Source organism: Symsagittifera roscoffensis, chromosome 3, assembly GCF_963678635.1.
Source record: "Symsagittifera roscoffensis chromosome 3, txSymRosc1.1, whole genome shotgun sequence".
Taxonomy (NCBI): Eukaryota; Metazoa; Xenacoelomorpha; order Acoela; family Convolutidae; genus Symsagittifera; species Symsagittifera roscoffensis.
In genome coordinates this window covers 2,449,200-2,521,288 of record NC_087064.1, presented here as the reverse complement: position 1 = coordinate 2,521,288, position 72,089 = coordinate 2,449,200, and the positions used below count along the sequence as shown (strand labels likewise).

General features: G+C 36.8%; 2 protein-coding genes across 2 annotated transcripts; both read left to right on the top strand.

Moving 5' to 3' along the window:
* Nucleotides 1-16,327: 16,327 nt before the first annotated feature.
* Nucleotides 16,328-34,699, top strand: LOC134841139 (uncharacterized). The gene is made up of 4 exons (XM_063856936.1): nucleotides 16,328-16,382; nucleotides 29,761-29,909; nucleotides 30,553-30,689; nucleotides 34,540-34,699. Exons 2-4 carry the CDS (start codon nucleotides 29,799-29,801, stop codon nucleotides 34,697-34,699), a joined length of 408 nt encoding a protein of 135 aa, XP_063713006.1. The 5' UTR covers nucleotides 16,328-16,382; nucleotides 29,761-29,798.
* A 5,670-nt stretch (nucleotides 34,700-40,369) lies between these two features.
* On the top strand, nucleotides 40,370-71,796 carry LOC134841134 (uncharacterized). Its single transcript, XM_063856923.1, has 8 exons — nucleotides 40,370-40,394; nucleotides 44,376-44,536; nucleotides 64,005-64,349; nucleotides 64,721-64,858; nucleotides 67,560-67,671; nucleotides 68,196-68,255; nucleotides 68,642-70,388; nucleotides 70,650-71,796. Exons 1-8 carry the CDS (start codon nucleotides 40,370-40,372, stop codon nucleotides 71,794-71,796), a joined length of 3,735 nt encoding a protein of 1,244 aa, XP_063712993.1.
* Nucleotides 71,797-72,089: the final 293 nt, after the last annotated feature.

The following is a 72,089-nucleotide window of genomic DNA, read 5'->3' as shown; positions in this document are numbered from 1 at the left end:
TGCTTCAATTTAAGAGGTTCTCTGCAATCAGAGATCCACCATGAGCAATTTCATGCAGTCTATTTGATCAGTATTTTTTTGTGTAATCTGTAAGCATAAACTCGGATGACATTTTTTGTGAATAAGGCCAAATTTTGCCCGGACATATGATATGAAAATGTTCGGATGGGTTGCCTTCGATAGTTTTGATCTGTTTTTAATTTCAACCAAGCTTCGTGTTCTAAGCTGCAGAATTTCAAAAAAACCTAGTCAAGTACTTTTAGTAGGATTTGAGCTTGCTTCCATGTTTACATTCACTCCATTAATTATCAGTCCAAAACTTCCAATTTTAGCTTCTTCATGAGTACACCTTCATCGAGCAAAGATTGCCTTCTTCTTCCGGAATTATTTTTTGCTAACTGCTGCTTCAATCGGCAGAGCCGGGAGTAGATACATGCACTCTGACAGCATTCTGGGTTCTTCTTAATTTTGTTCATGATTAAACGCTCCTCATGCTCATATCTTTTGCGATTTGATTTTTTGGCATCTGGATAGATTCACCTGCTTTTTGTGAATTTGCTTCCCGCACAGTTGATTTGTTTTTTCAATCTTCTCTAACTTTTTTTGAATTGCTTTTTATTTGGGTATTATGTAGATTTAAAGAAAATAACTTACTCAGGGCGTTTTATCAATTTTAGGCGGCAATCACGTTTTCGACCAGGTTTTTGTTCAATGATTTCTGGACAACTTGCCTGAAGTGCTCTGCTAAACTCCTCTTAGGCTCTTCTCAAGTAAGACGGCTCTACTCAATTGAATATTTTTTAGACAATTGCGAATAACAATTGTTTAAGATCGATTTTTTGTCGTATTTCCTGCTATTCTTAACTCAATTGTTCTGATTTTGCCGGATAGATTCACCTGGATAGATTCACCTGCTTTTTGTGAATTTGCTTCCCGCACAGTTGATCTGATTTTTCAATCTTCTCTCACGTTTTTTAATCACTTTTTGTTTGGGTATTATGTAGATTTAAAGTAAATAACTTACTCAAGGCGTTTTATCAATTTTAGGCGTCAATCACGTTTTCGACCAGGTTTTTGTTCGATGATTATATTGTACCTTTCAAATTTCTGGACAACTTGCCTGAAGTGCTCTTCTAAACTCCTCCTAGGCTTTACTCAAGTAAGACGGCTCTACTCAATTAAATGTTTTTTAGACAATTGCGAATAACAATTGTTTAAGATCGATTTTTTGTCGTATTTTCTGCTATTGTTAACTCAATTGTTCTGATTTTGCCTTCTGCTTTTCAGTATTTACGACAAAGTTTGGCTTGACAAGCTAATTCTATAATAGAAAAGCTAAATACGAATAGAAAACTTCACGTAATCAGAATCGGCAATAGAGTACCAGTTGTCCGCTTGACAAGCTAATTTTATAATGGAAAAGCTAAATCCGAATAGAAAACTTCACGTAATCAGAATCGGGAATAGGGTACCAGTGGTCCGGTACAGAAGTCTGCGGCTCATGACGTTTTTTTATTTCCAAAAAACTCACAACTAAGTCAATATGTCTTTTTAGCCAACCAGCAAATAATTTTGGCTTCTATCTGCTCTTGTGGAACTGATTAGTTAAGCCCCATAGAGTTTGTTTCCAAACAACTCTTCAACGACATGTCATGCAGCCGCTGATAAATCATTAATTATGAATGATCCTTGAAGCATTTATTATTCTAAAAACTCAATTTTTTAACTATAGTCAATGATCCTTGCGCCAGGCACATTTACTCTTGCGCTTTTATACCTCATTCTGCTGGAACCATTTTGCGACTCAAGGATATTGGGATCGATAGAAATATGAATTTAGAAATGAGACTAGATTTACCTATCGATAGAAATAACACTGGGTTTGAAAATCTAGGTCTCAAGATGATCAAACTACAAAAACCTATTGAAAACATGATTGTAACCTACAACTGTGATTAATTTCTGCTAGAAAATTTGCGTTTGATCTTTTCTAGATGAATCAACCTACTTTAGGATGGATAGAGATCAACGCGATACTTTAGGATTGATAGAAATAAGAATTTAGAAATGATACTAGATTTGACTACCGGTAGAAATAAGGCTGGGTTTGAGTTTCAATGTCTCGAGATAATTAAACTACAAAAAACTTGTTAAAAACCAGTTTGCGTTTGATCCTTTCCCTAGATGGATCAACCTAACTCTAATCTACTCTAAACAAAATCAAACAAAATTGGCTCAAATTAAAAAGCTCAGGTCCTCTAGACAAGGCATAGCTCTAGAGTTAACCCCAACATTATACTTAATCTATACTCAAAGTAAGTTAATTACTCAAGAAGTTTACTCAAAGTTAGGCGGCATTCAAGCTTCGACCAATAGGTCAGTTCATTTGAAACTTTTTGTATGATGATTAGTTTGTACCCCTTTAAATTTTTGGACAGCTTGCCTGAAGTACTCTTCTAATCTCCTATTAGGAACAAGACAATTCTACTAAGTAAGGTGTTTCTAGACCAATTGCGAATAACAGTTGAATAAGCTCAATATTTTTGGTCGCAGTTCCTGCTAGTGTTATTTCATAAATTCGTATTTTGTCTTCTGATTTTCAATTACTGCGACACAATACGCGATGACAAGTTCATTCCAAAATTTAAAAACTAAATCCGACTGGGAAATATTTTATGTCAAAATTACCCACTGGCACATACTTCACGGACTCAGAAGCAATGACATCATCGGGTGCCATCGATTTTTGTAGTTGTGTAACGGGCCTACAGAATTTCGAAAAGTCAAAAATACAGTACCAGATGTCTTTTGAAGAAATCCGCGGATCATGGAATTTTCTCGGCTTCCAAAAACTCACTGCAAGATAAAATTATCATTCCTTAGCCAAGCAGAAAATATTCATCTGCACTTTTGGAGTTTAATGTTTTAAGGTCCCTGAAGTTGTTTTCAAACTATCACTTCAAAAACATGTCATGCAGCCTCTGATATATCCTTGAATAAGATTCATACTTGGAAAATTAATTGTATTCAAAACTCAAGACTTTTTGTTTCCTCCTAAATCCTTTCAATCCAAAGTCAGTTTCAAGCTCAAGACCCCTTATAAAAAATCTCTAGAATAATCGATGATGCTCTCAATTATTACTATTGTTGTCCTTGAATGCAATGAGCTTAGTCTTTTTTCTGGATTGTATTCAAATTCGTTAATACTATTTCATTATCCGAACTGTTCACATTCGCTTCACAGGTTTTCAACTGATCGTTTTCTTGCATTCACGTATTCTGTTCCCATAACCTTACAGCATGATATGGCAGCACTTTTACCTTAGCTTCCTTACTTTGACAGAAGAAAGTGCGGAGACTCAAGCTCATTTTTTCTGCTATATCTGCCACCAAAATTTGGTTCTCTGGCTTTCGGGTTATCTCTTGACATATTTCTTGAACTTGTATATTCATTTGTACCCTCAAACGGGTAAACGAAGAATCCTCTCTTGATTGGAAGCGCGACGACATCGGTTAGAGACAATCTGTACTCGTTCAGATGCATCTTTATGTGATTTTTTGGCCAGGTATACATTCATGATATCAGTGCTGTTCATAGCCATGGAAAAAAATGTATTCCAATTGCGTTTTTATTTGAAGGGTATGCGAATGCCTTAAAAAACTTTCAAACAACCCCAGTCTTCAGCTTTAATTGATTGCGTAAATACTTTTGACTGTAGGCGTTTCTGACCCCGGTGTTTCAGGATTTTTCCCGCTATTCATCACGATGCCAAAAAAACAATGACGTCTAGCGATGAAATGCCATAAACACTTTGACGTTATGTTCAAGATCTAACGACCAGTCTGTCCAATTTATATGCTTTCGCCAACATCCCACATTAAGTACATGTTGCTCGTCTCTGGCTACCAGATGGTATGAACGGTAAAATGACAATGGTAGGCTTCGTGAATCAAGCTGATGCTCCGATGATTGTTATCTCCAGATGCCTCGAGCAACGGTTCAAACTTCATCTTTTTTGCATTTTGCCAACTTCATCCATTGCGGAAACTTATTTCAGACATTTGACTTGTGCTTTGTCGATCGAAGTTACTTGGGTTTTCATTCGTAATTTAAGAGTTCTTCCCAAATCTCGTATAGATCTATGATTTTTTCCCAGTGCACTGCTCCCCATATTTTTTCAATAAAATATGCGAATCATGAGAAAATCGCACACAATTGGGTTTTAAAGAAAGCGTTATCAATTCATATCATCCGGCACATGTGCAAAAAATTACTGATTTCGCAAAGAAATATCAAGACATGCGCTACCAGATATTTGCGAGTTGGTTGGCAGGCCAGCGGACTCGCTCACGGGAAAGACCACTTCCGCTTCCAGACTCAATTTAATGTTATCTGATTCATCTGCAATACTCCTGGCCAGGATTCATCGCTCACTGCAGTAAGCAGATGGTGCTTGAACTCCAGCAAACTTTAGCAATTGGAGCTAGAACTCTAGCCAAAGTCACATTCGTGCCGACATACCAATCTGTCACGAACTGCACGTCACTCTTGTCCTTCCCTGTTGTGCCACCAAAACATGGAGTCAAGTCATCGCTTCGAACCCGGGTTCCCCTCTACTAGTCTTCATTTCGAGGTTCGTTTGCACTAGTCGATATCTCATGTGCTTTTTTCGAGTTCGTTTGGTGGGTTAGCATCAGTTTCTGGTGTAGATTCAAGTCGCCCAGATCTTTGTCCATCCTAGATGTCGGCCTGTTTTTCTGAGTTTCCCTGCCGTTCAAATGGACCTGAGGATATGGACATCATATTTGCTCAAGCAGCTGCCAAAATTTTACTGGGCTCGTCAATGGAACTTTTATGGCTCCTCCTAGTCTCAAGTCAGTTTTTTTTTTCAGACCGAAGGAAACACATGACTTCGTAGTCTTCGTCAAGAAATAAACCAAGCCTCAGTTTTTCTCTAGAGAACCTCAAACTCTAATATCTTTTTCATATAGAACTTTAAATACTCTGAGACTCCAGAAGTCGGTGCTCAAGAAAGTGTGATTGAAAAACTCCATAACTCTCGAGTCGACGTACTAACACTCGCCTCTCTCCGACGGATTAGAAATGTCTTCTGCCTTCATCAGTTGGCAATGCACGTCATGATTGCTGTCAATTTCGAGTTTCGCGAAATATTTGAATTAGACTATTTTCACATGATTTATAGAAAACTCCTCCGTCTGATTGACCATTTCGATTCACGCATTCCGATACATATCTCCAATGGTTCTCGAGTCCATGTTTACCATGGCTGTGCTCTTCAAGGAATTTTGAAGAAAAGAAATTAATCTTCTGGAATCACGGACATCATCTATCGCAAGAAATGCATAGCATCTGTTCTCCTGGCTAATCTCAAACCAGTTTCACCGTGTTTTGTGCAACATTACAAAATAATTCAAACTCTTGTTCCCTTATTTCAGTTCGTCATGTGATATCAAGTTTTTTAGCGTCAAGCTTCAACGAACAACAAATGATTTTTGTTCTAACTTACGGTTCTCGTGTCATTCTCAACATTATCTTCTAATCCTTTCTCCCATGTTTTAGCAAGATGTCTTTTTCTCTCCAGACTATTCAATTCAAAATTGTTATAACTCATGATTGTTTTACCTCAAAATTGAGTTCAAAACTGAACATTTTTTGAGTCGAACTTGGTGGAAAGTGGTATACGGATTGCACTTTTCACTGAGTTCCTCTGTGGTATCTCTTTGATCTCTTTCTTGTTGTATGTTTTTTTGATCATTTTTAATTTTATGAAATCCCAAGATTTCTTTACGGGAAAAAATCCTCTACCCGGTTGCAACACCCTTGCTTATCACAATTATAATAAAATGGGAGATAAACAAGCCATTAGTGGAACTTATCACAATTCTCATGACTCATGTCTTACCGCAACTTCAAGTTTCTTCAGTTGAGAAAAAAAGTCAATTTTGTTTGGCAAGAACATGAGAGATCTGACAAGAAGTTGACATTACCAATCAGATTGCTTGTCTCAATCACAGAATAGTCGCGCAGAATATTTCGATTGCGGATTTTTGAGCCCATCGTTCTTAAGTCCTGAAAACAAAACGATAATTTTTCTTGAACCACTTGTCGTTTTTAATTATATCTGCATCAGTTAGAGAGAAGAGAATGAGACATTTTGATGACATTCCTAGGCAGTGAAAGGCAGTAAATTTGGATGGGTCGAACAATTTTAGTGTTCCAACAGCACTAGAACAATCCTCTCAATTTTTTTCTGACAATTTTGAAAATGCATCTTGAAATTTTGAAAAAACGCGTGAGGCAAGACAGCATTTTAAAAGTCAAGGAAAATAACCCTCGCATTCAAGGCCAAGATATACTTTTTGCACATTTTATTGATGATTCAGTGTATTTGAAGAACTATTAATACAAAGCCAGTGGTCTTAGACATGAGTTTGCGGCTCATGAGGTTTTAATTACTTCCATCAAATTATTTCCCAAGTAAAATTACCATTCTATAATTGAGCAGCAATTAAGTTTGGCATCTCTTTTTACTTTTGTATTGTCATTTTTTGATTCCTCTTAAAACTTTATTTGCTTACCCCTTCAAAATATGCCATGCAGCTTCTGATTTATCATTAATTGTGAATTATCATTGTAACAATTTTTGTTTTGAAAGCTCAAAACTTTTAGTTTCCTCAGGTTTTCAATCTAAAGCCACCCGCAAGCTCAAGCTCTTTCGAAAGATATATATATATGAAACCGATGATGCGCTCAATCAGTTTTTATTGTCATCCTGGGATGCGCTGGCCTTAGTCTTTTTCTTGGTTGCAGGTTGAATATTTAAAATACTCATGTTTCTAGAATTGCTCACAATCGCATCCGAAGATTACAATTCATTGCAATTCTGCATCAACTAACTCATTCTGTGTCCGTAACCTTACTCCAGAATGGTACCAATTTTTCTTAGCTTCAGTGTTTTAAAAAAGGGCGTAAGTAGACTGAAGCTTGCATTTTTCGCTAGATCATCTTCCAGAAATGACTTTCGCCCGTCCTGCTTCTCTCCATCCGTGTGAGACCGCATTCCTCCTTCCTATATGAAAGGAGAGCGTTATATTGAACGTAACCAGATTCTTTCAAAACTGTCATAACTTCGCCCGCTTATTTAACGTGAGTTCTGCTCGAAACCAGGGAAAACAGATGCGATTCTAGTTGCGCTTTGTTTCCAAGAGTATGACAAATGCCTTAGCGCCAGTCCCAAACAACTCCAGTCTCCTGTTTTAATTGATTGCGTGAAAACTTTTGACCTTAGGCGCTTTTGACTCTTGGTATTTCGAGGTATTTTCCTCCGCCCATGGCAAGTTGGCAAGGAATTTTCCAAAAGCAATATTACGTCCTGCTCGATTCCATGATCAGTCAATCTAATTGTTTTGCCTTCGCCAACTTCCTAGATTAAATACAAGTTGTTCTTCTCTGGCTACTAGAAAGTAAGAGCGGTACAGTGACAATAGTAACCTCTGAGAGTCATTTTGATGCTCCGCAAGTCTTTTTTCCAGAAGCCTCAAGCAACGGTTTAAATTTCTCAGAGTGTTCAAACTTGACCGACTGTGTGCGCATCCCTTAGAAGTTTTTCGCTCGTGTTCAATCTTTGGGAATCACTGGAATTTTGCTTCGTAAATAAACAATTTTTTTCTCATTTCTGGCTTAGATCTTCAATCTTTTCCCAGCACACTATTACAATATAAAGTTATCAGCGCTAAGCAAACACATATTTGAGAAAGGTAAATGCCTTGTGAATCAAAATCATCTGGTTTGAAGATTACTACACCACAGGATTCAGCGCTCACTGCACTAATTAGGCGTTTATTGTGAACTCTAGCAACTGGTGTTTGACCTCTATTAAAAATTCTTTCTGTGCAAGTGTACCAATCTGCTAGGAACTGCACGTTACTTTTGTCTTTCTCTGGTATGCCACTAAATCTTGCAGCCAACTCTTCACTGTGGATCGATTGATTCCTCCGACGTACTTGTGTTCCCCTCTCTTAGCCTTCATTTCCAGGCGAGCGCCCGATTTCAGTCCATTGTTCTCGCTCTTTGATCATTCAGTGCTTCTTTCGCTTTCATATGATGGGTTACCATCAGTTTATTAAAAAGATTCAAGTCACTCGGACCACTGACTTTTCCAGGTGCCAGTGAGATAGGGACCAGTTTTGAGTTTATGTAAGTGCTATCAATTCTTCTAGATAGACACCAGTTTGAGTTTATGTAAGTGCTATCAATTCTTCGTTCTGTCTGGGGACCTGCTGTCTTGACCTTGCGATCTCTAATGTCCGATGGGATCTGAAATAAAAGTGCAGTAAGATTTCGATTTGATGCCTAACAGTTTGTCTACAATACAACTTATTAACAACCTTTTTGAATTTCCAAACTTACGACTTTAACATGGCGAAGCCAGCAGAGAAAAAAGGAGGGTGAAAAATCCATTAAATATAGTAGCATTTTGGGAAACACGAACGCCGGAACCTCCAGTATATTGGGAGGAGTGGATAATTAAATTTCACTGGGGGATGATAGCAAAATACGACATTGATCCCGATGATTTCTATTTTGCGAGTACTCTAAATGCGGCGGCTATCACGGCGTTGCCTGAAGAAGTCAATGAAAAAAACCGTCTCGATTCGGAAAAGAAGTTAAAGTCTAACTTATATCTTTATATCGGAGATGAGGCGCAACGTATATTCAAAGCACGGAAACCGACGTTTAACATTAAAACGGAACGGTACCCACGGGTCCTGGATGAGATGCAAAATGTTTTCCAACGTGAGAGGAATGTAACTCATGAGCGGGGACTCTTCTACGGACAAAAACAACGTGAGAACGAAACTTTCGAAAAATTTCATGCGGAGCTAAGCTCCCTAGCAGGAAGATGTGATTTTGCAAATGCGGCCGAAAACGTTCGTGATATTTTCATTATGAATATGCGGGAATCGGATTGCCAACGAGAATTATCACGATCAACTAAGTTACCTGAGGAAGTTTACCGGATCGCCTTATCATATGAACGTGGTGAGCGCGCATACAAATCATATACGGGAAAACCAGCTTCATCAGCTCCGGCAATTTCAATAAAACAGGAACCAGTAAATAATATAAGAAGGGGACGAGGATTTTTTCGAGGCCGAGGACGTGCGGGACGTGGAGGATATACCCAAGGATCAAGTAGTAGTGGGGGAAGCGGAAATAACCGTAAGTGTTACAATTGCGACGCGCCAAATTTTACCCTGGATCACATCGCGAGCTGTCCTGCAAAAGGAGCAACATGTAACTCGTGCCGAAAACTGGGACATTTTGAACGAACATGTCGAGGACTTAGAAGGGGTACTAACCAATGGAGAGGACGAGGACGAGTTGGATTGGTCAGGGAGGAAAATGAGCATCATCAAAGTACGCAGAACGTAAATGAATTGAATAAAGACCCAGTATCGTGGGTGAATCAGCAGGGTTGCGGGGAAAATGAATCCATGACGTCGGGATCGGACAACTACATGGTAATGTCAATAAAAAGGAAGAAGAATGAGACTGAATTGAAGATCCCTGGGGCCCGCGTTCAAGTGGAGGTGTCAGGGAAGAAGATGTGGTTGTGGATAGATAGTGGATCTCCAGTGACTATTTTCAGCATAAAGGACCTAAAAACAACGTTAGGAAAAGCAAATATTCAACTACAACTGTCAAAAGAGGAATTTCTGGATTACAATATTACCGAATAAACATACTAGGGAAGGTAACAGTGATTATGTCGTTAAATGGCTGGGCAGCACCAGCATAGGTGTCAGTAATATCCGGAAATCATCAATCAATCCTAGGGCGCGACCTGATGGGCACCCTAGGTCTCGAGCTAGTCCAACGGAAGAAAGTGATGGGAATCACAGGGGAAGGGATCAGTCAAGAGGGGGAGGAATATGATGAATTGCAAACATACTTCTGTAAGTTGTACCCAAATTTATTTACTAGGATAGGGAAGATCCGGAATGCGAAAGTAAGAGCTGATTTTTTTGAAACTTTGAAGCCTATACAACAAAAAGGGCGTAGGGTGCCAATCAGTCTACAAGAAAAGGTGGATAAAGAAATTCATCGGCTGATAAATGAAGGACATATCGTAAAATTACAAGAGTGCTCAGATAATTATTTCGTCTCTCCTATCGTCATTACAGTAAAAAAGGACGGAAGCATAAAAATTAGCACTAGAATCAAGAGATTTGAATAAACAAGTACACAAAAATAAGTACCAAATGCCAAATATTAACGAATTATATGACGGAGTAAGTCAGATTATCGCGGAGAAAAAATCGGGGAATGTATATTTTACAACATTGGATTTCACATATGCGTATGGACAAGTCGCATTAGAACAAAAAACGAGCGAGCAATGCAATTTCTCACTAGTCGGCGGAAAATCCACGGAGACTTATCGTTTTAAAAACGGATTTTACGGACTTACGTCAATGCCGGCGGAATTCCAGAAGGTAATTGATAATTTAATTAAGGAGTTCCCCCAGGCTAACGCGTTCATTGATGATATCTTAATTGCTTCAAAATGAACTAAAATCGAACACATTGCGTTGGTGGAAAAGATATTGAAAAAGCTGGACGTCTCCAATGTCGCGTTAAAATTGCGAAAATGTGAATTTGCGAAAACGGAGTGCGAATGGCTTGGATTTCGAATTGGGGAAAGTGGTATAACGCCCTTAGTAAGAAAAACACAAGCAATAGAAGACTTGAAAACCCCAAAATCTTGAAAGCAGTTGAAATCTTTGATGGGTTCACTACACAGCTTACACAAATTTTTACCCAAACTCGCCGAATTAAGCGCACCGTTAAGGCCATTTCTGAGTCAAAATAACGATTTTGTCTGGACACCCGTTTGCGAAAATGCGTTCCAACAATTAAAATCGCTGGTGGAAAAAAATTGTCGAATTACGACATTTCGACATTCACCGTGAAACTAGAATTATTTGTGACGCTAGTCACGATGGCCTAGGGGCCGTCTTAGAACAGTATGGCGCATCCGGGTGGCACCCGATTTCGTTTGCATCCCGTTATCTTAATCCGGCTGAAAAAAGTACTCCACAAACGAATTAGAATTACTCGCGGTAGTGTGGGCCACGGAACATTTTTGGAATTATATATACGGTCGGTATTTCACAGTGATATCTGACCATAAAGTGCTACTCACATTGTTGAATTCGTCGCCGAAAGAAAATAAAACATTTTTCAGTCAATTAACTCGATGGTATGATCGACTGGTGCCATACGACTTTAAAGTTGAACATAGACAAGGGTCAAAAATGGGAATGGCTGACTATTTGTCTCGGTTTCCGTCCGCAGAGGCGCCGCCCGAGACAAGTCATTACGATGAAAATTTTACAGTAGCAAAGATAAGAATGATAAACGCGGCGTTGAGGCCCAAGGATAAAATGAAGCCTAGGGGTCAAGAAGTGAATAACATTAAGCAAAAACCGACGGTAGGGGGCGAACAGTCATGTTTCGACACAACAAAATCAGCTTCATCCAATGAGAATGAAAGAAAAGACGATTATGCAAATATTCACCGTGATCACAAACGCTCAATAGAGGGCGTGTTTACATGCAACCGACGGTTAACCAATCAGCGTCGAGATATTTGCATACCGGCGGAAATATGCAAATACCAAAGAACGAGATTCAGACTTTGTTCTCATTGCTTAAATTACAGTTGCAAACATAAAAAATTGATTCAATACTCTCGAAACCCTTCCATTTCAACTAACTACAATTGCAAGCCTTCTGCGTCGAAAATTTACAGTTGCAAACCATGCGTCTTACAAGATTACAGAGAAGAGCCACTTACTTTGAAGAATTACAGCAGCAAAGATTACAGTGAAAAGCCATTTACTTTGAAAAATTACAGTAGCAAAACCCTAATTCGAAATAACTTGAGTAACCCAAAATATAAAAAAAATGAGTAATTCGCCAGAGAAAAATGATCCTCCAACTTCGGCAATAGTCAACACATCAACTAATTTGGGAAATGTTAATCTAAATGTTGTACTGAACCGCCTAAATCAACCTCCTAGCGTTAGTTCGGATTCCGATATTGAAATGATACCACCCGAAAAACTTGGTATTAAACAGACTAATTCTAAAAAACTAAATACAATTATATCTTTTCCACATCAATTACCCGGTTTATCGTACCCACTTGTACAAAATGAAAAATGGATCTACTCTATAGTGCCATCGGATAGTAAAATAGTGAAGAAAATTGAACACCCGGAAGTTTTGAATTTAAAATTGATTGAAGCAAACATTGAAAAAGACCCAATTATGAAGACCATCCGAGATAACATCAGAGACAAAAACCCACGAGCAAAGGAGATTGTTACAAGATAAGGACAATACTACGCCCAGCATTACAACGATTTCGCAGTACGTGAGAATTGCCTGTGGATGGACGGCCGGTTAGCAATACCGAAGGACCTATCATCAGCAATTCTGAATCGCCTACATTATAATCATCATGGGCGGGATAAGATGTTCGCGGCCGCAAAGGACGTGTGGATTCCCCTTATGCACCGAAATATCGCGGCCACAGCTAAATACTGCAAAAGTTGCTTAGAAGCAGGTAAAAAGCTTAAACCGAACATTCCGAAAAGTGACATGGGGGAAACGTATGTTCCTAAGGAACCAAATGATTTGGTCCAATTAGATTTCTGGGGTCCAGTAAACTATATAAGGGGTCGGAAAAAGTATGTGCTTGTAGCAGTAGATACTTTCTCGCATTGGCCGTCGGCGTATGTTTGTTCAAGCAACAAATCAAAAAATGTATTGAAGTTCATAAGGAAGTACATAAATACTCATGGACACCCAAGGAAATTGCACATGGATCAAGCCACGGGTTCAAAATTTCTGTAACTACGAAGGTATTGAACTTATGAAATCTCCGGTTAGGGACCATCGCGCAACAGGAATGGTTGAACGGACTATTGGGTCGATAAAAAATCACGTGTTGACTTATCTCCAGGAAAATAAAAACTACAAGTTTGGAGCGATGATATCCCGTGCGCTTAGTGCATTACGTTTCGTGCCACATTCTAAAACTAAACTAACGCCGTTCGAAGCATACCATGGTCGAGAAGCAAATACGGCACTGCGAAATTTAACGAAAAAGTCGTCATTGAAAAACTTAAATTGGAACAATGTTGTGAATCAAAAGTTATCTTGTTTAGACAAGGCGGGAAACCTCCCGGAAGTTGAACTTACCCTAGATTGGGAGAAGAGAAGTGACTTAGTGTACGCCCCTCAAAATAGGAAAGCTCCAATCATTTTGGATGATGACGTGGTAGCGTATCCCAAGGCTCCGGAAGTTGTTGACCCCAAGGAACTAAGCCCACCCAAGACCCCAACATGGCTGAAAAAGCACAAATTAAGTTCAACGACGGTGTATCAGAGGACCGGGAAGACGGGTCCAAAGGACCCAAGGAGGTATAAACGTTTGCCATTAAAAATTGAAAAATTGACTAAGCATACGGTGCAAATGAAAAAAGGGTCGTTACTAAGGCGGAGTGGTGTGTCATTTAGATCGGCGGCTGAAGAAAGCCTAATTGGGAATAGAAGCGGGGAGTGCACCCCTGGACCGAGTAGAAACGTAACTAGTAAACCGGCCCCAAGCGAATCAAACAAGTATAAGCGAAAAGCCGAGAAGGACCGAACCGCAATGGAAAATGCAAGAAAATCGACAAAACAGCGAATAGTGGAATACTCGGCGGACGAGAGCGAGGACGACGACGACGACTACGATAGTGAGTGGGAAATCGGACGAAGGGAACCAACCATAGGTGCGGCGAACGAAGGACAGGATGTACCGTCGGTTAGGGAGAATTCACCACGATCCGTCGGTGGAAAACGAAATAAAAATCAGTACGAAACGGCGACGCGGAAATCAGCACGGCAGAGACGCGGAGTTGACAAAATGGGGGGGGGGGGTTATGATCCACCGCATCGAACATAAATGAGGGAAACGACAAGAAGAGAAAAAGGAGAAAAGTAAACCTTAAGAGAGGTTTGGCGGGTGACAAAACTCAACGAAAACTAAAAACTTAACTAGTACATTTATACAATACCAAACAGTAACAAAAAGTTGATAAATTTTATCTACGCTAAAATTTATTTGTGGTTGCCCGAATGAGATAGGGACCAGTTTTGAGTTTATGTATGTGCTATCAATTCTTCTAGATAGACACCAGTTTGAGTTTATGTAAGTGCTATCAATTCTTCGTTCTGTCTGGGGACCTGCTGTCTTGACCTTGCGATCTCTAATGTCCGATGGGATCTGAAATAAAAGAGTGCAGTAAGATTTCGATTTGATGCCTAACAGTTTGTCTACAATACAACTTATTAACAACCTTTTTGAATTTCCAAACTTACGACTTTAACACCAGCCTGTTTTTCTCAGTGTTCTTGCCTTTCCGAATGACCTGAGGATATGAACCCCATGATGGCTCCAACAGCTTCCAGACTACTCCTTGCTTCGTATTCAGATTTGGCTCTATCTAGTCTCAACTCATTTTTCATCTCGGTTCGAAGGAAACGCATGACTATGGAGTCTTCTCAAGAAACTCGACAGAAGACTATCTAGTCTTCATCGAGCCTTCTTCTCTCTCCAGAATGTCAAATTAAAAAAAAAATTCTCCATCGGGTGTCAAGAAGAGGTTGTAGGACAGTTCCAAAGCACATAACAATCCTTCTCCTGGCTAGGCTGAAACCAGTTTCGTCGTGATTTATGTCAAGAGGTCTTAAAAAGTCAAACTTTTGCTCCCTAACTTCTTTTTTTTTATGTGACATCAAGTTTTCCAAGGTCACTTTAGTCGTTACACACTTCGCTGACAAGGGAGTCTCCGTCTCATTCTCGAGAAATATCCTTCAAATTGTTTCGCCCAGAATTAGCACGTTAATTTCTTCTCTACAGACTATTCAACTCTAGATTTTTAGTACTCAAGATTGTTTTTCCTCAAGATTGGATTCGAGTGACTCAAGATTTTTTAACTCAAGCTTCATGTAATGCGGAACACTCATTGCATTCTTCCCTAATGTCATCTCTGGTACCTTTCAGTTCAAAATCGGGTTGTATTTTTTCAGTTTTGATCTGAAAAATAAGTAGGAGTTTGACTAAACTCAACACTCGTGAACTAATCTCAAACCCGTTTCATCATGTATTGTGCCAATATGTCACAAAAACGCAGATTCTTGTTCCCAAACTTCACTTTGTCATGTCGCAGCAAGTTGCCAGCGTAATTCTTGATATGCACCAACGCACAGCAGTTTGACTTCTGTTCTGCAGAAAAAATTCACCCAAGACTCTTCGCTGACCAAATGTTCCTTGTCTCATTTATGAAATAACCCTGTAAGTGCTTATCCCAGATTTCAGCCAGGTGGCACCTTCACTCCAGACTATTCAATTCTAAATTCTTTAAACTATGATTATTTTGCCTCAAGATATGAGTTTGAGTGTTTTTTTTTTTCAGCTCAAGCTTCATGGAATGCGGAATACTGATTGCGTTAATCGCTATGGTCCTTTCTGGTATCTTTCAGTTCAGTTACTGGTTTTATGTGTTTCAAGTTTGATCTGAAAATTGCATTAGATTAAGATTTGCGTTCGCACCTTCTGTAGCAAAATATCTGGCTTCGTTTGATTAAAAGAAAACGGTGATCACCGATCAACCATCATTTTAACGCAAAAATCTTTTTCTTTAAATTTATTTCCGAAGAATACTCCTTTTATAAAACACTAAACAGAATTTCAGGTTTGATCGTGATTCTAGCACTTGAATTGTTTTAATATATACTCATGCATACAGTGAAAACTCATTAGATTTTATCTTAGTGTGGCCTAGATCAATGGCCACTTTTTTATTCTCATGGAACTCCAGATTTAATATCTCGCTCAGGAGTGACCTCCAAGAGTCCATTTTTAATTGTTAAGCATCGAGCTCAAGTCGCTTCTCATGTCATTTCTCATGCGATGTTCAAGTAATTCTTCCGAGGAAGATATAACGTTATCTTGCTTTCCGCAAAGATTACCTGTAAATTGGCATAATTTCACCCCGGCTTCAGTTTACCTCTGTTCGGATCATGATTAGGTATTGATAGTTTTTGCCTTCTCTTTTCGACCGGGAATTTACACAGACGAGAAAGTGCCATGTCACTACGGGTACTGGGTCTATGATAGTCTTGTCACGCTTAGCACTGAAAAACAGAGATACTCATCAGTAGTTTGTGAAACTATGAGAGGAGATTCAACCAATCCACTAACTCCCGGTTTCTACTAGAGCAGGAAATTCCAATTTAGGTAATCATTTCCCAAAATTGCGTTTAATTTTGTCTTGAAGCTCATATCTTGCTCATAAATGGTTTGCCTCATTGCAATTTTGGTGCGCAATAAATTATTATGCGGGACCTGCCGCTTACGCGTGCCATCAAAACCCCTTTTTTTGCTCGTTTGTCCCAAACTGACCGATGTTGTTTCAAACCCCCATAACTTTTCAAAACAATACTAAAGGTGATGTTTTTCACATTTGATCTTTAGATAACAATTTTTTCCGCTTAATTCAAAATTTTTCGTCACAAAAAAAAATCGAACTTTGAGTTAAGAAAATCGAAAGAAAAATCATAATAATTGCCGAGTCGCAATTTTTATACAATGGTATTACTTTTTTTTTCGGTGTCATTGCGTCCACAACATGGCGTCATCGCCCGAAACCCAACAATCTATTAAGAAACTGATTCAACCTACACTGACTACGTTGTCGGGCAGCCATGGCCCAGAAGCGCAGCCTTGGCTAAGTGGGTAAGACGCGCGGCCTTTAACATAAAGATCGTCGATTCGATGCCCGCTTCATTTGCGTTTGGAAGGTTCCTAGTGTTATCCCCCTCCTCAACGTGGGACCGGCTGCGGCAAAAGTGACGACATCTCTCTCCTTCACGTAAGAAAAGGCGCAAGCTTGAATGGTCGTAACTGGGCCGGGCTAATAAAAAAATCCGGCCAGCCCCCACAGCTCATTAGCCTCATACTTTGTTTTTAATATTTGAAGTTGAATCTGATACTTCTGTTGTTTCGTTTGTATGAGGTTGAAGTTCGACGCAACTGCTCACTATCATAGAAGTAATTTTTTTTGGGTTATATTGGAATTTTTTTGTCTGGTTCAACTTTTCTAAGTTATGGGTTTCTGAAGCCTACAAGTTAACAGGGGTAAACTGGAAAAATTCATGGAGTATCTGTTTTCTTGTGGTATATCGACGTCTTTGTCGAAAACCCGCTTACTTCTGTAACTTCTGGAGCGGATCGCTGGAAAAAAATTCTATTAAAAAAACTTATGATGTTTCGATAATATAAACTCAAATGTTTTCAATTTTAATTAAATCTAAATTTTTTTCAAAATGGCACGTGTTAGATGTTTTAGGGAAAAGATAAAAATTGTTAGCCAAACTTACTTGATTTAAATCAATTTTTCAGTGATCAGTGATAAAAGTTGAATGCCATTTTTATTGTGGATCTTCTATCGCTCCCCAACCTTTTTTCATTCCCTCACCCCAAAATTTGAAATCAATTTTGAAAAGTCATTTTAACATTGTTATAATGCATTCAAATTTGGAAAGGCGAACAAACAAACTAACTATCGTGAACAGATTCTTTCTTCAAACTCTAAATCGTAACATCACGCTTTTATTACTACAAAACACTAACAATAATACCTAATAATGCAAAAAAAAACAACTCTAAAAACGGGAAACTTGAAATATGGGAAGGGTCTTGAAAAAGAGCCCGTTCGACTCCCTATCTAATTTTCTTGTTTTTCTTTAATTTTTTTAATATGTAATTGTCACAAAAATGTCATATGACTAACAAATTTACTTACAATCAGAGTTTATCTTCATATATGGTCTCGTAAAATCAATCTTCAGTGGAAGGAAACGGTAGAAGATCCTTATTGATTTTTTATGTTGTATATTTATATTATTTGGGGACTCATTGTTTAATCGGAAGCTAAATTATAAGTGACGAAATGTATATATCAGCGAAGAAGAAGCACAAGTCGAAGACTAAAAACCTTCTGTCGACACAGTACGATTCAGGTAGCATTAAACAAAATAATATACGTATGGGCATTTTTTCATTTTTCAACAAAAATTTTATTTTTTCTAAATTTTAGTTTTATACGATATTATGGTTGAATGCGTGACTTTTTGGATGTAAAATGTGAAAAATAATTATATTCATGGGATTAACCGTACAATATGCCCCCTCTCCTAGGTGACCTATCGTAGAATGCCCCCCCCCCCCCCCCCTCCAAGCATGTATTTCTGAAAAATAATTCTGTATAAATTATGGGCTCTTTTTCCTTTCCCCCCCACCTGCAAATTTTTACGTGTAAATTTGTTGACTACATTGTCCGATTGCTATGAAAATTTACATACAGGCTAATAAGGCCACGACAAACATATTTGGTCTTAATACTCAACCTCGTAAAACCACTCCTTACACTAATATATTGAAGGTCGTGTGAGGTGGGGATGGGGGGGGGGGGGTAGGAGGAAAAAGAACCAAGTTATGGACCAAACAAACATATTTGGTCTTAATACTCAACCTCGTAAAACCACTCCTTACACTAATATATTGAAGGTCGTGTGAGGTGGGGATGGGGGGGGGGGGGGTAGGAGGAAAAAGAACCAAGTTATGCAATTGAAAATGTTCATACAATCTTGTTTTTTGATAGGCTAAATGCATTTGAATCGACTCTTTGGCTCTTTTTCCTTTGCTCGGACAATCGGACAATGTGGTCAACAAATTTACATGTAAAAATTTGCAGGTGGGGGGGGGGGAAGGAAAAAGAGCCGTAGTTGCCATGGCCTTATTAGTGCGTATGCCTTTATTCATAATAATCAAATAATCTGAACCACTTTTCCATTTGTAAAGTTTTGAAGGTGGGGGGGGGGGGGGGGAGGAAAAAGATTAACTTTTTATTGTTCCGCCGATAACTCAATCTTGTTAGTAAGGTGATATCAGAGTTATTTTATAAAAATAAACTCGTATTTTCTCCCCCTAACTCGATTTGGGGAGGGGGAGATTGTACGGATTGATCCTGTTCATGAAAGCAAATTTTTTGCTGGCGAAGTTTTATTGCTGTGATAGAGCGTTGTTTGGGTAGTGGAGAAGGGTCTTCTTCGTTTGTTCCGACTTTCGAAGAAAAAGGCGGAATATTTGTGCTCGGAGCGGTTTTTTTCTACAGGCAAATTTCGACTTTTAATTAGTCAATTTGATCCTGTCATCGTTTTTCTTAAAGTTATGGCGGTTGAAAGATGGCCAATTTGGCCAATTTGGAATTATAAATGCGCTATATATTTTGTGCTATTAACGCGTAAGAGGAGATTTAATCCTTAACCTCTCCCGATTAAATTGAGGCATGCTTTTTAGTTCTCAGCTATATGCTAAATGTATTACTTCGTACTTTACATGGCTTGTGGGCGTGTTTTCACAAAAAAAAAACAAATTCAAATTTTTTATGAACGTTTCATCAACTTTTTCTAAAGTAAACACTTTTCCATAGACTTTAAAGGGGCATTCAGGCTCTTTGCCAGTCCCCCTATTGATTTTTTGGAATTGTATTATAAAAAAAGCTTATTTAAAATGACTTTTCTTGATATAAAATGCATTAAAACGTGTCAGCGTAAACAGGTGAACAAATTTTCACAACATTTCTTTGATGCAAAATGTCGTGAGAACAAATTTTCAATAGCTTTATTTTGAATTCTTATGAGTTACGAGGGGGTGGGAAACTGGAAAATAACCGGCAGTCGGAACATTCAAGGCTACGCCCTGATACGAGATGCTTTGTTTTGCTTAATGACTCTTTATATCTTGAGTTTTATGCAGAAATCATTTAACGAGGTAAGAAGAAAAATCTAAAATCGTTAGCCTCAAAGATTGCGGTTGCCTCAATAATCAAACGAAACTCTCCGATTTCCATAATCTAGGTATAGCAAAAATTAGCAAAAATAACGTTTAAAAAGGCCTTATAATTTGAAAAACAAATTATTATGTCAGTCTGAAAAACAAAAAAAAACTGAGGCAAAACTGAAACAACTAAAAGTTGCTTCCGGAATCCAAAGTAGGTCTTTTCTCCATCACTCTCCCCAGCTCACAATTTTATTCCTCCGACTTTATTATCGAAAGTAACGGAATATTTATGCTTGGGTGGTTTTTTTTCTTCAGACTAACTTCGACTTTTTAACTAGCAATTTATTACGGAGTTTTTTTATTCATTCAAAAAATAGTGTTGTCCTGAGCCTAAATTTGAAATGATATTTCCCTGTGATCTTTTTTTGTAAGGTTATGGCGGCTTAAAAATTGCCATTTTTGCCAATTAGGGACAATTAACGCGCGATTTATTTCGTATTTTGCGCTACTAACACGTAGGCGGCGATTTAATTCGTCTTAGAAATCGTTCCAAGTTGGTTAAACGAAGGTTATTTGCCATGATTGATTTGTTACAAGGAGCGAAACCTATCACTTTGAATTTTATTTTGCGTGTGGGTGGATAATTTTCCCATAAAATCTCAAATTAAAAAAAAAAAATTCATTTTTTTATTACATTTAAATTTTTCATTTTATTACTGCTCCCTAGACTTTATAAGGTAGTCGGAATATTCAGGGGTTTGCCCTGATACGAGCAGTCTTGTTTCAGTTTTGAGAATCTTTTTTCAACCTTGTCAGTCATAATATAATGACATCATGTTGCAATATAACTCGTCTAATAAGATTAAGTGATAATTCATACATTTCATCGTAACATCAAGCATTTTCCGGCTCTTTTCCAGTTCGCCCTTTTCAAAATATCGAACCTTATGATTGTTTTACGTGTTATTAGGGCTAAACGCATGATGTTACGATTTCAAATTTGAAGAACAAATCTGTTCACAGATGTCAATTTGTTCACCGCTCCAAATTTCATAGCATTATGGCAACATTAAATAAGGTTTTCCTAATTGAATTTGAAAGGGGGAAACTGGAAAAGAACCTATTCGCCATAAAAATACCAATTAGGGAGCATTGGGAGAAAAAGTTCAATTGAGAGCATTAGTGCTTCAATGTGGTTCTGTTTTTGACATTCTATGAGCTAGTCGGATCGGCTTTTTTCCAGTTTCCCAGCCCCCTCGTAAAATTACAAAAATAGCTGCTCAGAAACTGTTCACACGGAATTTTGCATGAAAAAATATTGTAAAAAATTGTTCACTTGTTCACACTGACACGTTGTAAGTCAGTTTATAACCAATAAAGTCATTTTGAATAGACTTTCATTTATAAAATTTCAAAGAAAATCAAGGGGGGGGGGGGGGGGTGGGACTGAGAAAGAGCTGTCGGATTTCTTCTTTAACTATTTCTTACACTTTTGCAAAATGGGCATTTTTGTAATAGGTACAAAATCGCATCTAGTTCAAAGTGTGAGCAAAATTGTTTTCATCAAAAAATTCTTGCGCAACTACCTTCGGCGCTAAAAATTGGCTTTTTATGAATACAACCATGATTTTCTGCTTTCAAAAAATTATGGAAAAAATCGTATGAAAACAAAACTAAAAATAATCTGGGTTATTTGATAAATAGCAGTTTGATAAAAAATGGCTCCTTATTGGTTATAAAATGAAAAAAAATTAACGGGGTTTAAAATATTCTGGGCTTCTTTCTAAGCAGCTGCTTGTTTGCGTCTTTTTATTTGATTGCTTCGACTAACGTTTCAAGTATTTCATATTATGGTTTCACTATGGTTAAATATTGTTTCGACTTTCGCAACGAATTTAACGGAATATTTGCGCTTGGGTGGTTTTTTCTTCGGACTATTTTCGACTTTTTAACTAAGATTTTTCAACAGATTTTTTTATATTACGCGAAAGGTATTGCTGTCTTTGATCATTTACCTGTGGTCAGTTATTTGTGTTTTAATGTTTGCCAAAACAGCCAATTTGCGACAATTAACGACCGATATTATTCGCGCTATTATCGCGTTAGCGGAGATTTAACCCTTCGTAGAAATCATTTCAAATTGATTGAAACAGGCTATTTATCATAATTTCTACGTTACTAGGAGCGAAAACTATCCCTTTGTATTTTATATGGCGTGTGGGGGTTGATTAAAAAACTCAACATTTCTGTTAATTTTTTTCTTTTTTGCGAAAAACTCATCATTTCTTAAAGCGGACAGTGGATCATAGATCTTAAAAGACAGTCGGAACATTCAGGGTTTTACCCTGATACGAGCAATTTTGTAATAAATAGCATTTAAAATATTTCAATAAAACTTTAGATTTCTTTGTAAAAGTATCTTAAACTTGAAATTGTTCAGGTTTGATTTTGAAATCTACATGTGTTGCTGATTTGACTGATAAAACATCGTTGAGTAGCGAGTACTACAATTCTGGATTCAACAGTTCTTATAATTGGTTATATTTAGTGATAAGAGCTGTTTCTCATGATAGAGGAACCAAAATATGCAAACCTGTCAACCACTTAGAATTGTTAGACGATAAGCAAACTAGACGTGACCAACAAAAACGAATGTAGACGTTAAATTGTTTTTGCAAAACTGGCTTTTTAGACGGAAAGCAAAGGGGTTAAAAAAACGTATTGCTTAAAACAACTTTTCATAAACACAAAAATGGAATATGATCCCACTGCATATCAAAAAATTTATCGTAATCGATTTATAAAACATTAATTTCAATATCGTTAAATATTTTTGAAACGCATAAATAATACAATTGCCTCATGAGAAAGTTGCGGAATGTGAAAATTTCGGCATGTGAAAAAATGACTTGCATTGAAAAAAGCTCGAATAAAATTAATTGTAGTCGGTAAACAAATTTGAGACACGAACAAAACAATTACGTCTAATTTCCCATATTTGTAACTTTGCATCGACGTCTAAATTCGTTTTTATTGGTCATGTCAGTTTTGCTTTTCGTCTGATTTCCTAGGCTCCAAACAATTCGCAATTAGAACACATTTTCAGTTTCGGCACTATTGTACTTCGGCACTGTTGAACGCTCCTCGCAAAGTGTTCCAATATATGGTTGTGCGAATTGAAGAAAAGATCTTAAGCAGATTACATTTTTATTCAACCGTTTCTCAGCAAAAACTGCCATCGTTTTTCAGTGAAACATCCAGTAGATATTTTTGATCATTTTTCATTAGCTTTTCAAATTAGCTTTTTATTAGCAGCTTGTCGATTCAGTCATCCAATAAAAGCTCAGACCGTTTGGTCAATTTGTTTATGTTCAGTATGGTATGTGCTCAAAACTATCTGCTGGTATACACTAAATCAGTGATCTTTGCATGAGTCTTACATTTTACAACATCTATAATAATTCGGTGATGAAGTCCCATAAGATGTAGAGACCAAACTAGTGAAATCACCATTTCAGCCAATCAAAAATAAGTTTTCAGAAAGCTGATAGAAAACAATGATTTCAAGCTAAGCAAACAAATTCAGACCATTAGAATAAAATTGACTGTTTGCATAATCAGCAAACAATTGAATTTTCATTTAATCAAAATCTGTCAGATCTAAGATGCATTGGGAATACCGGGGGCAGTACAACAGTGCCGAAAAAAAATTAGTTCAACAGTGCCGAAAATTTGATCAAATTTCAACATATTAAGTGCCGCGATCAAAAATTGAACTTTACAATGACGCTTTACAGTTTTGAGCGAGAAAATTTGCAACTTGGATGTTTTGGCGCCAAAATAAATGTTTAATTAGCAGTTGCAGACATAATTAAACAATTTTCTTTGAAATATGCACGAATTATACAGCAGAATTGTAAAACCTTGAGCAAATTGGAATGTCTAACAGGGGCCTAGGAAATTAGACGAAAATTAAATTAGACAAGACCAACAAAAACAAATTAGACTTCAATGCAAATATACAAATATGGGAAATAAGATAAGACGTAATTGTATTGTTAGTGTCTGAAATTTTTATGCTGACTACAATTAACTTTTGTTCGAGCTTTCTTAACTGCAAATTATCTTTTCACATGGCGCAGTTTTCATATTCCGCAATTTTCACATGCCGCAATTGTATATTTTATGCACTTCAAAATGTTGCATAATAATGATATTAACGTTTTATAAATCAATTGTGATAAATATTGTGATATGCAATGGGATCATATACTATTTTTGTAATTATGAAAACTTTTCTGCAATAAGTTTTGTTAGCTCTTTGCTTTCCGTCTAAATTGATAGTTTTGCAGAAACATTTAACATCCTTATTCGGTTTTAATGGTCACGTCTAATTTGCTTGTCGTCTAAATTCATACCCCCCAAATTTTGTTTGTTTAACAAGTGACAGCAATCAAAATGGGCACTTGTGTCTCTTCAACTTTCGTTCATTTGAATCGAAATACATGTCAGTGATTTGGGATGAGTAAAAACAGTGTTGAAAATAATAATTTGGCACTGTTGAACTACATTTTTTTTCGGCACTGCTGTACTGCCCTATTTTGTGCGCACCTTGTTTTCAACCAACCGAACTCATTTGTGGTGGTATGTTGTTACGTTGTTTGCTCGTAGACCTCAATAACAACAATTTTTTCATATTTATTGCAAAGTTTTAGCAACATCGATGACCTAAAGCGTCCTAAATAGTCAAAAAAAAATTACGTTTTCTTTACTTAACTTCTTGTTTGAAACTGTTTTTGTTCCAACTTTAATAACGAAAGTAACGGAATATTTGCGCTCGGGGTGGGTTTTTTCTTCTTCAGACATAATTTGACTTCTTAACTGGCCATTTATGATTTTTTTTAATAATTCGAAAGTTATTGTTGTCCTAAGCTTAAATTTGAAAAGATTTTTCAGCTGTGATCATTTTTTGGTAAAATTATGGGGGTTTGAAGATTGCCATTTACGCCATTTTGGCCAATTTGGGACACTTAAAGCGCAATATTTTTCGCGCTACTAACGCATAAGCGAGATTTAATCAGTCTTAGAAATCGTTACAATTTGGTTCAAGGAAGCTTAAAGAAATTAAATTGATTTGTTAATAGGATTAAAATCTATCACTTTGTATTTAATATGGAGTGTGGGGGGATGTTTTCACAAAAAATCTCAATTTTTTTTAAAACAAAACTTTAATTTTATTTTATTATATATAAATTTTTTATGTTAATACTGTTCCATAGACCTTAAAAGGCAGTAGGAAAATTCAGGGTTTCGCCCTGATACGGACAGTCTTGTTTATGTTTACGTGAGAAACTGATTAGCACTGTCAAGATACGCGGTTTCTTATTTCATGACTAAAAAATCTGTGAATAATTTGACATTAGAATCACTCAAACCTGTTTTCTGCTGCACTTCGCGGCTTTTTAAACAGGCTAGATAGCCTTCAGTTTCCGCTCAATGTGGTGCTCTTTGAATTTTAAATTATTGTTCCAACTTTGGAATCTTTGTGCTCGGGGTGGTTTTTTTTTCTTCAGACTAATTTCGACTTTTTAACTAGCCCTTTTTGACGGTTTTTTTTTCATATCATTCGAAAGCTATTGTTGTCCTGAGCTTGAATTTGAAAAGATATTTTACCTGTGATCATTTTTCATAAAGTTACGGGGGTTTAAAGACGGTCATTTTGGCCAATTTGGGACAATTAACGCGCGATAAATTTCGCGCTATTAACGCGTAAGCGGGGATTTAATCCGTCTTAGAAATCGTTCCAAATTGGTTCAATGATGCTTTTATGCCATAATTGATTTGTTAATAGGCGCAAAATCTATCACTTTCAATTGTTTTTTGCATAAAATCTCAAATTTTTTCAAAATTTTTTAAATTTTTTTTCTATTACATTGAAATTTTTCATTTTATTAATGCTCCATAGACCTTAAAAGGCAGTCGGAACATTCAGGGCTTGGCCCTGATACGAGCAGTCTTGTAATTTTTTATATTTCATTCTAGTGCTATGTAAATTTCAAAATTCGTTTTCATTTTGCATGCAGCTGCACGAGCTAACTAGAGATAATTGACAGTAAGTTTGAACCTAACTCTCAACACCGCCGAAATAATTGAATACATCTATGAACACAGTGAAGACATAGAGGTTTTGTTTCAAGTTCAGAGAAACTTTGTGTGAAGATGAAGATATTAATTGCTAGATTTTTATTCATATTTTATAAAAAACAATTTTAATAATGTTCTGATTAAAATTTGTTAAAATTAAATTAGGTTTTTCCAACGTGCAATCCGTAACCATTTGCAAATAGGTTCTACAGCAGAGCAACTTGAGCAAAATCCTGATCGAATTTTCTTTGAAGCACTTGAACGGTTCTTCAAGTGCAAACTTAACGAATTATAATCTTTGTCTCTGCTGACTTGTCTGTCTGGCTTGTAATAAAATTCGGGACTTTATAAAAAACAAATTGACCGAATGGCACGATCTATTTAAACATTTTCTGTTTGGTACCTACTAACGAATCCGCCTCACATAAAGAACTAATTTAACGCTTACACCAATGGGTGGATTTTGCACCTTTAAATTAACAATTTTCTTCCATCATCCATTACAATAATGCAGGGAAGGTAAGACGTAAAGAAAAAATTCAAGTAGCCTAAGCTCTGATTGCATGACTCATTTCATAGGCTGCTAAAAAGTTCTAGAATGTTATTGCGTGAACCAGACCAAGTCTCGTCTAAAGCATAGCTATTTCTGTTGAGTAATTAATAGTTTAATTTTTAAATTTTTTTAATTGTAGTTCCTGCGAACCGTTTAACAAAAAATATGTGTCCAGTTAATAATCAAAATGGTCTAGGAGCAGAATAGGTCCAAGAGCAGAAGCAGAAGCAGAGCAGAATGGGTCCAAAAACAAAAGCATATCAACTCTTAAAATTAATCTGTAATTTGAGTATGAGAATTGTCAATACTACCACACATACGAATAAATAATCCATGATTTGAGTAATTTGACTGAGATTTTTTAAATTCAAAAAACATACTTGAAGAAATTATTCAGTTCATAGATAACTTATTCTTTTCTTGGTATTATTGACGTTTTTTTAAAAATTGTTTAGTATCATTTAGCCCGTATAAATCAATAAAATTACTGCTTTTCTGCTCTTGGACTCATTCTGCTCCTAGACCCTTCTTTTTTTTGCTCCGCCTCATTAGCATACAAAAATGCATTCTGCTCAAATTGATTCCTTCGTTCTACCAAAATTCCGAGCATCTTAGTTGATAAAAAATAACATTTTAAGTTATACTCAAATACAATGCTGATTTAAACTAACAAGACAAAACAAACAAAACTCGAATAAAAAATGAAGATGTAAAAGGTTGCTTAGAATTTATATGGTGCAATTTTTTTCCCGAAATTCTCAACCAAAAATTTAACTCCAAAAATGGGTAATTTTGGTTTTTTTCTATTAATCAAAAATTACGCTAAAACTACGATTTTAATTGATGAGAAATATAAATCACAAGAAGTCTTTTACACAGCCCAACAAAGTTCCAAAAAGTTTTAATCTCCAAAACGTTGAGTAAATTGTTTAAAATTTGTTTTTACGCAAAGATTTTGGGTTTTATATAGTAAATTCTTTTTCACGCTTCTTGACTCTCACGCAAAAATATTTTCTCTTATACAGGTTTTTGAAGATTCGATATTTCTGGAATTTTGTGGGGCTGGGCAAGAGACTTCTTGTGATTTATATTTCTCATCAGTTAACAAAGTAGTTTCAGCGTAGTTTTTGATTAATTGAAAAAAGCCAAAATAACTCATTTTTGGGATAAAATTTTGGTTGGGAGTTGCGGAGAAAAAATTGCTCCATAATAATTCTGGTGAAATTTTCAGCAACTTTTGTTCCCTTCATTTTTTGTCTAATCCTAACATAATTTGAGAAAAACGCGTTTGAAATTTCAAAAGTGATTCGTTTTGTCCGGTTAGTTTAAATCAGCACTGTAAAATTTTGTCACTAGGGTTACGTATTAAAACAAGACTGCTCGTATCATGGCGAAGTTCTGAATGTTCCGACTGCCTCTTACGGTCTATGGCGCAGTAATAACATGAAAAAATAAAAGTAAAAAAAAAAGAAGTTTTTTTTTTAATTTAACATTTTTTTTCTGAAATTCATCTCCCCACACGCCATATTAAGTATAAAGTGATAGATTTCGCTCCAAATAAAAAAATAATTACGGCAAATAAGAGTCTTTCAACCAATTTGGAACAATTTTCAAGACGGATTAACTCTCCGCTGACGCGTTAATAGCGCGAAATAAACACCGAGTTAATTGTCCCAAATTGGTCAAAATGGCAATCTTTAAACCCTCATAACTTTACGAAAAAGGATCACAAGCGAAATATTCCACTTGAACTTTGCCAACTTTCAGGAAAAAATTTGTCTAAGAAAAGAGTTTGAAAAGAGTTTGAAAAGAGTTTGTCTATCTTTCAGGAAAAAAATTGAAATTTATAAAAGCCAGTGGAGATGTTTATTCGAGCCGTGTGGCTCTTTTCTATCAATTTCAGGAAAAAAATTTCAAACATAATTGCACTAAAATTAATTGTTGGTTTAAATAAGTTTTGTTGGTTTAAATAACACTTTGCGCACCAATTAAAATCATTTGCCCAAGTAAAATTATGCTTCCCCAGTAGTAAGGGTAGAAATGGCATAAAAAATTTGAACATTCTTTTTTTTGAAAGTATGTTTTTTGCTTGTGAACACTCTATGGAACAGCAGAACTTTTTATCAAGCCACTGTTGTGAAATTTAGTTGGTTGTATAATGAAACATTTAAATTGTTATATTATTATTGTGCCATTTATTCAAGTTTTAAAATTTAAATAGCTTAAGGCTCAAGTTTTTCTTCAAATAACCAAAGAATAGTTATAAAACAAGCTTACAACAAAACATACTACACATTTTAGCCATGCCAATTTACTTACTGACATAAATTATCTGGACAAAATATATAATTACCACTTGGAAATGGAGAGGTTTTTTTCTGAGTTTGGTTTATAATTAAAAAATGGATAGAAATGCATTTTTCTCATGCATTTTTTTTGCAATACTCAAAAAAGTCCAAAAAAATTTTAAATTTTTTTTGATGTAAAAATTTTGTTTTGAAAACTGCTACTTGTTGTTTTTATTGATTTGTATGAAAAAATTTCAAAACATTATCTCTGTCTTAGGAAAAAATTAGAGCAAAATTGTATGTGTTCTAGAAAAAGTTAAGAGCGTGAGAATCTTCTCCCTAAGTAACATGACTACATGATTACAGTCATAGTTACGTTAATATGTTTTCATCCATTTCACTTCATATTTTTTTCGTTTTCATTATTTTGAGAAAGCAAGGCGTCTTCTTGCGAGTATCTGATTTTAGTTTTTTTAAGTATATGCCAACCAATTTATCTATTTCATTTTTTCCTCGCGACAAAAACAGCCAAAAAACACGAAAACAAAAACTTGCTCAATAGCCGGATACAGTTTTATTGAAATTACTTCTATTCGCAAACCCGCATCTGAACTTATGCTTCTGAACGTAACACGCGCCTAAAACTCTGAATCAAGCCGGCTAACAAAAGCAACAAAAATCGAAGAAGGCCTCAATTTCTGAATCACTCTTATTGATGCAAGAAAACACTTCCAACTTCAATTTGTAAAAACATAAAATTAGAATCTGACGATTTGACTATGATTAGGATCTGACGGGAGTGACTCATCTGACCAAAAGTCTCACATGGACCAGACAATGCTACCCTACAGTTATGCAGAGACCACACTGCCCCCTAGCTATTACGATTCTGGCACTCAACTCAACACGGCCGATGGTGCAGCTACCAACAGTCCAGTTAGTTGGAACAGCTCTTTTCCCTCCAAATCCCACTCTAATAAAAATAATAATCAAACTTTTGATTATGAAAAAACCAGCCGCAGTATAAGTCAACCGAAAATGCGCAGAGTATATAAACCAGCCGAAAACTTACGTCATTTGAAACCAAAGTATATAAACCAGCCAAAAATGTTACTTCATATGAATGAAATTTGCATAACTTTCGTAACTATTACATAATTTTTACAAAAAATGCAGAAGTTTTTTGCATTATAAATGACATTTTAGTTAATATAAAACTACATCTGGGAGATCAACATTGATCTCCAGATCCGTTTTCAGATGTCTCTATAGTACGAGCATCAATATTATGTTGCAACGCGTTGGTTTGTAAAGTTAGGTATATGGGACAAAAATGTTGGTAACGGCCTAATCAGTCCACGCGCCAATTGTTTTTAACAATTTGGCACTGTGAACAATTTTTGCGAACAATAACTGGTTCGAGTCCCTAAGTGGAGGAAATTTTCAAACGGTTCCACCGGTTTTTTTCTTGATCTTCTCTTTAATCTAAGAAATGTTCTGTAAAATCTAGCGTTTGGGAAGTTTTCCTACTTTTGGGAGATTAATCCGAAATAAAGATTGAATTGAGTGGTGTTTTTAGGACCAGGGGCCTCCGAGTGAATCCCCGAAGGGGAGCCGGTCTGTGGCTTTCGACGAGAGAGTGGACTACAGGAAGAGAAGCAGCACCGTAGATGAGGAGCCCTCAAACAGCAATTTCGACAGCACAAACATGTCTGGGTAAGACGCCGGCTACATGTATTGTTCCGACCATTTGAACAATTATTGTTCCGACCGTTTTTTTTCCCACGCAAAATCAGGTATCACAAATAATCATCGGAGTGGGTTGAGTGATATAGATATATCATATTAAAGCCCTTTCAGTCGTGACTCGAACCATATCAGAAATTTCCAAAAGTTTCCCTAGTGTTGAAAAAACCGTTTGAAATGTTTAATTTTTTTGCCTTAGTTCGAGCAAATAAAGCAAGCGAGCAGGCTTACAACAGCAAATTATGCCTAATTTAAGACCCTAAAACTTAATTTTAAGCAAGTAAAATTAGTTTTTGGAGTTTTTTAGCTTCACTTTTAAATTTTCATTTAGTTATTCTATTCAATTTTCTGCAAAAATTTTGTCCAATTTTCCTATATTACTATGACTGTCTAATATGCCTATTTTATATTTTTACGTCAAATCCTTCTATCACATCAAGCAGAAAAAATTACTCTTCTTTGGAAAAAAACGTTCTGAACCGCAGTTTTCTAAAGACCATGGTCGGAACATTCTGTGCTACTTGCACAGTAACTCGCTATTCTTGTTCTCTGTATGACTTTTTCGATTTGACCGACCTATTTGGCGTTTCGAAGGAAATATCAAATCGCTAACATAGCTCAAATCTTATAGAAACTGCAAAGCCCTGGTTTTTCCGACTGCCTTTCATAGCCAATTAAAAAGTTTTCCCATGAAAAATTGGTGAAACAATAAAAAAAATCACAAAAGATGACTTCAGTGATTCGTCTCTCAATCAATATTGTACTAAATGTGAAATATTTTTTTAATTGACTCAGAATAACAAGACCCTTCAGATGATAAAAAAAATCCGTCGAAAATTTCTAGTTAAAAAGTAAAAAAGTGACGGAAGAAAAAACCACTACAAGCATATATATTCCGCTCTTTGTTTAAAAGTAGGAACAACAAGCGTAGCCAATTGCTGCGCAAGCAGTACAAAATTTTACGATCCCATTGTTTTTTACTCATCACTTAGAAGAACTAGGATTTTTTTTCTTGTTTTTAAGTATTTTCCATTGTAAAATGTTCTACTGTTTTCTTTGATCTTAAAACAAAAAAAACTTCAGCTGCAAAAGTTGAACAGTAATGGCTGAACTGTTTTTTTTTTTAAATTTGATAACGACAAAAATCTTTAATGGAGATGATCAGGGCCAATTAAATGCGTACATTTTAGCCGGAAAACAATTTTAAAAAATTCATTGATGATATAAAAAAATTTCGGAAATTTCTTTTTTGAATGGAAGTGAAATATTTTCTGAGAAGTTTTCACACTTGGCGCGCACTAATTTTTTGAAATACACCAAATGGGCAAAATGAAATTATTTATTTTTTCCGTGATTGTTTCTTATAGAATGGATACAAATTTTTAATTGTCAATGAAGCCAGTGAAGTCATATACATAGATCGTTTTGAAGATTTTTTTCGGGAAAAACATATATTCTTCACTCACAATTTTAATTTTTTTTTGCGGTTTGAAGAATTTTTGTCATTAAGTTACATAGTTCCAAACATAAATTAGCATGCATTCAAATAATCACACATGGTGTTTTTCTACGAATCAATCAATTTTTTTGTTTCTAAAAATTCATTAAAATTTTTGAACTGTATGTTGGCCATGGGACCATGTTATTGTTGAACAATCAGAAAGCAAGTGGTAATCGATTAACCAGAAAAGGTTTTTTAAAGAATACTTGATTAAAGTCCCCCAAAAAATTGGTTGACACAGAATGTAGCGCAAAGTTTTCCGCTGACAGAAAAAAAACATCATTAGTATTTTAATAGACAACCCTGTTTGTGAAAAAAGTATATCAATTATCATAAGTTTATAGTTAACCTGAAAATAAAGTATAATTCAATGCTATGAAGAATCTAAATAGACACATTTTTTCGTTCGACTGTAGGTTAAACTCAAACCTTCTTCGAATTGAATTTGTCTTTGTTATGAAAAGTCAAGTCTATCCATTCTTTAATATATAATAATCTGAAGAATGGGATCAACTGGCCCAGTTTTTTGACATTATTAATCTGGCCATTGAAAACTGGGAGGAAATTTCTCCTTGGATGTGTTATTGTTTTTTTTGTTTTCAGTTCTCGCTCGTAAAAACAAGTACCATGAATACTCATTGAACTGCGTCGAATATTAAGTTATTTTAATTTCCGTTTACTTGTGATTTGGACCAAAACTAAAGATTTTCAAAAAAATGTTCAATTGTCGAGAAAATCCTGTAAGAATTTTTGACTTTTATTTTAAGTTCCAGCAGATGAAGCGAGCCAGCAGGCTTATAATAGAAATTTTTTTATGAAATATAGAATCAGCCGTGACATTTTTTCAGCCCTGAAAACTTAATTTTAGTCAAGTGTCCAGTTTTTTAGCGCAATTTAAAAAATAAAAATTTCAAATTGTCTTCGAAAAAATTAATTAAAAGTTGAAGAAAAATTTTTTGAATTCATTGAAAAATGCTTTCATTTTCTTAGTTTTTGACATAAAAATTGCAAATAATAATTGAAAACTTACTTGAAAACAAAGTTCCTTTCCAAATTGCGGTCAGAACGATATCATGCCGGGCCTGGCATTTAGGAAAGCAATTAAAGAAGCCATCCGATTTATTACGACTACCTCTAACAGCAGAAAACATACGTTTTTACAGTTCCTTGCCATTTTTTTTAGTTTGAGATTTTTGATAAGCCACTCATAAAATGAAACGTGCATAGGAAATACTGCTCCAAAATCGTTTTTAAATGTACCAATTCACAAATTACTGAAAACATATTCTTGATTGTGTTGCATATCTTGACCCGAACGTGACACAATATAACAAAACTTTGCTAATTTTGCCCACAAAAAAGTCACCATCTGGATATCCATGCAAAAATTCAGGTTGTTAAAAAAGCCAGATTTAGTTTTCGACTTCAATGTGAGCAATTTGATCTTGTTAAGTCGATATTAGTAAGTCGTTAATTTTCTAAGTTTAATTTTTTGTAGTTAGTTAAATCTTAGTACAAAAATTTCAGAAATTATTAAACAGGTATTTCCAGCGTTAGCTGGCTTCTAGTAAAATATTGAAAAATTATATTCTTTGGACAATATCAAAAATCAAGGGTGAAAAGTTGAGTCGTACAAAACTAACTTGTTGCTCGCGATAATTTGCCACGGATAAATAATTCGCGTTACACTTTCAGAAATATGAATAAAATTTTCAAAGCACGCATAAAGTAGTCCAGATCATATGGCCAAAATGGCTATTTTCAAACTCCCAGATCTCTGCAAAAAACGATCGGAGGTAAAAATATGTTTTTTAACCTTTTGATTCAGGGAGTTGATATCTTCAATGTGGTATAAAAACTATTACTTCGATCGCCAAAAATTGGCTGAACAAAAAGCCACACTAAGCATAAATACTCCGTTTTCTTCGAAAGTCTGAACAACAAGTCGCTAATTTGATTGATCTTAACAAGCCGTTAAACAAGAGTAATTTGATCTTCATAATCTTGGCATATGGGTAATTTGATCATAACAGAGGTAAGGTTATATCGTTCAACCTTTTCTAGACCAACACGAGATCTTCGCATTATTTGGATAAATCAAGAATAACAAAAACCTTAACATAAAGAATTGAGAAACACCCTCAAATCAGATCATTTGAGGCCAAAATGGTTTCTCAAGGTATGAACACTGTTCTGGGGGTCCCTGAAGTGTTTCCCGACGTCCAAGCAGGGAAACTCGTAAATCGACTGACAATTATTTCACAATTTTTTTTGACAATCTTTTGTTTGGATTTTATTTTGAAGTCTTAGATCTTTCAGCAGTGAAGATCCAACCGATGAGCATGAAGATCAAACAGCTGTGAGTGATAGGAGTACGCAGGAGGAGAGAGTGGCCGAGGAGCAGGATGGGTATCTGAGGGCATCTAGCAGTGTCACAGGGACCCAGTTGACATCCACCTCCCCCAATTCACCACATTAAGATCCACTATTTCATTAATAATTTGGATTTTTTTACTCAGGATTTATTCTTTGAGCGCAAAATGCACAATTTTTTATCGGCTGTACTTAGTATCCGCTCCCCTTCTGTTTGGCACCCTTTCCTTCAAACTTTTTAGACATTCCCAAAGCGACTTTGGGTGACGGATGTCAACTTGATCCGCGTCACTGCAACACAGAAGCAGATACAAGCAACAGTACGAGTAACAGTACTGGCTACGGTATCAAGAAGAGTAAAAGTAGGTCCAGTGGGTATTCGGACAGCAGTAAGTCTTCTACAACATCCAGTGTGCCTTCAGGTACATTAAGCTCATTTATCTTAGAGGTGAAGGACACCAATACAAAGTGGTTCAGTTGTTTAAGCAGAAGTGCTTTTCTTCCCTATTTAAAACTCCAAGGCTTTTTTGGCTATTTTATTGGCCGAAAACGTTGTTTTGCCTTCAAAGCATCAAAACACGGATCATGCAACGTGATTATTTTTCGTGCTGCTCATTGCTCTGGTGAAATATCTAAATAAATACATTCCAAATTGAATATTAAACCAAAAAAAATAGCTGAACGAAAATTTTCTTAAATCAAAACTTTATTCTCCATGATTGAAAGATTAGTTTCTCTTCAATTTTTTTTTCGATTAGATTTGGAATAAAATATCAGAAAAAACAGTCGCAAAAACTGAGTTAGAAAGTTTGATTCACAGATTCATATACAAGCTCTAGTGGCTCGAAAAGATCAGGAGTGTCCACAAAGTCAGAGGGCTCTAGAGGGTCAGAATCTAAGAAGTCGAAGGGTTCCGAAAGTTCAGGTTCTAAGTCATCTGGTGGATCAGAAACGCCTGGCTCTCAGAAGTCCCGAGGATCAAGTATTTCCTTAGGCTCCCGAGTTTCAGGAGGGACTCAAAGATCTGTTTCTTCAGACCAGGGTTGGTATAAAATTAATCTTTTGATTGCATCTGCAATCACATGACATGATATGCAAGGAAAAACTATTTTTAACTCAGGGGCGGATTTAGGGGGGGGGAGGGGGGCGGATGCCCTTCTCTCAGGAATTTAACCCCCTGCCGACCCAAAGGATCCCCCCTTTGTACTTTTTTGAGATATCGATTTTTGGTGACGGACCCTAAAATTTTTCTAAAGGTGCCTTCGGCGCCAAAATATACTAATTTTGCGGGGGGAGCGCTCGCCGAAAAAACGCAATTTTTGGTCAAAATTTTTCAAAAATTGCCTAAAAACGCCTTTTTGACCTTTATTTTTCAAAATTTTGGCTGTGGCGCAGACAATTTGGTCAAAATGGGGTCTTTATAGTGATTTAGGAGAGCTCAGAAAATGAATTTGGTCGACCTAAAAAAAGTCGACAAAATTTTCGAAATTTTTTGAAAATCCGCCCCCCTCGAGAAAATCCTAAATCCGCCCCTGTTTATACATAACCCATGTTATATATATAAGACTCTAAATTATAAGCCAAATGCCTCAGCCAAATTCTATTTGCAGAGTTATAAACAATATTTCTACTTCCTATGTATAAAATTTTTTGAGGGGAGCAGCAGTGAAGTGGTTACGTCTCCGCCTCTCAATCGCAAGGTCGGGTGTTCGAGGCCCACCATGATCCGTTTTTGTTGCTTGAGAATGTGTCATTTTTACCCAGCTAAAAAAATAACCAAAAGTAACCAATTTTTTACCCAGGAAAAGTAACCAAAAAATTGCATGGAGATCTTAGGCAAGGGCACAGCACAGGTTTTCCGCGAAGAGCTAAACAGCTCTTATGTTAGTCTTTTCCCTTAAATGTTTAAATGAAAATAATAAAGAAGGTACCAAAATAAAGTAACTGTAGTTAAATCAACATTAAGATTTGGGATTTGGTTTTTCCTACTTAAAATGTGTTCTTCTCGCCCCAGTTTTTCGATAGCTTTGTTTTTTTCCTAAACTTTCTCTTCTGTTAGACCAAAAAAGTCCGATCACCTGTCTTCATTCAGATTCTGTTCTTCCGTTTTTTTTTCTTTTTTTCTGCGCCAAATATCATTTTTTGTTTGATCTAAGTGGCTTAAAAACCAAAATTTTGCTGCAACACTCAATTTCTGACAATTTCTGCATAACTTCAGTTGAATGGAACACTAGTAAAAAATTGTCATGATATGTATCTTACACATTTACTTACTGTATGTTCAGCCTTGCTGAAGTTTTGAAACTTTCGAAATCACCATTTTAAACCTTGTATCTTTTTAAATAGCAAAACTTATAACGTATCTTAATACTTCGAAAACTTGATCCCTATCTTGTTACAAAGCCTGCATCACGGATGTGCTGTTCCTTTTCTTAATACATGGAGGCTACAAGCACCTCCTGGTTGTCTTCACCAACATATGATTCATATGTATCTATGTACACATGAATGCATGTGTATGTCTCCGCAACAATTGAGTTTGATATAGTTCTTTCAACTAGACTTTATGATTAAGCAAACCGAACCGAAAAATTTTATCGACCAAGTTGTAACGTTTTCTACCGACCAATAAAGAAGTGTGGAGTGTTTTAGATTTTTTTTTGTTTTTCACATAGCACAGCTACATCAATTTCATCATTGGTTGGGTCGAGTGATAGATCATATGGAAAACCAGTTTGAAAGTTTTGAGTTAAAGTCCAATTTCGAACGAGTAAAGCGATCAAGTAATGTCCGTTATAATTAAAAAATGGCCATTCAGGCTGAAAAATAAGAAAAACCAGTTTTAGAAACTAATTTACGCGCCATTTTGGCCCTAAAATGTTTCATACAAATTTAAAACATTTAGGGTAAAATATTCTACTGAAAAAGGCTCCGAATTTATGTCGTTTTGAGCAACCAACCTGGTCTCCTCCAACATATACTACTGTTGCAGTCTTTAAAGAACTGAATTTTTGTTAATCTGTCAGTATACGACGATATTCTTTCCGCCCACGGACTGCTGTCAGTTTTTTTGCAAAAAGTCAAGCTATTTCTCAATTCAGGTCAAAAAATTTGGCAGTTTTCCCAATGTCTTATGTCCAATTAGTAGTTTTAACTTTTTTTCTGATTACAAGCATTCTTAGCTCTTTAATTATATTTTACAGGAAAGCTGATGACAACGGGGCCAAAGATATAGTAAAAATCCTAGTAAGTACTGACAGATATTTTAATTTCATTCCCTGAAAACCTCAAGAAAGTTCGTATAAACAAAATCTTGACAGGAGCTCTAGGCCATTTATAGTGTATTAGGAGGGCCCACAAAAATAAATTGCTCGAGTTTAAAAAAGTTCGACCTAAAAATAGGTCAAACACAATTTTTTTTAGAAAACCTTCCTTTGAGAAAATTCTAGATCCGCCCAAGTTTGTAATGGATGTTTTTGACAACGTTCATAAGCTTTAACTTTGAAACTTACTGGCTTATCTTTTCAAACAACTTTACAACTTTTTACAACTTCATTAATAGGAATACCGGTCGTGCTAAAATTTAGTGAAACGACTAATGGATTCTCTAAATGATCCAAATTTTTCAAATTTTTAGTTTCTGCAAATTTCAGCTTTAACTTCATTTCATCTCATGTTTTTAACACAAACGCAGCAAAACAACTTGTCTATTTTTATGAGCAACCAGAAAAACTCCGATAATTACCTAAAAGTACAAAAATAGACGGTTACTTCGCAACTAGCACAGAATGTTTCGACCATATTCACAAAAAACTACATTTTTTTTTTCATTTTCAACTTAGCATCGTTTTTTCTGCGTAGCGCGGGAATTATTTAGGCGCGTGAAAAAATTTTTAAATGAGGAATGTTTCACTACAACTGTCTTCAACAAATAAAGAAATGAAAATTTTACTAAAGATTCAAAAAACTCCTAGTTTTTTCCTAATATTTTGCCCTAAAATTTTAAATTAGGATGAAAAATTTTATGGGCAAGATAGCGCATAATGAAGTGTCTAAAACTACTTTTCTATTTTAAGCATAAGTGGCCGTTTTTTGATATATAACGAGTGTTACTTGATTGCTTTACTCTCTCGAAATTGGACTTTAACTCAATATTTCAAACCCGTTTTTCATATGATGAATCCTTCGACCCATTCCAATGATGAATTGGAAGTAGCTGTCTTGTGTGAAAAACAGAAAGAACAAATTGAAACACCCCCAAATACAAATTCCTCCACTTTTCTTAAATGATCGTTAGAAACCGTTCCAATTTGGTTGGTGCAATTTTTTGGTTCGCTTAATAATAAAATCTAGTTGAAAGAACTATATCAAACTCAATTGTTTAGAAGCCATACTCATGCATTCATATGTACATAGATACACCTGTAGCCTCCATATTTTAAAAGGGGACAGATCATTCGTGATACAGGCTTTGTACTAAGATAGAGATCAGGTTTTCAATGTATTATTATACGTTATAAGATTTGCTATGTAATAAAATACAATGTTTAAAATGGTGAGCTCGAAATTTCCAAGACTTCAGCAATGCTTAACATATTTCAATTAAATATTTAAGATAAATTTTATCATAACTTTTTGCTAGTGTTCTTTTCAACTGACATTATGCAGAAATTGTCTGAAACTAAGCTGAAATCGAACTGAAACCTCGAAGAAAAAATACTGAAAACTGAATTTAAAAAATTAAATCTTTTCATTTTATGGAGTTTCACTTCAATTTACTCGCTAAATCTCTAAACTTAACTTAAAACTATGGAATGGTTTGAAAATTTCTTTTTTTCGAGTGAAATTAAATGTGTCCCTTCTTAATTTGTTCATAGGTTCTCACTACTACAAAACAGTTAATTGTTTAAAATTTTGATAGAAATAATATGCCTGCGAATTGCACAGAAGCTATCAGTAGGCCTTAACAGGCCTGTAGAAGGATATTCCATTTGTATTATCTCCCCACATTCAAGACTGAGTTAGTTTGCTGCTAAGTTTGCAATTCAGGACCGTTTGTTTGCGTCTTCAACAAATTATCAATATGCTGTTCCAGACTGTGTTATTTTGCTGTTTTGTTGCGATTCAGTACGGTTTACTTGACGAATCTCTTCTCTACTTCTCTACTCTAATAATGTTACAAATATTAATTAGATGGTTCACTAATGCGAATTTGTTCACAGGCATTGGATTCACATCCGCCGCAAAATATATCTGTGAAAAGCCACCCAGCCTGCCTAAGATTCTGTTTATCTTATTTTTCCACATTATAGACTGAGTGAGATTGTTGAAAGAAGCTCTATTTTCGAGTCAAAGCCGTTTTCACGCGTCTAGAAATTTCACGTGGTACCACTATAGTAGCCGGAATTGGTCAGGCTGTGGAAAAGCCGAAACTGAATTTCAAATCAGAGCTTTTCATCAGACACTAATTTTTCCAAGGCATGGGATCGAATACACGATCTGATGATTTTGGAGTGAACGACCTAACACTATGCTGAATGTGTCCTACGAATTCCTCAATATGTTTTTTTTTTGATTTCATCTTTATAGCAACATCAGAAAATCGTCTGTAATTGGACAATGGCCCATCTTCAAATCTTCGCGAGCTTCTTGTTGAATCTTGACTACTACACTTGATTTTTCAGTCTTAGAATCATTGTAGCATTGTCTTGCTGCACTGGCACAACAATCAAGTGCTGCCATTTTCATCTTTGAGTAGTCCAGGTTCTCGTTTATTATGCTTTTCATGAAGAACGCAGCAGGTACGCGGGAACAAATTTGTCTTTGCATTGGCTATAAAGCCATCTCTGCCGTCATTCCGACGCATATGTGACTGATGAATTTCTTATCAGGAAAACTACAATCAACCAAAGTCTCTCCTGCTAATGCTAGATTGAAAAAATCCATAAATATTGCCAGTTCGTCGATTTTTTTTTGTCATAAAAAATGAAATATATGTAATATAACTCCAATGTACTGAGTTTAGCATATTGGGTATTGAGAAATTCTACAATTATTGTTTCTCCGTGTTCATTGTTTGACATCAACAGTTCGTTTAAAAAGGTTTTATTCACGAAAGAACTGTTGCTCAGAAGCGTCATCATCCTAGTAACAACTCCAGAGATTGTTTTCTCGGCTCCTTCTCGTCGAGCATCGACAACTGGTTGAACACAACTGTTGAAACGTTTTCCACGCTTGTATATATGCTAGGAATGGGAGTGATTTTTGTGCCATTTTGCATTTTAATTTTGAAAAGTTGCTGTTGTGTTGGAAATTTTTGGGCCTGATTATTTATGTTTTTATCAAAACTGTTTCGCCGGAAACAAAATTTGTAACCGTTGGAGGGAACCTTGGAAACGTGAACTTCAAAGTTTTCAGTAACAATCGAATCGCTCTGTACATAATCAAAAAATGATCTATTTTTTATTTTTCTTCCAGTAAAGTTTTTTTTCAGTGATAACTTCAACTCGTCCGAAACTATTAAAGTGCATCGTACTTGATCCTAAAGTGATCCTTTTTATGTTTTTTTCATTCATGCAACAAAAGAGAAGTCTTTTTTTTTTAAAAAAAAGCCTTGACATTATTCTTGACTGTTGAATCTGTTTTAAACTGCTCCCACTGTTCACGTTCCTATATTTTTTGAATTTTATTGTCTTCTTCTCTAAATAACCTTGTCTGGACCCATCACTTTTTTCAAATTTTTTGTCCTGTTCAATATCTTGATCCAAAAAAATGAACGAGTTTCTTGACATGAGCAGAAGTGATGGTTGCAACCCACAGTTTCGAAAACTGTTCAGCAATCAACATGGAAACAGTTAATTTTCTTCTACTATCCTGTCCTGCTAAAACTCTCAATTTTACACTCCGCTATTGTTTCTTGATTGAAGGACAAAAGCATATTCTCAATGTTTCTTGTTCTGTTGTTTCTAGCGTTAAGCCGAACAGTTTCAAAACCATAAGTTATCTGGTGTAAGGTTCTGTAGGCATCTCTTGACACCTCGAGAAAAGATATAACTGATTTGCAAGAAATAAATATATGAATTTGATCGAAAACAGTTATTCGCATAAAAAAAGATGACCCGCCAGTCATTTTTTTTCTCGGAAACTCTTTATCCCTTTTCAATTATAGGTAGAATTGTTCACTGTGATTGGTCAGATTGTGTAAGCAGACATTTTTTATTCTTTGATCGTTTTTTTTTAATGTGGTTCCTGCGAATCGCAGAGGAGCTATCAGTAGGCCGTAACAATCCTGTCGAGGATAGTCCATTTGTGTTATCTCCCCACATTCCAGACTGTCCATTTTGTTGTTTTGTTGAGCGAAGCTCTTTTTTGTGACTCGAGGCGTTTTTTTTGCGTCTAAAGCTTTCACGTGTACCACTAATGCAGCTCAAATTAGTCAATCTGTGGTGGACCCGAAGCTTCAGGTCAAGTGAGGGCTTGTCCTCATACCTTATCATTACCATGGCATGGGGTCGAATACACGATCTGACTATTTCAAAGTGAACGCCTAACCACTATTCATGTCGTCCTGTTTCCAGATGCTTTTCAAAGAAAAAATTTTAAATTCCTGTTGCTAGAAATGACTGATCTAAAGCTTTTTTAAATGAATTTGATTGGTTGGGGGCTTCATTAACTATTTTCCCATAGTCATTACTTTCTTTTTTTAGGGTATTTTGTTTCTCAGCTGACTGAAAAAAAAATGCATGGTGTCAATTATGTACATTCAGCTTGTCTGCCCTCTCAAACTTTTCTTATGGAAAAATCTTATAGTTTCACTTGCTTAATGGTTTTTAAAAACGGTTCCAGTGTTTTTACGCCTTCTAGAATTTTTGTTAAATCAAAAAATTGTACATCAACATTTCTGGACGATAAGAAATGTATGGCTTTTTAATGATTCTTGGTTCGCTTTCTTTGTCAGATATTAAATTCAGGACCAAATAGAATATGACCATGTTTAGATCGTTTATCTCACTAATGATTCCGAAATCAGCAAGAAATTGTAAGTTGAAAATAAAAGCAATTGTGAGATTTATGAGTTTTTTCACATTAAAAAATTGGAACATCTTTCTAGTTTAACGGTTTTGAAGCAAAATTAGATACAAACTTTACAATCTAAATTGTGTTTTTGAATGTTTTTTGTTTTCCTTGGGGACAGAAACAGATTTTGAGTCAAAAACGGCTACGTCGCTAAACAACACCTGCTCTACGGTTCAAGGAATGTTGAATCCATCGAGCTTCTCAAATATTGTTTCCCGAAATAAATACGCTTTTTTGATTTAGATATGTCGCAGTCGGGCTTCGGCAGCACTACATTGTAAGTGCTTGTTGAAAGTATCAATATCGATCATATGATGGATATAATTGTTGAAGTTTGGCCTTTTGACCGTTTTATCAAGTTTCCCTCATTTCTTCGAGCTAGTTTTCAAGCATACTCTCCTTCGTGAATATCTAAATTGTGGATGAATATTTTGCGCATCATCATTTCCTCGTGAAGAAGTGGCGTATCAAAGGCAATTCCACGTAAGTTTTATGGATCGTAACCACAATTTGTATTGTATTATGTGTTCTAAATAATTGAAATGAGATGTACGATTATCAGGATTACTATGACCATGCAAGTACATTGCTAGCGCTCGGAACAGACAAAGATTATCTTTCTTGATTGCCTGTCTTTTCTCAAAAAAATGTAATATACAGAATGTTTTTGAAGTTAAAGCTCGGGTATGACAGAGTCAGGTTATCACATTGCAAACTTTTGAGCAGTCAAGCAAAAATATTTGTATTCGTTATCAAGTTGAATCTCCAATTGTGTTCGGACGTTCTTGAGTGCAATTGTGTTCAAAAATCATCACGAAAATTAAAATAGCGTCGGATTTCTTTTGGTTGCAAATTTCGGGCACGACCGTTTTTGGTTGCAATATTTGTGCTGCTATATGTACGGTCACGCCATCTCCGTTTCACTGCGAAAGGTGCAAAACATTTTGAGGTCACAAAAAACTGGATTTGTCTGTCACGCCATGCCAGCTAAGTTGCGATGATTTGTTTATTTCGAAAGTCTGGAAACTACAATTTGGTCGTGCCGTCTCCATTTTATTCGCAAAATTTGCAACGGATCTTTTTAGTCGTGAAGATCTAGAAACACACTTCAACCCGGATACAAACTTCAACCCGGATACAATTTCAACCCAGATTGTTTACTTCAACCACTTCGAATTTTTCTTTCAATAGAAAATATTATGTTTGAGATTTCATATTCCGAGCGATATTCACATTTAAATGCTCAGTCAAACTCAATTCTCAGTGGTATACAAGTGAAGTTGTAGGGTGGAATGGCAAAAATCAGCTTAAGCAGATAAATTGTTTGGAGGAAAAACATAGTTAAGTCGGGAGGAAACCTCCATGCGCCAAAGAACGAATTCGCAGAAGTTTTTTCAACCAATCAGAGCTCAGTGTTCAGAAATTCCAAAGAAATATGTAGATAATTTCAGTCAATTTTTGACAATTTAAAGGCCACTGATTGGTTGAATATTTTCGCACTGTCGGTTTTTTGCCCATGACAATAGCCGCCGTTAAGTCGATTCATTTTATTAGAGAGAATGGACCTACATACGATCTGTGCAGTTTTTTACAGAGAACCAAGCTGTGTTCTGCATCATGATTACATGGACTTGTTTTGGTTACTTCTTCCTGGGCTGGGTTCCCTTTTTTTGATTCTCGAGAAACGGGCAATTAACATATTTCAGGCATTACTGAAACAGACGAGATTGCTGGCTCCTCCAGTAAAGCTAAATCAAGCAAACGCAACTCGAAATTGTCTGGCTCAAACGAAACAGGATCAGCTGACATTCCAACAATCAGAAATGGGACTCAATATTCTGGGGCTCGAAGTTCCGTTTCACCCTATGTACTTTCCATTCAACCCAGCCAGACATATTCCAAATGACCCCAACTTTTTCAAAATTTATCAAAATTTAGTGGCAAGCAAAAAGTTCAAAAGCTCTAGGACTCTTAAAGTGCTCCAAAGAAGAACATTCTGGTCCGACAGATAAGTCATAAAAGGACTTCGAAGACTTATAACTGTTCCGATCACCTCTTTAAATGAGCAGAAAAACTATGGCCTAATTTTTTTTCATTTAAAATCAGGTACAACCAGTACAGGATTTAAGCGGAAGGCTGGGCGGACGCCTTCTTTCAAGGGTTCGAACGCCTGACTACCCAAAAATTCCCCCTTTGGTATTCTTTCAGGGGTTCGAACGCCTGACTACACAAAAATTCCCCCTTTGGTACAAGTTCAAGACCTCCTTTTTGGCTGGCAGACCCAAAAAAAACTTTCTATTGGCGCATTAGGCGCTATTATATACTTATTTTGAGGGGTGAGCTCGCCAAAGAACGCAAGTAGTATTGTATCGTGTCCCGGATCCTAAGGGGGGGGTCCTTCCTAAGGGGGGGGTCCTCACGTAAAGCAAAATCCTAGGAAAGGGGTCCTTAATTTTTTGGAGGACCCCTATCCTAGGATTTTGTAAATGATCGCAAGTTCCCACCCCTAAAGTAAAAGACCCCCTCCTTAGGATCTTGTTAAGCTGAGCTCAACAACCGGGACGCGATACAATAATTCCTTCTAATTCCTTTGAAAGCGGTCCCTTTTCCCGCGATAATTAAAATTAATCGTCCTAATTCCTGAACTTTTCTTTTTTCGTCCTAGTTTCATGTGGATATCATTTCCTGGCTTTCTTTCTTTTCGTCAAAGATTTGTCATGCTATTAAAGTTTATTATTCAAAACAAGCCTAAGGATTTCACACATTTGTTTGAATTAACACTTGGTTTGTGTCTACTAGTTTATTTGCCTGAAGCTATTTATGTTAAAACAGTGATTGAGCTCAATACGAGTATTTTATTAGTTGTAAATTGGTAAAAACCAAAACATATACAAGTCGAAGTATAAAAGGGACGAAGAGTAAAAATCATCTGAAAATATATGTTTCAGACTTTAATGTTTATTGTTTTGGTTTTCTTTGCGGTGTTTTTTAGATGGTCGTTCTTCTGAAGCTTCAGATAAAATAAATGGGTTTTTTATAGGGGGACGTTCACGGACTCGGCTACTAGAAGCTTCTTCTTCTTCTTGCAGCTCTGCTTCTGAGTAGGGCCGCTGTAAAAATCCCCAATCCGGGAGTGTAAAATCGGGAGAACTGTTATCAGTTTCATTGTATGAGTTGGCCCACTCGGTGTCCATGTAAATGTCTTCTAGAAAAGCATTTTCTTCAGCGGCTTTATGGCCAAAGGGCACTGTCGAAATTCCGTCGAAAAGTAGAAAACGTTTTGAGTCGAATGGTGATAATGCAAGTTTGTTTTGTTTCACTGTCATATTGGTGTGACCTTTCGAAACTATATTATAGTTGTATACTCTCATTGTTTTTCCAGTGAATAATGTGTCCCTGAAGGTTTGGTGGACCAGTTCTCTCTGTGCACTCCGTTTAATTCCTTTGGCACTCAATTTTTGAGTGCCTTCTAAACAATAGCAAAATTATTATTCTTTTCTACAACGTTGGGGATAGCTTCATTTCACTTCAGCAACTCAATTTATACCGAACAAAATTTGATTCATTTTACCAAAAAAGAGCAGAAGACTCTAAATTATGATTAAAAAAGAGGAAACAAGAGGGAATATGTTGTCAGATAAATCAACGTTTAGGCAACATTGTATAATGTTGCCTAAATCAGCTAAATGCCCATAGTTTAATGCAACAAATTAAGGGGTGTAGGTAGGTTGGTGGTGGTATTTTTGTTCTGTAAAAGGTAGGAATGGGGGTGGAAGGGTGGCTTAAATTTTATTTACCATTAAGGACGACCGAATATAGTTTCGGTTTTAGGGCGATGAATTCTCTGATCGGCTTCCCACCAGTCTCGTCTTTGAACTTCAGCACAACTTTCTTGTTGGTATCCTCGAACAAGAAATGGTCCTTATCGTAATTTGAAAAGTCGAAATCAGCTTTTATTTTCTCCAAGTCTCGGTAAACGTCATCAGTTTTTATGGCGTAAATAAAACTATCCGTGTCGGAGTAAAGGAGTTCCAAGTTTAGATTTGGTTTCATTTTTTGATAGTGAAACTGAAACATGAAACGCTTGGCGAGGTCTAGGATGGTCGCACCAACTATCATAGGTTTATCCCACAATATTTTTGTTACTGAAAAGCTAATTGTGGCTAATTGATCGTCAATGATTTGAAAGCTTTTCATTGTGCTCAGAGCTGTTTTTTGTAAAAGTTCTCTCTCATTCCTTACAATCTCCAGCTTCTTTCTTCCTAACTTAGACTCCATTGTCTTACCGAAAGCTGAATTAACAATTAGCTTGTAGAAGTTCTCCTGGAATTTATTTACCGCGGCTTTTCGTAGGCGGGTGTTGAGGTCGACAAAGGGTGCCATCCAGTGACTTTGGCGGAACTGAAGAACTTTTCCGAGGTGAGTTATTTTCATTCCTAGCTCATGGTACAATTTTAGGGTAAGGTAGTGCAAAACATAACCTTCTTTAGGATGCAAGGTCTGTAGAAGCTTTGGCACTTTTGGCAGTGTGGTGATTCCCAATTTTCCCAACATGTCGACTTGCTCGTTGCTCATTGCACCGATGTCCACTACTTCACGAGAGGGGGCAAGGGGGTAATCAGCAAAGAAGTCGTGAAGCTCTTCGGGTATGGTTAAATTGACTTCAACTATATAACCCCATTCTGATGTTTCGCTGGTGAGCAGTATGTCTGCCAGACTTTTTTCAACTATTGAAAAATCGTTTAAGGGCAAAGGGCAGTGTTTCATTATCCCCCCGTACAAATTGTTTGCATCAATATTGAGGATGTAGCTTGATGGTTCTGAGGGCGAAAAATCGTCGAGGTATTTATTGTTTGCTTTGTAAAATCGGCGCGCGTAAATCGACGACATGCCTCCTCGTATCATTCGCTGCACAAGGTCTAGATGTTCACGGTCCGTTAAGAGTTTCAGTTCGGGCTTACAAACTTTTAGAAAGGCGTCCCCGGAAAGGTTACTTGCCGTGAAGTAACAGGCGCAATCCAGCCCGTATGTTTGATAGCAAACTTCACGAAAAGCTTCGAAAACGGAAGCAAGCAATAGCACATCTGTAGTCAAGTACAAGTCGTGGTAATCACCAAGTGAGCCACACTTCAGTTCGGTGAAAACTTTAAGGGCATGATTGTACTCGCTTCTTGAAACACTCACATCCCCTCCTGTTAGACTATTTTTCCACATTGCTCGTGGGGGAAGGCGAGTTTCTCGGAATTTTTCGAATGAGTTGAAGTATGAGTAGGGGTAATGCCCTTTCTGTTTCAACAGACTGACTTTTTCACGTGAGTGGCCGAGTTTTTCAAAATAGTTCTCCAGCAGAAAAAACTTTTCGTTGGGCAAATTATCGACAAGTTTTGCCAACGATGCCAGCATGAACCTATACGAATCGATGAATCTCAGATTTTCGTAGAGTTTTTTGATTTTTCCGTTTTTGTCCGTGTACGTTTTTATGTAGACTGAGATTGTCAAGGATATATATTTTTCTTCAGATGCGGGTATTACGGAAAAAGTGTTTTCCGAATCGCTTTTTGCCAGCGCTTTGATTATAAAGTGTAAATCATAATTTGACAAATTATGAGCTACCACTGGAATGTAATTTGTTGTTTTTCTATTAACGTTACACTCATTGTGTGCCCAACCCAGAAACTTGTTGGTGTAATGGCAATGATCAAGTACCACTTGATCATTGTCGGAAAAATCATTCTCGCATATCCAACAAATTGTAGCATCTTCCCGTTCCTGGTCTGTTATACCAGTGAAAGTGTAATATTTCCTTTTTTCTACGTAAATTTGTCTCGCTAACGATTCAAGGGAGCTAATTAGCTCTTCCATCACATTCGGTCCTCTTTTAAGCTCAAACTTTAACAGGTCTTTTTCCCAAATTCGATTACTGCTAACGCGTAGCCGCACGGTTGATGGATTTCAATTGTTTGCGTGCTAGATTTTCGCGGATCAGGTTGCGGTCCGTATACTGGTAAGAGCAGTGACTCCAAATCAAAGTAGATTACTCTGGGTACGTACCAACGAGCTGTTAAGTTTTTGAACTTGTGGTCATCTTTTCCCGGCTTGGGCATTGTTATGACGACATCTTCGTCTTGGTAGCACAGTTCTTGATGTCTTCTCAAAGTTTCGAATGAAGCGCATGTGTGGAAACATTTGCGACAAATCTCAGATTGAAATCGGTGCACTTTGTGCCGCACGTACTCGACCAGTTTCTGGAGATCACTTATCAACACATAGTGATATTTTGATCCATCTGTCAGCAGCAACAAGTCCACAATCAGGCTAGTAGTGAATCTGCTCGATACTCTTATGGGCAACAATTCGCCATCGTTGTACCTGAACAGAAAAATAATTTTTATACCTAGGTTTGAAATGAAATAAAAAGGGTGTTTGAATAGGTGAAGAACATTATTGAAGGAATTTTAAAATTTTTAGAAGGAAATTAGAATTTGCTTACCGGAAGACGTTGATTTGACAATTGTTCAACTTTTCAAATCTGTCCATATCCATCAGACCCATTGGCATTTCGTATTCCCCATTGATTTTCACAATTCCTTCTTTGTCGAGATTGTAGGTTGAGACTTTGTTTTTCTCCAGCCACCGTCTAGATGTGGGGTAGAGGGCCGGCTCATTCACATTGTGATATGCGGCAACAAAGGAGTAGAGAAAGCAACGGTCATCATCTTTAGTGTTGATATTTGTGAGCAGAGTAGATGCTGCGCTGAGTGCATCAGGTAGCTCGAGGTAGGATCCTGCTCTTATTGGTGAGAAGGCCGCGAAACTGATTTGCAATTTTTCAATTCTGTCAATAATCCATCCGCTACCATGAGAAGAGAACGAATTGACTTGGTTGACCATATGTTCAATCAGTTCCAAGAATTGAACCCCAGCTATTCCCTCGAAGTACACTGTCAATGTCTTAGTGTTCAGAAACAGCATGGTCCTTTCGAAGTTTCCACTGTCCCCGTCTTGCACAGTGGGAATTTTGATCATTCCCACTTCCACATGGAATTGCACCTTGTTCGGACCCTCTTTGACCCTTTCCAGTATAAGAGCATCTATTTCCTCCTTGTTTTGCATCATGACTTGAAGCAAATCCATTTCTTTTTCACCAACTTTGAGATCGTATCGACGCAATTTGCCTCTGAACGCGCTTTCCGTTGGGGCAGCGGAAGACGTCGTCTCAATGCCGTCCCAAACAGGCAATGCGTGCTTCTTCAGCAAGTGTTGTCCATAGCTTTCCGCGGTGAGAAATATTGTATGGCAATAGATACAATGACTATTCGAAGTCATGTCATGTACCAGCTCGACGTGCTCTCGGGCTTCCGACAAACTCTCGAATGACTCTAGACACTCATCGCAAACAGTTTGAGGAGGAGGGGGAGGAAGGATCTTGTGAACTTTTTGCTCATGTCTTCTCAAGTTCCTTTTAGAGCTCAGTATTTTTCCGCACTGCTGGCAAGGAACAGGTGTCGCGATAGAAGTAGAGTTCGGCATTGTTTGTTGAAGTTACTGAAGTAATTCAGGAAAATTTCAAGAAAATTTAGGAGAATTTCAAGTAGAACTGGTTATGGAAAAGCAAAAGCGAGAAGTGACTAGCACCAAAAAACTTTGCGGGTAAGGGCAAGTAGAAGCCATTAACGAGAGTTATACTTCGCCGTCTTGGCAATAAGTCTTTTCCTTTCCAAAAACAGGGTTTATTCTAGCTTTAAGCTCTATATGTCTCATCACTCTGCTCAAGTGGAGGGGTTTTGTATACTAAAAACTGATTCATTTACAGCCTCAAACTTTTGCTGTTAATTTTAAGGGTTAGCGATAAAATTTTGGCTTTTTTTAGGCGACTGGTTTAGACTTTCAATTAACATTTCAGCACTAAATTACAAAATTTAATGCTTAGAATGATTCAGATAGAGCCTAAAACTTTTTCTGACTAATTTTAACCGTGAAACAGTAATTTCCTAATGATTTCAAGCCCACTTCTTGGTTTGCGTAAATAGGTATAATAAAAAGTAGATTTATGAGATAAAAGTATTCAGAAAGTAAAGACCTCAACTAACTAATTAAGTTGAAAAAATAGTAAACTTAAAAAATGAAAATTTTGCAAATTTGACACCTTGATAGTTACCGATGCATGATAAGCATAGATTGTCATTTGAATGTGTAAAAGATATCGGAATCAAAGTTTCCTTCATGTCATTCGGTGTCCCGTGAAACATTTCATATCATGTCCTTCGAAATATTAAGGCATGGCCGTTTGGTTTAAGGGGCAATAGCTAACCCGGCGTTGCTCGTCGCTACGCTCCTCGGGAACGCCTCCCGTTCTGTAATTTCAAGTGAAATTTTTTTTTTTCAAAATAAAGGAAAACCTCAAACTTTTTATGTTGTGAAAAAAGGAAAAGTAATGTTTAAAAAAGTGTCTTTTAAATCTATCAACAAAAAAACCAGTAAGTTTTGTGGGACCTCGAGCACAGTTCTACTGGTCAAGTTCGAAATTTAAAAAACATAATTTTTTAACTTCTTTTTTCCTTCATTTTTAGCTTGAATTATTCGTTCGTTTTAAATTCAAGTGAATGTGGTTTGAAATTTTTAGGAGCTATCTGATACGTAATTAGGACAAGCGTAGAAATTCAAAAAAAAAACAATTATAACCCAATCAATGAGAGTAGACGCCTGAAAAGTTGTGATTTTTTGAGAAAATCTGATTTTTGTGAAAATATTGAAAAAAAAAAATTGGGAAAAAATTTTTTTTCTCTCCAAATCCATTGAAACTACCCTCAATCAATTTGCCATGAATTTCTGAGCAGGGTTAAGGGTCATGTTCATTTTTCGAAAAAAAAACATAATTTTTTTTTTTTCACATTTTTACCAAAAAATTGTCCGTTTTTCACCCAAAACATGTATATGAATGTAATATAATGCAGATTTATGGCTTAAAACACTCTCTGTTACTTTGCGTAAGACCTGGCTAACCCCACCGGGCACAAAGTATGATGAGAGAGAGAGGACAGAGAGTGTTTGATAAAAAAGCCAAATAAATATGGTTGGACTACCAACAAGAAAATGTTGGACCCTTCCATATTTATCTTTCTTTTGAAAAGAAAGCAATATCCCGAAAAGGATATTCCAAATGGGGTTCACTAGTGAGCAAGTGTATTTATCTCTCTCTCTCTCTCTCTCTCTCTCTCATTCTTTCTCAAACAACAATTTTAGCGTAAAATTATTCTCGATTTCTGATTTTTTTCTAGTTTTTCTCTAAGATTTTGCTGAAAACTTTACGGGGCAAACTTTAATTGATCTATTAAGCAAAATAAAAACTGAGACAAAAAATATACACACAGTAATGTTAAAACAGCTTAGAAGTCAAATCAAACAAAAATGAAAATATAAAACCTTGGAATAATATTTGAAACAAAAGAAGGAAAGTTTTTTGTTTAAGTTATTAGAAACCTCGAAACTGTAGTTTTCTCTTTTTTGGCGCATAGCAAGCTGCATTTGGAGGAGTGCCTTGAATGAGATCTGGGGTGACTAGATCAATTGTCTCCGCACTAGATGAAACCCGAGCATCCGAATAGGAAGTTGATTGTTCTGGAGTTGAAACTGGTCCCCTAACAAACGACTCGGGAGACATTGCTGTCGGAATATCCCAGTACGCTTCGCGCTCTGCATAGTCACGAATACATCCCTCCTGATTTTCATACAACGGCATTGACTCGCAGTCATACGCGAAGAGAATTTTTCTTGGAGACTGCTCGAGCGAGGTTGTGTCGTTTATCTCCGTCTTTTCTAATGCCGGATAGCTCTCGTGAATAGTGCAACTCTCGTACATTCGTTTTCGATTCTGTCTAAGTAGATCGATGTGATCAAGGAGGTAGTTTGGTAGCATGATATGACTTTTTGTAGTCCATTCCTCGTTTTGATTCTCGTCGTTTTTTCGGGGAGCCAAGTCATTGAACGGACTTGCTGTAGACGGAGAGACTCTCTCTTTCTGTTGATGGATGACTGCAATCGACTCTCTCGTGTATGTTTGGTAGATAATGGTTCTTTCTCGATCAGACACTGAGATTATTTGTAAAGGACTAGTCATGACTTGAAGAGGTTTAAAGTTTTGTTAAAATGAAATGACTGAACTACCGAAATGAAATTGAGAGAATGAAAAGTATGAAAAGTTTATTAATGAAAATGAGATCAGGAAAGGGGTGGCATAGTTCAATTAGGTCAAAGCTAATAACTTTTTAGGCGAGGCTATCAAATTTTAGTCATTCTTTTAAGCATGACGCCTGAGGTCATGTTAGGAATGAATGTGAAAACCCGATTTTTTAGATTTATGTGACAGCTTTATTATAGTGGTTACGGGCGAAAGCACTCAAAATCAAGTTTTCATGATAGTTTGCCAGACATTCATTGTTATGCTGTTAGAAATTCATTACCATGATTCATAACAGTCATTAAAATAACCGTCACAATAAATAACACTAGAAGATTTTTAGACAATAGCCGGGGGAAAAAGTAACTAAATACCCATATAAAAAGAGGTTTATCGTTAAAGAAATTATATCCTTGGTGATTAAGTCTTATCAATATGGCTTAGGGCGCTCGTAAACTTTATCACCTAAATTTTTACTTTGGGAGCGCATGATCTGTCTCGTATACTGTGATCAGTCATTCTTCAACGTTCCACACTAAAAACCAGTTGGTTGTTATTCATTTATAATGTACGCTTCTCTTGACACGGATGTAGACTATTTCGATGATTTTAGGGATATATCTTCGAATGATAAACGTTTAGTTAGAGTCGGTGCAAAAACATTCGCACAGACCGGTACTTACATAACTATCAAATTGTACAAAAAAGACGAAGAGGGAACTTTTAAGTATCGACAAGGAATAACTTTGTCAACTGGTGAATTCGAGTCCTTGGCGGACAATTACACAAAAATTAAAAGGTTGACGAAAGCAAAAAACTGCGACGTGACTGAAAAACTTAGAAAAAAGCGAAACAAATCTAAAAAATCTTCATGCTCTGAAAAGGAATGCGAAAGTGAAAACGATGATAACTGTCGGGTTGTGTAACATTATCAACTCGTTATTCGATTGAAACTTCAAAGCAATGGTTGAAGCAATGTATGAGCAATCCCCTGATTATTTCAAACAATTCCGTAAAAATTACAAATTTTTCATCCTGAATCATGAACCCAACTTTTCAGGCTTCGCTTCAAAAGCAAATTTTGCAGTATCCTCCCATTCGAATAAATTAGATTTTTGCAACCATTCGATTGACAACGAAAAACATTATCATGTGCTGGTCGAATTTACGAAAGAGTCTACCGATTTACTTAACAAGATGACTTCAAAAGCCTTCGTTGTTCCTTGTCTTCTCTCTACATTCAAATATTTAATTTTGGGTTGCTCCAACTATGAATTGTCTGGCCCTCTGATGGAAAAACTGAAAATAGCTGTGAATTATAACTCTATCAACAACTTAGATGTTAGTGGTGTTCCAGTTCGCAGACGATTGCCTCAAGTTTGCTTCGGCTCGCAGACTAAATCTGTTCAAACTCAAACTGACCTGATTACTAACGTAACAATTGAACGCTTTACTAATATTTTGAATGGTGAAAACGCTGCTGAGTTTTCTAAAATAATTGACATAATTTTAAGTGGGTATGGTTGTATGGAAATTGATTCAAACACTTTGTTTGTGAAATTTATCATGGAGAAGAAATTCAAGTTTTAAATATTGGTTTTCTTTCGCTCTTGTATACCAAAAAAAAAAAAAAAAAATTGTTACTACACAAGCGGGAGGCGTTCCCGAGGAGCGTAGCGACGAGCAACGCCGGGTTAGCTATTGCCCCTTAAACCAAACGGCCATGCCTTAATAATTCGAAAGACTTGATATGAAACTTTTCGCGGTTCACATAAACTTGCAGAAAAAAACTTTGTTGTTAATAAGAATGAATTGAAAAAAAAAAAACGAATTTATAAATTTTACAAAAACATCAATAAATTAATTTAGAATAACATATGTTTGGCAAATCTTATCAAATCATGATCATTAAGATTGAAACCTATTGGAAATTTGTTTGTAATTATAACATGAGCAACATAAATACAATAAAGTCCGCATAACACTGAATCAGCTGATTGTATTGGTTTTTTCAACAGTAGCTGATTTCCCTCGTGAATTGTTCGTCGCATATTCTTGTACACGAGGGGATAATCACATAATCGTTTACCTAGAGGATCTGCGAAGAATATCTGTCCTCCAGCTTGAGCAAAAAGCAACCAGTGGGTTCCAGGTTGATCCGATGGTGAGGCATTCATAATCATGAACGTATTATCGTTTTTCAGTACTGAAGAGCTTGGCAAATCTGCCGGAAAAACACCTCTAAAGCGATGTTTCAAATGTTTACAACGGTTAATAATTTCTACTAGTTGAAGATTATCCATGTCTATCTTAGGTCATAAGAGTGTTTTTGGTAATTTTTCTATCTGAACGCACATAAACTGTTGATGCACGCTCTCCCATAAACAATAACTCGACGTTATTAGCGAGACCTGCGTCAAACTTGAGTTCGAGCGAAATAGTGCAATTGGTCAATTCAGGATGAATAAAATCGTGTGAAGCCTCCTGAGTAGACGTGAGATCAAAAGCCATAATATAATGATTATCATAATTAGCGAGACTGATTCCATGACTAGTGTTTAAAACAAAATCAAGAGCCTCAAGCGTATTGTAATAAATTCTTTTATTGTCTGATGTTGAGATGGGAGTTCCGGCAATGGGTAGACCGTTTCTGTAAACAATGATCTCATTCAACCCAAATTTCTGGTAATGAAAAGGGTTTGTTCTATTAGTACCCAAATATGCTTCGTTTATGCTCATTGCTACTATCATTCTTCGAACAGGTTCTTTTGCAAAAACATCCTCTTGTCGCCAGCTTTGTACTCCTGCAGTTGCGAGAAACGTTTTTGGTACTACTTCGATGTAATTGTAAATTGCCGGGTTCTTCAACAAAGTTTTTTCTATTGATGAGAGAACATAGTCAGTCACAGTCATCTTTCTGACATAGAGGTTAGCTTCGATTATTTGGACCTTGTAGTGTTTAGCTGCATCTTCAGATATGACAACAAAATCATTAGGAGAACGTCTAAGAGACAATCTTATTGTCACACCGCTAAGTAGATGCTTGTCACACGACAAAAAATCGCAAGCAATTTTACCAAATAGCTTCAGCTCGCTCGAGGCCGCAACGAGACCTTTACGCTCCGTAACATCATCAGCTCTCCTTCCAGCACCGTCAATGGCTGATGGATTTTCTTCATAATAATAACCTTGACAAGCCAACCATGTTTTCTTGGCATCATTACCGTATGAAAACTCGGTCTCAATAAAGCTTTTATGGGCAAAATTAGCATTGGTAGTTGATATTTTTTCACCATTCAGAGACAGTGTACACTCAGAAAATAATGAAGATAAAGGATTGTTAACAAAATACGGCGTATCTCTGTTTGCCGCCTCTGTAGCATGTGTTCGAAGCACGTTTCCATTGCTTCGAACAATTCGTGCAACTATTTCCAAACGAGTACGTTGAAGATCGATGAAATTATTTCTGTCGCCGAGTACTTCAAACTCTAGCATAGGACCATCAGGGGAGTAGGAAGGTCCAATTTTTTGGGTGAATGCATTTTCAAAAGTGACAAGCAAAGGCGGTTTCTCAAATAAGTCCAAGGAGCTGTGAGTTGCTTCACTCGGGATTAAATTAGAAATCATTTTTAACCCTTGTAAAGAAATCGGAGCGACTTCTCTGTGCAGTTCGTTTTCTGGGAATGACGCGTCTCGTTTTTCGTTTAAACGCCGTCGTTCTTTTCGGATGACTTTTCCGAGATCTACTTCCTCCTCCTACTTGCTTTTTGATTGTTTTTCTAACGGTGCTTTTGAGTGCCTGCTTAGGACTTTTTCTTTTTGTTGCAACTTCTATCAGTTCTGGAGCTGCCTGAAGAAGTAGTTCTTTTCCGATTTTTTTAGCCGCGGGTATCACAAATTTTCGAGCCAGTGGAAGTGCGACTCTTCCTATTCCCAAGGCTAATGCACCGAAGCCACTGCCTCGTTGTCTATAATGCCCCGAGAAATGTGGTAGGTTTGCTTGGTTGTGGTAATATGAATCCATTTTGATCAATTGCTAAACTTTTGAAATTTCAAAGTCAGAACAACTTTTCCCCCTCCAGCGAAAGGAACAAGTCCTCCAGTTTCTGTGCGCAAGTTCACAGAAATATTGGAAATATTATTGACCAAAAGTTTTTTAAAATCCAAATTACTAAACACTTTACGATGATTCGGTTCAATTGTACATGCGTAACCGTTTTTCACTCGACGATTTGTATCAATGACTCGTAAAAGGGGTGCTTTTGTGTCTCCGACTATTTGATAATGAATTATGTCCAGATAAATAAACATAAGCTGAGTACCAGCGCATACATCAACGGGATAGTCAGCAATAAGATCTTGGGTAGAGAATGTGCTATGTTTCGTGCTTCCTTGTTTGTAACCTATATGATAACCAGTTCCATCTCTGACGCCTTTGAATCCAAGTAGACTAGGAATTTGCGGGCTTGAAAAAGTTATACCTTCCCAATAATGCAGCCATAAGGAAAGATGTTTGGTTATTGGATCTATTACGTAATCCAATTTCTCTAATTCTGTCTTTCGACGAATCTCGTCCAGTATTTGATCAATGCTCGTATATTCTCCTTTTGTTAATTTTGCTGTTTCTCCAAGGTAAGGTCTGGAGATCTTGTCTTTCTCAACTTTCGTGCTTGCTATAACCCGATCTTTTTTGTAGTACACAATGTTGTTGTCAGTTACGTTGTTTATCTGAGTAGGGAAGGTAATTTCTGTAACTGCTACTCTCCATTCACCTTGCAAATTTATTTCTTCACTCAGGAGATTTTTGAAGTTGGCCAGAGTGTTATCCTTAAAAACGTTCATTGATGCAGATGAAACTAGGGTAATTGTGAAGGAAGGGGGAACATTATGGGTGAAAAGACTGTCGGAAGTGCCCTCAGTCATGATTGTCCTTCTCCAGAACGCGAATCAGTTCAGACTCGTAAAATTTTCCCTCAATCGGTTCTCTGTTAGAATCAATCAAATTGTATGTTGGAGGATTTCGTGTTGGTATGTCAAAAACTTCAAACACTTCATCGGTGAACGATTGTTTGTAACCCTTGCGAAAATGTATGTCTACTTTGGCAAGTCTAACATAATCACCAACATAAAGCTTTGGACGTCGAACTAACTTCAAAGACTGTTCTGCTCTTAATGAAATCAGGCGAGGAACATCTTTTTTAGTTACTTTATTTGGTGCAAGATTTGTGACACGATTTGTTCTCGAATTAATTGCATTGACAAAATCGTGCAATTTGTCAATGTATGAGTAAGTCCATTTATCCTCCAAGTACTTATAAATAAGATTTTTCAAGGAACGGATATTTCTCTCAGCGAATGCGGACTTTTTCTCGCTCTCTGTGCTATATGTGTTTATGCCTTTCTTTTTACATAATGCTTCGAAGGACCCTTTAAACTCTGTGCCCTTGTCCACCCATACTTTTTCCGGTTGTTTTGTCGTTATCATTAGTTTGAACGCTTCTGCTGTTGTAGTAGCATACTTTGATTTCAAGGGTTGCACTCTGAGATAGCGGGACATGCAGTCAACTGCAACAAGCAGATACTTAACATCATGGTTGTACTGGGCAAGTTTATCAACAAAGGCCAGATCTAATGACCAGATTTCGTCGATATCGTAAACTATGACCTTGAGTCGCGGCGTTTTTCGGATCACAGTTCGATATTTTGTGTAAGCAGGTTCAGTATGAAGGAAATGTTTAACTTTCTTTCGCGACAAATTGCTTGCTTTTATCAAGTTGTTCACACTACCAAATAACGCGGGACCTTTGTCACTGTATTTAGTTTTCAACAATTTTTCTTCAATCTTGGTAATTTTCCCATTGTTTTGTTTGCGCCTTCGTCTTTTCTGACGTTGGAGAATCTGAATCGTTATGGGGCGTTCCGTATGAGTCAGAGCCTTCTTCTGACTCTTTTTCACGTTTTTGGTTTTGGGTTTTTCTATTACCGCTGAGACTTTTTCGTTTGTGTTTTTTACTTCTCTTAAGGTTTGCACTACTTTTTTCCTGCCAAGTGGGCGATGTTGAGCGGGTTCTTGAGGTTCCGGGTTCTCGTTTCTCTTGAGCGTTAAAAGACGCTGACTGAACCGCGTGTTTGGCATTTCGATTTATTACCAGGTTTTCATTCAAGTTGAGAGCAGTTAAAATGTTAATGAACGCCGGATTGTGTAGTTTTTTCGTTGGTTGTTGTATGTCGTATAAAAATATTGTAGCTTTAAGTCCTGTTGGTACTTTATCTACATATATCACCTCATTGTCATGGTTTATGGTTACTCTTTCTGAATTTTCTATAATTTCAAGTACGGTTTTTGCTCTAACAAATTTTTTGTCTTCTAAAACTTGTAACTGTCCTAAAATGCTTTCGGTCTGTCTATTGTGTTTCTCTTCTAGTTTTTCGTCTTTAACACGTTCGACCGGTACTTCTTCATCGTCCGTTAACAGTTTAAGCTGTTCTTGTTGGGGCTCAACATTATCCGTAAATGTTTCCTTCGTTGCAGTAGTCTTACTAGTTTGTGGAGGTAATTGGGGTCTAAGCCGGTTAAGATAGGACAGTTGAGCGTTTTTATGTTTAATATTATTATCATGAAGAACACGTGCAGCATGTGGCTGCTCTTTAACATATAAATGTTTCGGAATTAGAATGAATTCTTCAGCAGTCATCATTAAGTTGTGAGGTACTTGTAACAAAAATAAAGTATTTGTCGAACTAAATGGAAGCCTTCTTTACTCAAAATAATCGCACGTTTTTTGACAACACTGGTTTTTGGAGTTAATAAGTATTTGTATGCTGTCTCGAATCGTTCGATGTTTGCGATTTTAACGGGTACGTTTCCATTGACTACATTGAGCAAACATTCACAAACAAGTGTTATGATCTCACGATTTGAAGTTTTTCTAATTAATCTTCTTAGCTGGTCAGGTTTCAGTTGTACCATATGCCGCAGAATAGATAAGTTTTTCTTTTTCATTTGTGATTGGAGTAGTTTCTGCTTCAGATAAGGGTAAATAAAAAACTGTTGGCCCAGGTGGTGTGATATTTGAACAATATCTCAAACAATCTGATGTACGGGGGTCCAAGTCGATTAGAAGATGTCCAAAAGAGTCTCTGGTAGCTAATTCGTAACAGTTTCTCAAAAATTTTGATACATTCAATTGTCTTCCTAATAGATCTAGTTGCTGAACGTCGCGAGGCGATTTGAACAGAATGATGTGTGAAGTGTTCAAATCAATCGTACGCGACCATCGACTTTGTTGAAACAAGTTATGCTTAACATATATTACATCTATCCCTCTATGTCTACCCGCTGTCGCTAACCTAACAAATTCCTTGTCATTATAGATGTCTTCACATGAATCATCGAAAACTAGAAGAACATTTTCTAATTTTCTCACAGATTCGAATCCGTCGAATTTCATGAACTCCATATTCACTTCGCGAGAAGACACTTTTTCTGAGAATGCAGGTTGCATCTCTTTGTAAAGATATAGAACGGTTCCAAATTTAGGGTAAAAAGTATTTCCCATCAGAAGTTTCAAAATTAACTCAGTTTTCCCGGATCCTGAAGGTCCCACTATCGCCATAAAAATTCTTGTCGAAGTATCAATCACTTTATTCATATTCTTGGGTTTGGTAGTACGTAACCAACCAAGCCTGATAAAATCGAGAACCAAACTGACGTTTCTTCGCAACTTAATTTAGTGAAAGAAAGTTTGAGAATGCAGAAAGTTAGTAAAATTAGAATTACTACCATTTGCGCAACAAAAGCTACTTCAGACCTTGGCAAAGTTACATTGTTACAAAACTTCCATGATTTTTTTTCACTGTTTGTCTCGTTATAAACAAAAAACTCTGTTACTAATGTTGCGTCAGGTTCATCTACTGCTATTGTTGCTTCTGACATTTGAGAAACTATTTATTCTACAGACTGCGTTAGACTTTTTCTCTCTGCGAATGAAGCTTGTAAAAAATTAAATTACTTTTGAGAACAGTAAAAAATTTCATAACGTGTGAAATCTCTATCATTTATGTCATGCATTTCTAAAACAAAGTTTGCTGGGATATTTGCGGTTTTTTTGTAGTACATTATTTTCTTCACAGTATCCTCTTTCACAATCGTCTTAATCTCATCTGGCAATTCACTGCTGTTTAGATCCATCTGAACTCCTGGCTGACGTTTGGGTACTAAGACTAGTTCGGGAAGACATACTCCTCGCTTGCTGGCTAACATTTCTGATAAACTTGAATCTCTGGAAGTATACAAATTGATCAATAACTGGAAAAAACCTCTTCAACGTAGACAACTCTTCTTCGGAAATTATTATTTGCTCCTTCCTCTGAACAATTTGGCCACTGCAATCAATACGCTCTATTCTCGTTAATGAAATTTTAATATCACCCTCTGGAGTCATCCACGCACAAAGCATTGAATTTTGTGATAGGTATGTCTCCACTTTCGCTGATCTCTCGCTGTTGTTCATTTTTCAACCAATCATAAAAAACCTTGGTTTTCTTCAAGGCACAATGATTCCTGGAGTTGTAATGTGGAATATGTTTATTGCAACTTGGATAATTTTTAAAATATAAGTTTTCAACCCGAGGACAGCCCAAATCATCTAGGTTTTCAATCTTTCGGTCCAAGTACTTGGCCAAAAATTCTGTCTTTTCTTTTCCTTTAGCGTAAAAAACGGCACCAGGATTTCTCAGCACAAAACTCTGAAGTATTTGATTCAAGTTTATATAAAGATAATCACCGTTTTCCCAATGGAGACCGTGTAAATAATTAGTTAACCAGTTGTAAGCTTTTTGTTCAAGCTTTGGTAGTATATTGAAATTCACTGGAGGTAGGAAAATGAGTCGATCGCTGTAGTCTGAAGTTGTTATTGCTAATTCTTTAACCACAAAGGCGTTTTTCTTGTAACGAAAGCCTTCCACGTCAAGCACAACTGATCTCTCGCCTAGCATTCTAGTAAATGATAAACTTCTGGTTTTTTCAACTTAATGAAAAGGCAGAACGCTATTCCACTCAAATGTCCCAATAAGCTGTTGTTACAGTTCCAGGGCAACATGTAACAGTACGTGGGACCCTGTTGATAAAATTCGTGTATAAATCCGGCCGCATCGTGCAAAATAGCGTGCAATCGTAAAATTTTGGAATTTTTCAAATATTTGTCCAAGGAAGAGTTATCAATACCAATCAAGCCACCATAAGGTCTCAACTTAATTAAAATGTCGTAGTTAAGGTTATCAGAACTAACAAAAAACAGAGAACATGCAGCTAGAAAATAGTTGCGTCGGTTAGAATTATCAGGATAAGTTTGTTTCAAAGACGTATAAATTTCGTGAATTATTTTCAAATCAATAGGAGTTACTCTGCTTTTTTGCAATTTCATTATTTATTTTTTCCAACACCTCTCCAACCTGCTGAATTTCAAGCCAGTGGAAATAAAAGTGACCTTGCAAATACCATTTAGACTCATTAAGATAACGGTGGTAAATAATTAAATAAACCACCGGAAGTTTTTTGTATTTTGATAGCTTGTTGAAACATAGACGGATTTTTCTCTCCAAGTCTTTATCAACCCATAATGAGTTAAAGTCAAACGAATAGTCGAAAACGTTTTCATAATCAGCAATATTCAAATCGCTCACAGTGCCATACTTTTGTTTTGTAGAAATGCACCAAGAGATTTGTTGAAGCTCACTCAAATAAAATTGTTCTTTGAAAATCAACTCGTATTCTTTCTTTGAAATTTCCTTTGCCCTTTCGAGGAAGACGACGTAGCGTTCATTACATAATTTGAAAAATGAGTTTTTTTCTGCGGTTGAAAACACTCTTAATTGTAAATGTTCATTATCAATATCTTCAGTACACCAAGTTCCCTCTAATTTCATTTTTCTTATTTCAAAATTTGACAATTTTATCATTTGGTATATTTTGCCCAGAAACGGCCGCCGCCTTTTGAGAGTAATTTCAATTTACTGCCTTTTCACCATAAAATTTAGGTCAAGTTAAGGAATTAGTTTACTGCTGCCAACAGTTAAGCTACGCTGCCAAAATGGCCGGCGAATTTTTATTATATACCATAAAAGTCAATTCCCCGTTCACTAACAAATTTCAACTAGGTCGAAAGTTCATTTACCCTAAACAAGCATAACAATTAATATGATTCATATAATTAATCAGGACCAATAATTGGGACCCCAAAATTTGGAATTAGAAAGATTTTTGTATCGTGTCCCTTGTTGTTAAGCTAAACTTAGCAAGATCCTAAGTAGGGGGTCTTCTGCTTTTTGGGTGGAAAATCTCTTTCGTTTACAAAATCCTAGGATGAGGGTCCTCCAAAAAATTAAGGACCCCTTTCCTAGGATTTTGCTTTACGTGAGGACCCCCCCCTTAGGAAGGACCCCCCCCTTAGGATCCGGGACACGATACAATACTACTAACGCAATTTTTTGGTAAAAACTGTCCAAATAGTGCTAAAAACGCCTTTTTTGTCTGTTGCTTTTACAAAAATTCACCTGTGATGCAAACAATTTGCCGAAACAGGGTACTCATAGTGCTTTTGCAGAGCTCGGAAAATCCATTCGGTCAAACTAAAAAAGTCGACAAATTTTCGGCAATTTTTGAAAATCCGACCCGACCCCTCGAGAAAATCCTAGATCCGCCCCCTGGGAACAACAAATAAACATCAGATGTTAACGATTTTTAGATTATATAAAAACTTTTTAGCGCGATTTGGATTCTGAAAACTTCTGAAAAAAAGTTGTCTCACGGTGTTATAAAAGAATAGTTAGACTAAATTTCAGCAAGGAATCGGAACGCAGCTCAGTGAACCACCATTTCCACTTTGTTTTAGGAAAAGTTTTAAACCATATTTAGGCGTTAATTTAATATTTTGACATTTTTTCAACTTTAATATTCAAATTCAATTTTTTGTATTTGCTCATTTGGAGCCAACATAAATTCAATAAAAGAATATGAAAAATTCTCCGCATTTTAAATTTTTTTTCTCATTAATTGCCGTGATCGGAATATTGTATGGTACATGTAAGAATAACCTTGTTCAAGCTTTGAAACAGTTTAGTCCAATCCACCGGGTCAAATATGTCTGATTGGGAATAGCCAGTTACTTCCAACAAGAGTCGGAAGAGTCGAGGGGCTAAATCTGGGAAAGATGGCTCCAGCAGCAGGGATACCAATACAGACTTCGTCACTTGGGACTCCACCGAGTCCACCGGGTGGGCGCAGGAGGGCGACGAAGGGGAAGATGACGAGGGGGAGGAGAGTACAAGATCGGGGTCATTTCAGACGGGGTCCGGGAGTGGCAGTGGAGCCCCCCTGGGAGGTGGAACTGTGCGGTCACGAAACTATCGCACGTCTACTCCGAGTCTGAAAGCGTCCAAGTCTACGAAAACTACGAAGACTATGACTAAAGTTCCAGAACCGAAACGGGAGAGTTTCACTCAGGTATGTTCCGATAAGAATATGATTTATTCGGAAGCAAAGTTGGTTTAGATCCGATAGCACGGGTGGCCACATACACCCCAAAAAGACACCCCGTGTTTGAATTTTTTTTCGGAAACTCGGCTGCGTGGGCAAGTTTTTGGGCAAAATTGGATCTTTATAGTCTTCTGCCAAAGGTTGGAAAATCAATTTAGTCGATCAAAATAAAAGATTGTGTCATAATTTATGTAAGGAAGAAATCGTATATCCGCGTTTGTGCTACAATAATATGACTAATGCGAACTTTCTAGGCATAACTTGGCTCTGTAATTTATATACTCGATTGTTCTAAAAAAATTGATGTTTTCTAATTGAGATGCCAAAGAATCTTTCAGATTGAGAAGGAGATTAACACGGAGGAGAAAATCAGTGGAGTGGACGACTCGGATCTCCTGTCCTCCAAGAGCAAGAGTGTCCCCGAAAGACTATCGGAGGAGTTGACTGGGTCCTACAAAACCACCACTTTCTACCAGGCATGCATCTTTGACGTCATTATTTTTAACGTTTGACCAGGCATGCATCTACCCGGTTGACAAAACGCTTATCATATTTTTTCATAGACTAAAAAATTAATATGGAAATAGCACGATTTAAGAATTTTTCTATATGTAGTATTATGACAGGCATTTTTTCCATAATCTAGAATTAAATTATAAGTTTTAAAAAAGACTGCTTCTATCAGTGCCTTTGAGGTCTATGGAGCAGTAATAACAAGAAAAAATTAAATGTAAAAAAGTAAAACTAAATCTTTTTTTTTAATTTGAGATTTTTTGTGAAAATCAAGCCCCACATGCCATATAAAGTACAAAGTGATAGATTCCGCTCCTATTAGCAAATCAATTCTGGCAATTAAAATAGATCTTTGTTAAAATTGTTGCAAAAATTTTTCACTTTCTCATTCAATTCCCAGTACTTCTTGCGACTGGGGTTGCTGTTTCCCACCATTGCTTTCATTATATTGAATTTTTGATTGGCAGCATCTAATTTGATTTGTTCGAGAAATGTGTGAAAGGATGGATGTTTTCCTTTAAAGAGAGTAGCAACGCCAAGATGCCGGCCTTCTACAGCATTTGTTGTCCTTATTAACCCAGCAGCTGCTTCGGAATGATTCCAAAGGTTTACTGGAAAGAGAGGGTCGCGAGAATTCCTTCCGATGGTTTCGCTTTTGGTGCGCTGGATGTATGAGGCTACCTCATCAAGTTTTTCAGAGATGTTGTCGTCGAGATCAAATTTTTCAGACACTTTTTCGATTTCCTCGATAACCAAGTCAAAAGCAGCATTGACTAATTCAACTGGTACAAAACTTAGAGCTGGAATTAAGCGCAACGGCAAATTGAGATCGTGATTAGTTTCATACAGTCGCTTTAGGCCAACTTCGTTTATTTTCCGGTTGAACGCTTGACATAAATGAAAAAATCAGCCTTTCAGCAACGCTCCGTATGATGACTAGCGAAAGCGTTTAGTGCTGCACGTTCAAAATCGAGGAGAATACGGTGAGGCTCGGTGTTTTCGGTGATTTTGGTAAAAGTTATTCCAAGGAAAATTGATATAATGATGTAGTTTTGGTTTCAATTTTGTACGTGATTTTGAAAATTGGGGATTAAAACCTGTTAATTGAGTCAAATTTCAGATTTTGAGGCTTAAATTGCGATTTAGTCATTAGAACAATATCCTTAAGTGAAATACTCAAATTGAATCCAAAAATGTAGACTCAAATGAAATAACACGTGCTGCTATATTTCCGATTCTAAATAGGACTTTGAAAGATTACATTAATTAGGCACCGGTTAAGCTGGTATATAGGGCAGATTAATATAGGGTAGATTATTATAGGGTAGATTGATGTGTAGGGTATAATGGCATAGGGTAGAATGGTATAGGGTAGTTTGGAATAGGGTAGGTTGTCCTGCCACCGGATTAAATCTCCGCTTACACGTTAATAGCTCGAAATCGGGCGTTAAATGTCCCAAATTGGCCAAAATGGCAAAATTTAAAATTCCATAACTTGAAAAAAAAATCACAGGTGAAATGTTTTCAAATTTAAGCCCAGGACAACAGTACTTTTTGAATGATATTTAAAAATTCCGTCAAAAATGGCTAGTTAAAAGTCGACATTCGTCTGAAGAAAAAAAACCCACCCCGACCACAATTATTCCGTTACATAATGTTCTGATTCAGCAAGACCCTATTCTAAACTCAATTGAATCTACCAAAACCTGTTTCTAAATGATTTTTGATTAATAAAAGTTTTCTATGGAAAAAATTTTATGTACAGTTTTCATGTAAGCATTTTTTTACAAAAACTAATTTTATATTTTCGTTAGTAAAATGATTTCAACCACTCAAAACCTCTTTTAAACTCATTTTAAAACTACCCAAACAATGTTTAATTGTATTTTGGTTTTTCAATGGAAATTGTTTATTGTACAATCTATATGGTGAGCGTTTTTTGAGCAAAATCAAAAAATCATAATTTTAGCCGTCAAAAATCCTTCCAACGTCAAGATCTTTTTGTACACTCATTTAAAACTACCCCAACACACTTCTTGTTCAGGCTCACTTTTACATTTTTTGCGGCTTAAATTTTGATCTGTTACAAGGAAGACAAAATTCACTATCAAACAGCGAAAGTGCAATGAACATGAAAAACGTGGTTGCTTTTCATTTCGGTAATGGAATCTAGTTATCAGATTTCACAGTGAAATGAAAATTTTATCTATTGATCCAGTTGTCTCAAATTGGGCTCATTTTATCACAAAAGAGTCCATCATGAGATATTCTAGAAATTCAAAGAGCTTTAAGGACATCAATTTTTTTCTTTCAATTACGAAAGCAGTGATTTTTTTTCCGTTTACTTGCGTTCATGAGTCGGTTCTATTTGTCTGTCGGTTTTGTTCTCAATATGTTGTTTTTGGTTGAATTTTCTGTTATTAAACCATTATGCTGAATGATCTGTCACCGCCAAAACTATCTTCGGACATAAAAGCGTCTGTTGAGGAAACAAGACTTTCCTTACTAGAAACTTACTAAATTTTCTGAACGTTGCTGGCTCATATCATTCTCTTTTTGGGTTTTAAGGAAAAAATTCCAGTAGTCGAAAAATATTTAGCTATCAAAATTGAACTGCAAAATTTAACTTTCAAAAGGTTTTTCGTTCGAAATATTACTTTTCAGAACGTGTATTCGGAACTGACGGGCGACTTGGAGTTCTCTAAGCACTCCTCTGATTCCTACTCATCCGGATCAGAAGAAGAAATAGAGCCAGTACGACAAGTAGACTCGCGAGGTAAATCTGCTCATCGGCAGAAGACGATAATTGCAGCAGAAGATTACAATAAACCGACTGGGATTCCGGATCGAGGTGCTTGGCTTATGTTTCTATTTTCTCTGCCAAAATTCTGTAACTTTAGACCGCTTCGATCGAAGTCGAGTTTTTCTTGACTAAAAATTGCTTCCGACTGCTAATTTTTAGTCACAAAACTGCCAATTCACAGTCAAATTGTACCTTATTTTGGTCGACGCGGTCAAAATTGTGAGCATCTCTTGAAGTTTAGTTTTCCAGGTGTTCCGTTAAATATATATTTGCGCGGTGATTATTGTTCAGATCAAGCAATGACACGTCAGTGGAGGGGGGCTTTAAATTTCTGTCCAAATTTTTGTCCATCACGTATATAGTTACAAAAAATTATGCGCAATGGCACATTACAAAAGTTATGCCCAATGAAACCTATACTATATGGGACGTGACCGCTCGAAGTAGACCAAAATTTGGCCAAACAAGTCCAATTATAAGCGGAGCACCTCGACCAGGGATAGAAGATGAAGATGAAGTCTACGACTGCTGCGAATTATCTTGTAAATGTTCAACTGGTGTGTACTCGAAGCTACTTCTAATCTAAATTGGGATTTTTTAACAATCTTAAAAAAGGATGACTCATCTTTAGAAAATATCACAGAAGATTGTTTCTAGAGAACCCTGAAATGCTTTAAAAAGAGAACAAATTAAAATTGTCCATTTAGAGACATTCAACTTTTTTTTCCAATTCTGCCCGATTGTGACAATAAGAGAAACGAATTATTTCATAATAAATATTGAGTTTTGAGCACATTGGCTAAAATAATATTAAGGTTACGTGCGAGAAATAATCAGAATTCAATTCAAATTTAATAAACTCATTTTTATGATGTTTTTGAGATTATGCAATCCTCCGTTCGCAATTTTATTTTGAAAAGCAAAAAGTAAGATATTGTTTTAGACAGTGACGAATATAAAAACGAAAGCAATTGGCAATATTACGATAGTCGACCACTGGCAGAAAGCCGAACGAAAAGCGAAAGAAGAAGCTCTGGCCGACGAGTCACTTTTGCAACATCAAAAAGTTCCAGCACCCAAACTAGTTCCGACCTGTCTTATAACCGATCAGCCGACTATAAGTCATCGCGATACGACCCAAAACGAAGAAGCAAGGCCGAACAAACTTGCCCGTATGACCCAGAAAGGTTGGAACGGAATCCGATTCTTGCTTCGAAAATTGCCTCTGGTGACGACCCGGGATGCATGTGTGGGCGGAACGCAGAAACTAGACGGCCGAGCCAGTCGACGTATCAGTCACAAATGAAAGACAAGGAATGCGGTTGTTCCTTTAACTATGCGGATAACCAGAGAAAATCTAGAACAACTGGTCGAGGCGATAAAAACGACGAAGGCGAATGTTGCATCGAAGCTCCAGAAACCGCTAAAGAAGCTCTCAATGTTTTGTACAAGCTTTCCGACCTTGAGCTGGAAATTCTATCAAACAAGATTCCTCAAAACGCAGAGACTAAGTTGCTCAAAGCGGCGAGTGATTTGGAAAAACCAAAGATCAAAGAGGTTCTCAAATCGTCGGCAAAATGGGAACCACCATCGTTGGAAGATATGAAACGAACGGGATCCCAGCTGCCTCATTTAGAAAAACTAGACCTTTATCATGGCTTACACGTTAAGTTAGATCGCGATACTGTTTCAGATGCGTTGTTAGACTTGAGTCCGCGAGATCAATTTTATGCCTTAGGAAACGCAGGAGTTACTTCAATTCCAATTGAAAATATAATTCGGGCAACCAATAGCTTAGAGTTGCACGAGATAGCGTACGTAATTGATAACTTGTCTTTTCTAGCTGTGGAAAAATGGGCCAAAGAAACATCACCTACTAAAAAAAGGGATCTAGTGAAAGTCCTGCAAACGTGTCTGTGTGATAAGGCGGGTAAAGGCGATAGATGCACGTGCTGTGCTCAAAGTGGCGCCTTAGGTTCCGGAAGGAGGGGGAGTTGCGAGACTTCAACTCAAACTGGAAACAAAAAATCAGGAGGTTTCTGTTTTTGCGGAGGCAATCTTCGAAGCTCTTCACCAAGAGAAGGTCAATGCTACTGCGGTTTAAACAAGGGCAATGATGGTTGTTGTTACTGTAAAGCATCGTCAAGGAGCCAAGTTCAAAGGACAACCCTTCAGGGAAGCCAAGACCGAAGGTCAACTTTTCAGGGAAGCCAAGACCGAAGGTCAACTTTTCAGGGAAGCCAAGACCGAAGGTCAACTTTTCAGGGAAGCCAAGACCGAAGGTCAACTTTTCAGGGAAGCCAAGACCGAAGGTCAACTTTTCAGGGAAGTCAAGACCGAAGGTCAACTTCTCAGGGAAGCCAAAATAAAAGAGGAACTTTTAGAAGTAGAGTTCGACCTTCAGAGAACACGATCTCGTTTGATCGTATTGAAGAATCGCCCGAAGAAAACGAGGAAGAAGTCACTAATGGAGTCGAAGAAAGCGATTATTTTGAAGAAGAGTCAGCTTTCAGTCCATCGAATTCCAGCTCCGTTGAAATAACCAGACAATCAGTTGAGAATCGAAGATCTGAAACTGAACCAATGGAAAACCGAACAACTGTCAACCGAACAATCAGCAGCCGCTCATCAAAGAGCCGAAAAAGCGAGGGCCGATTATCTGAGTCTGATTATAGCACAAACCCTTTTGAGTAAGTACAGACTCTAATTTTGATTAGGCGCCGAGGGCGGAAAAATATCTTTTTCTGGAAGGGCGAGAGAGGATTATATTTTTCGAAATTTTTTCAAAATCCTGTCGAATTTTTGTGAAGCTCGACCAAATATATTTTCTGATCTCTCCTCAAATCGGCAAAAGTTTTCAGATTTTAATTTTTTGTAAGCAGCTGTTAAAAAGTGCTATTTTCAATATTTGGTGCTTCAAAAGCTAGACTAAATATTTATTTTGTTTCTAGAGTCCCTGACGAAGATCGTAGATCTCAGCGAAACAGCATTCCATACAAAGTGGTCAAAGATTCAAAAACGCTCAGCGGACGGAACTCTCTGAACAAAAATTCGATGACATTTGGAAGCTCGTTTTCTAATGGCTCGGCAACTCTTCAAAACAGCGAAGACAATCGCTCCCAAGTTTCTTCCAAACAACCAGAGGTGACAATTTCCGATTTCAAAGGCAACGCTGCTTCTTCGGTGGCTTCTAGTAGCTTCGACAGAGAAAGTTCTGTAAGCTCAATCAACAGAACTTTCGATGTGCCAAAAAATTCGGATAGATCCAATTCTTTGCAGCATTCTGGTCAGCGTGTCGTTTCGTCTTCGGCTTGGAGCGGCAACAAAGACTCTTTTTCTAACTCTTACAGCGACGAAATATCTTCGCACAGCTCGGAAAGAGAGAGCAGTCTTAGTTCTGCCAACCGAACATTCGATGTTCCAAACACGACTGTAAATTCAAACTCTAAAACATCTGCTAATCGACGAGAAATTAAATCTTCGGCTTGGGGAGGCAACACCGATTCTGTTTCAAATGGAAAATCGGCATCTCAAAACTTTGACCATGAAAGCAGCGCAGGTTCAACAAGCCGAGTATATGATAAACCTAAGACTTCAATGAGTTCTGGGCCAAATGAGTCAAACAATCAGCGCATAGTTTCAGCATCGGCTTGGGGAGGAAATACAACAGCAAGTTCAAACCGACAACAATCTGGGACTCAAGATTTAGACAACATAAGCAAAGTTGGTTCTACGACTCGAACAAAGAATAGTCAGAAGTCAACTAGCAAGTCGGAACAAAACGTTTCTGCTAATCAGTCGGAACAAAACAATTCTGCTAATGAGTCGGAAAGAAACATTTCTGCTAATCAGTCGGAACAAAACAATTCTGCTAGCAGGCGCGTCGTTGGGGCTTCTGATTGGGACGGTAACACGGATTCTTTTTCTTCTTCTAGCAATGAATATGGATCAGGGGGCTCTGTGCAGTTCAGTGATGACGACAATGGTAGCAGTTCAACTAGCAGAGCGGGTGATCAGTCGAATTCGGCATCTGGCAATCAGCGGAACGATTCAACAACTGGACGTCGCGTATCCGCATCGGCCTGGAACGCCAGTTGAAAGGACTATTTTGAGCTTAATAATATTTTACTAGGTAATACTTTTTTGTGTATTTTCTATTAGGCGGCCCAAACTTCAGACTTCTGCTCTCTTGATTTGATCATTGTTCTTAAATTTGTTGGATGAAACCACTCAAACTCAAAATGAACGCTTTTGCGATAAAGAATTTTGTGTTTTTGGGCCGCTTATCAGTGAAGACTTCTTGTTTCTTTGTTCAGTTTATAAATTAATGATCATATTTCTTATGTTTCAAGACAAGCCGCAAATCTTTTGCTGAAACCTCGAGTTGACCG

Bases quoted from the DNA above. Each gene is read 5' to 3' on its own strand.
- LOC134841139 (XM_063856936.1), top strand. From the start codon at position 29,799: ATGGACCAGACAATGCTACCCTACAGTTATGCAGAGACCACACTGCCC. The intron at 29,910-30,552 runs GTTAGTTGGAAC...TGGTGTTTTTAG, and splicing joins GTGCAGCTACCAACAGTCCA to GACCAGGGGCCTCCGAGTGA. The intron at 30,690-34,539 runs GTAAGACGCCGG...TAGATCTTTCAG, and splicing joins GACAGCACAAACATGTCTGG to CAGTGAAGATCCAACCGATG.
- LOC134841134 (XM_063856923.1), top strand. From the start codon at position 40,370: ATGCTTTTCATGAAGAACGCAGCAG. The intron at 67,672-68,195 runs GTAAATCTGCTC...CACCTCGACCAG, and splicing joins ACGACAAGTAGACTCGCGAG to GGATAGAAGATGAAGATGAA. The intron at 68,256-68,641 runs GTGTGTACTCGA...ATATTGTTTTAG, and splicing joins ATCTTGTAAATGTTCAACTG to ACAGTGACGAATATAAAAAC.